Consider the following 72,089-nt stretch of genomic DNA (forward strand, 5'->3'; position numbering starts at 1 on the left):
CAGGAAACACACCGATAGTAGCAAAGGTATTTAATCCATCTGCACCCATTTTTCGGCCACAACCTGAAGTAGTGAGGAGTTCAATTATTCAGCCAGCAAAAAGCCCTATTTTGGGTGTGGATACACTGTCATTAGATTTTCTCCCGTTATTTGATTCAGACCTAAAGTTGAACAGATCTTGGCTGCTTAACTGCTTTAAAGAGATAGAAGGTTTAAAATTAATTTTATCCAATGATATTGATTTGGTTCTCCCAATAAGATCTATACATGGGCAACGAACAAGGGTAAAGTTTTACTCTAAAATAATTGCTAATCTTGTTCTTCAACAAGCGGAAGTTTTTCAATGTAGAGGAATTGACGTGTTACCTTATGTTAATAGTGATACGTGTATTTCCTCCAGTGTAAGAAATGCAAAGTTGGCTTCTGGGCAGGATGATTATCTTACCTGCAATAAAGATCTAAAAATTTGGGTCTCCAGAGGCAAACGGATGGTCTCTCAGGTACTCCCTTTACCTGATAGCACAGATATTCCTTTAACAGAAGACAATCAGATGTGGAACTGGTTACCAGGAGTGTTATCAAAGACCACATCGAATAACCCACGACTATTTTCACATCTTTAACACTCACTTAAAAATTGTCTCCTGGAACGCCGCCAGTTTGTACAATTGCCCAGAGAAATTTGATTTTCTATTCTCTTTAAATGCAGATGTGCTATGTATCCAGGAAACATGGTGTAAAAATCTCCCATATGGAGGGAAAGATTATTTTGTCCTGGAGGCCCCTGCGATTCCCTCAAAAAAAGGCCACGCAAAAGGTGGAATTGCCTGTTTGTTATCCAATACTTTACAATGGCAATTCTCCCACTATACGGACGTTAGTAACCTTTTCCAATCCATAACCATTACTAATCTAGCCTCAGCAGGCAAACGGTCTTCGATTATAATTTTAAATGCTTATATTCCCCCTGAAGATAATTTTATCACAGTTCTAAAGCGTATGTTTTCCTATGTTAAACAATTATTAGAGGTCGATCACCCCCCATATATATTACTGGTGGGGGACTTAAATAGCAAAGTGTCTAATTTCACTTTAGACATGTTTAGAAATAAATCTAAGGAAGAAGCATACAATATACCTCAAGCACTCCTGCCTACTAAAATAAAAACTAATAAAAGAGGTAAGATTCTCCTTGAGGAACTTAGTTACCTAGAGGGGCTTATCATAAATGGCAGGATGCCTTCTGATACTCCTGCTAACTATACACATGGATCCGTTAGGGGTGAATCTATTTTGGATTACGCAATTACGGACTATGATACGTTCTCTTTTATTAAAGATATGGTGATCTCTCACTCTTCCTTGAGTGACCATAAAATTATCAGTATAACTGTCTCATTAATTCCCCCTGAAACTAATTCCTGGTCCTTAAAGAATAGAGGTTTCTCTATAAAGTGTAAGTCAGGCAGATGTTATTGGGGATCCACCAATATGAAGGATGTACAAAATATTCTTGCCCAAACGTTATTAGAACTAGATCATTGGCAAGGTATGGAATTCCTTCATCTCGAATATCTCCTCAAAAAAGTAACAGCGATGGCTAAGATATCAGGAAATCCTAAAAAGACATATTTCTCTCCTAGTCCACTACTAATATTAAATAAGGAGATAAATAAACTTGTTAGGAAACAATATCTTAATAGATCTGGGGAAAATGAGCATCAGTTAGCTCTATTAAAAAGAAGGAGGGTAAGATTGAGATCTAAGATAAAAAGAGAAAAAGAAGATTCTCTATGGATCAAGTTAAGAGAGGCTTCGACCTACAATAAATCTAGAGATTTCTGGTCCATAATAAGGAAAGGATGTGGCTCAATAACAACTCCCACTCCCATCGCTATTTCAGAAGATGTCTGGACTCTATTTGTGTCTACCTTATATGCACCTAATGGTGCAGGGGGGGATACATGGGACCCAGGCTCAAATAGTGACCATAATATGGAACTTCCTACAGAGAAATCCATAGCTACCGTGATAAAGAGTATGCGCTCTTCCGGAGCTATGGGTCCTGACGAACTGCCCATGTCTATAATTAAGCAAGATGTTACCATCTGGAGTAGGATTCTTCTTCCAGTTTTTCTAGCATGCTTTAAATCACGAACAGTCCCCGACTCTTGGAGGGGAAGTATATTAATCCCTATATTTAAAAAGGGTGATCGGGATAAACCTTCTAATTATCGTCTAATAGCCCTATTAGACTCAATAGGAAAATTTTTCGCTAAACTACTTTTAATGTTAATAATGGAATGGGCAGACCGAAATTGTATTTTACCCATGGAACAGACAGGATTTCGAAAAGAGCATGGAACTTTAGATAATTTGACACTATTACAGGTGATTATGGATAAATATGCTCGTGTTCGAGGTGGTGGCGTATACGTAGCATTCATAGATTTCTCCACGGCGTTTGACAAGGTGGATCGTCCAACGCTGTGGAGAAAGTTGGCTGCATTGGGTATGCCAGGATATTTACTCGAACTAGTTAAGTCTCTACACTCGAATACATGGTGTAAGGTGCTACAAGGTGGAGAGCGGGGTCTTTCTCAATCTATCCCCTCGCTGAATGGATTAAAACAAGGGTGTATTTTGGCGCCCATATTGTTTTCCTTGTATACGGCCGACCTTCCATCTTCCATTGCAGTCTGTGAGGGATTAGCACCATCAATCGGAGGGTCAGCCATATCGATTCTAATGTATGCGGACGATATACTTGTTTTAGATTTGGCCCCGAAGGGTCTATCTAATCGTCTACATGCATTGAACCAATTTGCTGAAGCACACTATATGAAAATTAACAGTTCGAAAAGTAAAATTATGTGCATCTTTGGTAAGAAGAAATGCAGGTCTGGTAGTTATATTTGGACTATTAGCGGACAAAAACTCGAGGTGGTTAAAACCTATACCTTTTTAGGCAAAATAATATCTGCTAATCTTAGTGAGAAGCCCCATATTGAACATAACTCACGTAAAGCGCTGGCCCATGGTACGGGGTTATGTACTTTGTATAATGCTACCGGGAAGAGGCATTTCTCCCTCTTTCTGGATGTATTTAGAGCGAAAATTCCCGCAACTCTTCTATATGGAATTGAACTAGTGGAGTTGAAACAATGGGGTTTTATGCAAAAAATGGAAGGAAAGGTACTAAGAAAAATTTCCTCTCTTAACACAGCATGTTCCACATCTTCATGCAGGTTGGAATTCGGACTCCGAAGTTGTTGGGTACAGGGGTTGGTTGCCCTCGTAAGATGGGTAGCCTGTTTGGCCCGAGGTAAACCGGGTACCTTAAGAGAAATTATTAAAAAGGAACTCCTGGGCAACTTTAACGAGTACTCACAGTTGGTAAAAAACTTTAGAAAAGCGGTATCTCTGCTTGAATTGGATGAAAGTACGTTATTTTTACTTTCACCATCTGAGCTAAAGCTTAAACTAAAAAGTACATCCTGGGAACTCTGTTATAAGTTAGACATACTTGCCCAACCTAGACAAAAAGAAAGGGAAGCCCTGGTAAAAACATATATCCCAAAATTAGCCCAACAATATCTCATTTGGAATACTCCCCATAGTGTCCGTAGATTATGGTACCTTTTAAGACATAATTTGCTTCCACTCAATATACTTTTAGCAAAATGGTATGGGGTATCTCCTTTATGCAATTTCTGTAATAATGCTGTACAGGATCGTAATCACGTCTTGTTTATTTGTCCTGCATTGCGCCCATTGCGCCTCAAATGGTTAAAACCAATTTGTTTACAATTGGGAATTGTAAATGTAAAAATGTTCTTCCATGCACTTTATTGCCCCCCAAATGAAATGTTTTGTTCCAGAATTTTTAAATTTTTTAAAGGAATTTTAGATATTTATTAATGAAGTACAGGGAGACGTTGATGATTGCTTTACTCGCAGATAAGTAGTGGTTTTTTTTCTTGCTTTATGTCGTCATTTATTTGTTATTTGTATGTATAATTGTGTGTAAAATTTTATGTGGCCCTCAATGAGAGCCAAAACATAATAAATAACTTTGAACTTTGACTAACCGAGGAAGGAAGCAGACGAAACACAACTGGAATATAGGTTGCTAGCAGCTCCCCTAAGCCGGCAAGCTGTCTCCCAGATCTATAGGACGTTTGTAGTGAGCACCCAGACTCCACTACTGGTCTTGAAAGACTGGAGGGAAAAAGACCTGGGTATTCTAGAGGAGATGGGGTGGGCAAAAGCATGTCAATATACATGCAAAGTGGCCATTAGGACCGGATTCCACCCTGTCCAGATGAAAATATTACATTAACCACATTTGCAAATTCACATTTTGCTGTTCTACATGGAGAAAGCTGACACTGATAAATGCTTGCATGGCTGTGGTTAAGCTGGGGCTCTACTCCACACACTGGGAGACTGCTCCAGATCTGGACAAAAGTGGGGAGGTTGATTTCATAAATGACTGAAATGGTGGAGAATTTACATCTTGCATTGATATCTCTGGGGAGATCAAACTCTAGCTAAATGCACTACTGTCCTGCAGTGTAGCTCTGATTGCAGCCAAGCATAACATTATCTAACTTTGGGGCAGCCTCACGGCTTGAAGATGGCACGATTGAGCTACAAATATGGATTGGTGTATACGGGCTGAAGAGACTTCAGCCCGCATAAACCAATCGGGGGTGCCCACAATAAGCATGGAAGATCTGAGGGCCATGGAAAGATTTCAGAGAAGTAGATTGACACTACAGGTGACAGGTACATGTTTGCAGTCCCTTGTTACTGGCCTTAATGGGACACAGGGGTGGGAGGAAGTACAGGGGAGGGGGGTTTCCAGCCAAATCCCAGAAGAGGGGGGATTAGAAACCCCACTAGACTCTAGAGCAGGTGTCTCCAATCAGCCAATCGCGAGCTACTAGTAACTCCCAGACACCTTCAGAGTAGCTTGAGGCCTTGAGTCAATTTTTAAAGAAGCACAGGTCACATTTTCTTTTCAAAGTTAAGGGAAGGGAGTGTGTAGTTTGCATTATTATCATCAGGTTGCAGATAGCAGGGTCATATCATGAACAGTGCTCAAACAGATTTATGACCCAGGCTGCAGCTGGGGCACAGAGGTGAAAAACGGAGGTATTTAACTGATAAATAAAAGTCCTTCGTAAATCAATATAGGAAGGTGAGAACATAATGATGTCTCTGAATGCTGTTAAATGAGAGTAAATTAAAATATAAAGTTACCTAAAGGATTAAGTTAAGTCTTCATTTGAGTTTTCTGCCATTTCAAAGTGTCATATTTACAAACAGCATGCCTCTTGCTCCCAGTGGCCAGTAGACACTGTGCCATAGGTATAACTGAAAAATATTGTATTTTTATTAAATGGTAGAACTTTAAAGTACGGACAACTGTTACATATTTGTAACATTTTTCTGCACTTTTACTTTCTCCCATTTAAAATAAATGGTTGTATGTTTGTTTGATAGCGGCAACGGTCTCACAAAAGAAAGGTATGTCCTGTTTCACAAGTTCGCCCATACACATATATGCCATTCATACGCACACCTGTTCATACATCCCCTAAAGACCAAGCTCTCATGGCAGCCCTGTCATAGTGCAAGAAGACCGGGATTGTACATGCTACCTTTTACATGCTACATGTTTTCCGAAAACGCTGACGAGAGCAAGGAGACGGGAATCGGGTTTTCAACAAAGAGGAATAGAGCGCAAGAAAACGCCAGCAATACCCAGTTTTAACAACAAGGCGCATCCATAACAAAGAGCGATAGAGTGCAAGAATACGCTTGAGGTACCACGTTTGAAAACACGGCGTCTTCTCTATCTACCCGACCCAAGGACAAACTTACCGTAATTCTAGCAACATAACAAAGAGGAACATTGTCATCCATTGAAAACTCCATGTCTGAATGTTGAGGAGAAGATTAACATCCACGTCAATTCTGCAACCAATGACAAGGGGGGATATATCTCCTTAATTTTAATTGGACATCGGTGAGACAAGAGCCACCGGAGAGCGATAAAACAGATTTTAATGAAAGTTTAAGGTGGAATTATCCGAAACCTGAAAATAGAAACTAACCCTCTGTCCACAAAGTGAATATGGAATAAGGATTTCGCTGTATAGGCAACCACCCAGTGCCACTATAGGAGAGACAAAAAATCTTTAAGTCTTGAAAAAGATGGCATATTATTAAAAAAGGCCATCGAAACGCGTCAACGCTCACTGTTGCACAATCCAACTACCCAACTCACCCCAAGAACAAAGGGAAAAAAAGCCACGTCTTGGATAGAGTTCAAATGAGGGTCATGATGTGCATTCTCGAATGACAAATTGCTGATGTCTTTGTGTGTCTCTCCCCTCTCGTCTTTCTTTGGATATATAGAATATGTTTTTTTTTTTATTTGTTAGATTACAGTATAAGTCTTTGCTTACATCTATGAATTGTGAATGAGTTTTTCTTAATTGATGCAAAGTGTTTTTTATAAAATAAGAATGTTTTTTAATATGTTTTAAATTGTGCGGTTGAATAAAAATTTTAATATTTGATATATAAAATTGTTTTTGTTTGTGCTTTTGCTTAGTTAAGCTTTGTGTCCAAGACCAATATTTGGGCATACTTTCTCAGTTACTTACCCAAGGGAAACTGTTCACTTTACATGCTACCAAAGATCCATAAGGATTTACAAGATCCCCCTTTTCAACCTATCGTCACAGGATGTGGCACTATCTTTGAACCTATGGGTCAATATCCAGGCCTGGACATCTTACATTAAGGACACGACTCATTTTTTGCAGAAATTGAATACAGAAGAATTAAATGCGGACATCATTCTGTGCACCTTGGATGTCAAGGCATTATACGCCTCCATCCACCATCAAGGAGGCATGGAGGCTGTAGAATGGGCCCTATTGAGACAAAACGCCATAGGAGCAGACAGATTAGAGATCTCGGCAGAACGCCTGGTAAATGTTAGTAAGTTGATTAGGATTAATAAAAATAAAAAAAGGAATGCTCCTTTCCAATCATTTTCATAGTCTATTACTTTGTCCTCACTAAAGGAAGCACCCAAATATGTCATTTGACGCAATCACAAACCTAACAGAAAATCGAACAAGTACATTGGCATATACAAATGAGCAAACCTCAGAAATATACTCTCTCATTCAATATGTTAGAACTTTCAATGTTCAGGGAAGCATTCTACACCAACAACTAAAACAATTGGAATTTTTAACCAGGAGTCAGTTAAACCAACGCCTGCATGCCTCCACGCTAGTGCAGTACCATCGCGCCAAAAGGATCCCAAGAGGATTGAGAATGTCCATAAAACCAATGCTCTTTAGGTTTCATTTGAAAAAGGACTCTTGTTGGACCTGGCCTCGTGGCATGGATCTCCCCGTTCCTCAGCACCCCGTTAGCATAGCCCTGCACCCAGAAACCCCTGGTCATCCCATCCCCTGTCCGTCCCGCTCCCTACACGACCCTACCAGAGAACGACCATCCCAGCATTCCGCCATCCCACTTCCCGGCACCGGGCGCCCCGAACCTGCATCACCCCACAGGGCCACCGGCCGCCATTACCCTTCCCGAGGTCCCTGACTCCCTAGGCCTTGCCTGACCCTGGCCCCAGCGAAACTTAGGCTTCAGACGTGCCATGCCCTGCTGGTGGGTAGAGGGCTCCCTGAGTGAGATAAGACGAAGGAATTTTGATTGCACCTCTGGCCTCCCCTGGGAGACTGGTTTCTCTCACACCTCTTGCCTTCCTCTGTGGGCTGGTTTCGATCGCACCCCTGGCCTCCCCGAGAGCTGGCTCCAGACCATGCTGAGCCTCTGGGAATTCCCGGACGCATCTTCAAAACGATCAAAGGGCCAGCCGACGGAACACTCCGACGACCAGCCCCAAGGCATGAGATCTCCGCCTGCGAGGGTCTGGACATCAAAGGGCCACTGCGCTATATCAAGGCCCGCCCAAGAACTAGCGGGCAGTTGTATCCTGGACAAGAGAGCCCTGCTGATCTGTTCACGGCTCATCCTCGTGAAGAAGGAATTGGAACCTCGGAGCCCTGCTGACCTCATCGCGGCTCATCCTTGAACTCTAAGAACATTCGGTGAAACCCTGAGCCCTGCTGACGCTGTCGCGGCTCATCCTCGTGGAGGAGGAACTGGAACCTCGGAGCCCTGCTGACCTCGTCGCGGCTCATCCTTGAACTCTAAGGACATTCGTGAAACACCCTGAGCCCTGCTGACGTGGTCGCGGCTCCTCAAGAACTGACAGACACTCTGTTCACTCCGGATCGAGCCCTGCTGACCTCGTCGCGGCTCGAGGAGTACTCTGGTCCGGCTGGACCATCGACGCTACCAACACCACCTGGTTCGAGAAGAAGTGAGTGGAGCAGCCAGTACGACCTCCATCGTCCGTATCCCCCGGCTCGAGGATTGAGAGCTGTGCGCAGGGTACGCTATGTATTGGCCTAATACTGAGACTGTCCCAATACTGAGACTGTCCTGCTTCCCTATTCCTTACCACGGAGACTTTACGATCTCTCGATCGCTTGTAAATACGTGTCAGTTTGCCAAAAACTCTACTGTGTGATAAAGAACTTGCTTACTGAAATCCACGGTGTGGTGTCTGTTCATAAGTGTGGTGTGAGCTCAGTGTGTACGATCCTAGACCCGAAGTCCTCCCCGGCGAGGGCCTCATGTTAAGACTCGGCAGTATTCTTGGGAGTGGTGGGTCACGGAGTGGTCGGGAGATAATATCCTGACCCTCAGGGATCAGCCCTTCTAACAGGACTTTATGGATCGCTGGTATGCAGTACTAAATAAGTGTTCATTAGATCTTATTCTATTGTTAATTGAAGAACTGGCAGTTGTCATCAAAGAAATTACTGAAGAAAGTTCAATCATACAAACGGATTTGGAAACAGGCATGGATTCAGAGGAATGGAATGAAGTGTTGAAAGACATGAACGCCAAATTAGAAGTATACTCAAAGGAACTACAGAAGGAGAAATTAAGGAAATATAAAAGAGACACCTTGGATTACAAGTTAAATGAGGTCTATACTTGGGCTAAGGTATATGCCCAAAGAAGAGCCTATTTCAAAAAAGTACTAACACTTCTTGATAAGAAAGCGTAGCCACTGAAGTCAACACGACCATCAACAGGGCTCCACCTAGGGTAGAAAGGAAGTGACAAACCTAGTGAAACCACTAGTGAAACAAGAACAGATCACGCATCTACATCAAAGTCTTTTTTAGCCCAGGACAGAAAGACCAGCCAACCGCCAGGCAAAGGAGCAGGAAAACCAGGAGAAGCCAAAGAAAAACAAAGGCAAAATCTGAGTAGTCAGAAACAAGTGCAGTAGTAAACATTTCATCAGTTGAATTGACTTCACAACAAACCCATATACTGAATAAGGGATTAGGATTTGTTCCCACCTATCACACCAACTCATTGGAAAATGAGATCGCTTTGTTCAAATTTATGAGAGTGTTACGACTATGCTATTTTTTTCTCTACAATCGACACAGGAAACACTGAACGCCCAGAACCTGAATTTATAGAATTCAAACAAAATCTACATTTCAAGCCCCTACATCGCATAAAATCTTGGATGCCTTTGAGAACTTGAAGAAGAATGATTTGGACAAAATAAATACAAAAAAAATCAAGAACATCAAATTTATCCAATCACGATTAACAGATTTTAAAATCATTAGCTGCTGACACCCGCATCACCATTCAAAGAGCAGACAAGGGAGGAGCCATAGTCATCATGGACAAAGAATTCTATACAGCTAAAGTAAAGGAACATATCTCTGATACCAGCACTTATTTGAAACTTGATCAAGATCCCACGAAAGATTTAGTGCCCACCTTTGAAAGAATTTTCAAAAAGCTTCAGAAATTGAATGGATCACAGGAACACTAAACTATTCCTAACAGTCACTAATCCAAGAAGACTGGGATTGTACATGCTACCAAAGATCCATAAGGATTTACAAGATCCCCCTTTGCGACCTATCGTCACAGGATGCGGCACTATCTTTGAACCTATGGGTCAATATATAGACTACTTTTTACAACCTTTTGTCCAGGCCTAGACATCTTACATTAAGGACACAACTCATTTTTTGCAGAAATTGAATACAGTACAATTAAATGCGGACATCATTCTGTGCACCTTGGATGTCAAGGCATTATTCACCTCCATCCCCCATCAAGGAGGCATGGAGGCTGTAGAATGGGCCCTATTGAGACAAAATGCCATAGGAGCAGACAGATTAGACATCTCGGCAGAACGCCTTGTAAATTGATTAGGATTAATAAAAAAGAAAAAAGGAATGCTCCTTTCCAATCATTTTCATAGTCTATTACTTTGTCCTCAGTAAAGGAAGCACCCAAATATGTCATTTGACGCAATCACGAACTTAACAGAAAATCGAACAAGTACATTGGCATGTACAAATGAGCAAACCTCAGAAATATACTCTCTCATTCAAGATGTTAGAACTTTCAATGTTCAGGGAAGCAGTCTACACCAACAACTAAAACAATTGGAATTTTTAACCAGGAGACAGTTAAACCAACGCCTGCATGCCTCCACGCTAGTGCAGTACCATCGCGCCAAAAGGATCCCAAGAGGATTGAGAATGTCCATAAAACCAATGCTCTTTAGGTTTAATTTGAAAAAGGACTTTATGGATCGCTGGTATGCAGTACTAAATAAGTGTTCATTAGATCTTATTCTATTGTTAATTGAAAAACTGGCAGTTGTCATCAAAGAAATTACTGAAGAAATTTCAATCATACAAACGGATTTGGAAACACGCATGGATTCAGAGGAATGGAATGAAGTGTTGAAAGACATGAACGCCAAATTAGAAGTATACTCAAAGGAACTACAGGAGGAGAAATTAAGGAAATATAAAGGAGACACCTTGGATTACAAGTTAAATGAGGTCTATACTTGGGCTAAGTTATATGCCCAAACAAGAGACAATTTCAAAAAAGTACTAACACTTCTTCAGAAGAAAGCGTAGCCACTGAAGTCGACACGACCATCAACAGGGCTCCACCTAGGGTAGAGAAAGGAAGTGACAAACTTAGTGAAACCACTAGTGAAACAAGAACAGATCATGCATCTACATCAAAGTCTTTTTTAGCCCAGGACAGAAACACCAGCCAACTGCCAGACAAAGGAGCAGGAAAACCAGGAGAAGCCAAAGAAAAAACAAAGGCAAAATCTGAGTAGTCAGAAACAAGTGCAGTAGTAAACATTTCATCAGTTGAATTGACTTCACAACAAACCCATATACTGAATAAGGGATTAGGATTTGTTCCCACCTATCACACCAACTCATTGGAAAATGAGATCGCTTTGTTCAAATTTATGAGAGTGTTACGACTACGCTATTTTTTCTCTACAATCAACACAGGAAACACTGAACACCCAGAACCTGAATTTATAGAATTCAAACGAAAATATACATTTCAAGCCCCTACATCGCATAAAATCTTGGATGCCTTTGAGAACGTGAAGAAGAACGACTTGGACAAAATAAATACAAACAAATCAAGAACATCAAATGTATCCAATCATGAGAAACAGATTTTAAAATCATTAGCTGCTGACACCCGCATCACCATTCAAAGAGCAGACAAGGGAGAAGCCATAGTCATCATGGACAAAGAATTCTATACGGCTAAAGTAAAGGAACATATCTCTGATACCAGCACTTATTTGAAACTTGATCAAGATCCCACAAAAGATTTAGGGGCCGATTAGGATGGAGGATTTTCCGCCTCCTCCGGGCCGGCGGAAGCCACCTCCGCCCGGAGGAGGCGGAAAATCCTCTGCGGAGTCACCAAAGACCCACCGCCGCATTACGATGGCTGGTGGGTCTTGGTTTCTGTCCGCTGCTTTTCCGCCGCGGTCGGATTACAACCGCGGCGGAAAAGCTCTCATTTGGCTGGCAGTGTCTATCAGACACCGCCAGCCAAATTAGGATGCATTAGTAAACATGCTTTTCCGCGGCGGTTTTTCCGCCGTGGAAAAGCATGTGTACTTTTGAATTTGGAGGCCCGTTGCGGGCCCCCAGGGTGTAGGCGGGTGGGGGGTGCACATGGGGGGTACCTTTGGTACCCCCCAGTATTTACATGCACAAAGCGGCAGGCACCGCGCGGTGCCTGCCGCTTTGTGCATGTAAATGTTAAACATGCATTTTTAACATTGCGGCGGGTGCTGCTTGAAGCAGCACCCGCCGCAATGTTAAATATCCAGGATGTGACCGCCAGGGTGGCGGTCACATCCTAATTTGCACGGAGGGACCGCCGCAGCCCATACGGACGGTCCCTCCACCTCTGGGATGGCGGACGGACGCAAGTCCGTCCGCCATCCTAATCGGCCCCTTAGTGTCCACCTTTGAAAGAATTTTGAAAAAAGCTTCAGAAATGGAATGGATCACAAGGAACACTAAACTATTCCTAACAGTCACTAATCCAAGAAGACCGGGATTGTACATGCTACCAAAGATCCATAAGGATTTACAAGATCCCCCTTTGCGATCTATCGTCACAAGATGCGGCACTATCTTTGAACCTATGGGTCAATATATAGATTACTATTTGCAACCTTTTGTCCAGGCCTGGACATCTTACATTAAGGACACGACTCATTTTTTGCAGAAATTGAATACAGTACAATTAAATGCGGACATCATTACGTGCACCTTGGATGTCAAGGCATTATTCACCTCCATCCCCCATCAAGGAGGCATGGAGGCTGTAGAATGGGCCCAATTGAGGCAAAATGCCATAGGAGCAGATAAGGTGTTCATACTAGAGATCTTACATTTCTGCCTTCATCACGACTTATGCAAATATTTACATGGCCAGATTTGAAGATTCATATTTATTCAATGACAAAGAGTGGTCTGAGAATGTACTGCTTTATTGCAGATACATAGACAAAATTTTTCTAATGTGGAACAACAGCATTGGGTTACTGAACATTAAAATCAATCAAATGAATCACTTTGATGAAAATTATTATTATTATGCGTTCTTATATAGCGCTCGATTACCCGCAGGCATCTCGGCGCTTGCCTTGGGAACCCGTCCAGGCTTTTTCCCTGTGAGATACCCGTAATGGGCATCCCCAAGGTGAAAGCCAGGCATCCCGCCGCAGGGGGGCCGTAGTGGAGATTAAGCAGGCTAATGCCCAGAGCTGCAAATTCGAGTAGGCACCGAAACGAGAATTATCGAGTCCGTGGATATTTGGGCTCAAGACCCTGCCGCGTCGGGAATTTAACCCTGGTCCCGGGTCTGACCTCTGCTTCAGGGTCTGCCTCCTCTAACCAGTGAGCCACACTTCTCTTCTTCGTGAATGGAAAATATTCCATTCACGAAGACAATTGACAAAAAATCGATACCATTTCTAGATGTTCTAGTGAGCATATAGAACGGGCAGATTCACACGGAAGTGTATCATAAATCAACGGATAAGAATACTGCTTTACTACACACCAGCTTTCATCCGCAGAACCTGATTAATAATATTCCCTATTCCCAAATGCTCAGAACAAAAAGAATATGTTCAGATGATACTTCTCTACAAAAAATGTTTAGCATTATCAAACAACGATATACATCAAAAGGCTACCCGGAGATGCTTCTGGATCAAGCAATCACCAAAACAAAAAATAAAACTAGAAGCAGTTTACTGGAGACAAAAATTAAATCACAAACCAACAGACAAGTGTTCGTATCCAAATTCTCCATAAGTTCTGGAAAAATTAAGAAGATCATCAATCACCGATGGGAGATTTTAAGCAATGAAAGCTATTTCCAGGATCTGTTTAAAGACAAACCCATCCTTGCTTACAGAAGAACTCTGAACCTTAAGGAAATTGGAAAACCTAACCCAGATAAAACAATGGTGAATTACAAAGGCACATAAAGGTGCCATAACTGCATCCACTGCAACAATGTAATTTGTAGTGACAGTATACAGCATCCCCAAACAGGATTAATTAAGCATCCGGGTTAATGCTAGGTGCACCCTAGACACCTTGGTATAACGTAATGGAAGCGTTGAATCTTAACAGGTGTATCTCAGTTATAAGCGTAGTCTTTGCTATTTCTATTTGTTCAGTTTCCCACCACTTTTACTAACTATATACAGATCTCTTTTTAGTACTTCATCATTATGTTTTGGGTATAATCTGTAGAGTGCATCTGATGTAACTAATAATGTTCCATGTACACCATTATTGACTGCCTCACCCAGACATGCGTTCTATGAATATGAGAGCATGTTTTATTTATTTTTTCACAGATTAATCCCCTGAAGAAGGGCCGATGGGGCCTGAAATGCATTGGGCGGTTCTGCTAACAAATGCTTTCCTTTTGACATATATGTAATTTATGTCCAGAAAGAATTGTTTTGTGATATAAACAAACCAAAATGTTAATGTTTTGATGATATGAATATTCTGTTGTGAAAATACAGATAATTGAAATAGCAACACAGTGTAGCATCAGAATTTGTTTTTAGATTTCGATCATTTTTGGATTTTGGCAACAGTGCCAAACCCCTTTGATTTGGTCACAGGCACACAGGGACAGTCTGCATGCCTCTGTAGTACCTGGTAAATGTTAGTAAATTGATTAGGATTAAGAAAAAAGAAAAAAGGAGTGCTTCTTTCCAATCATTTTCATAGCCGTGTCATAGTGCCCCTAGTCGACGTATTTTATTTAATCCGTAGTATCTAGCTCTACGCACATTAGACCTAAAGCCAATGCAGCTGGGCGAGCGGGGGTCTGGTAACAATGCACAAGTTGTTTAGCCTTCAGTAGCTCACAATAATTTTCACAGCTCAGAAACAGCTTTCACTACAGAAAAGGTTGGGGTTCCCTGCCCTAGGGATTTAAAAATGGAATGAACACAAGCAAGGGTGGATAGGCCTGACTGGCATTGGGCAATGATCAAATACCCTGAACGTGCAATAAAATGGCATAGAGCAATACCAGAAGGAGCAGTAATATCTATATTTTTGCCCCACTCCCAGGGGCACATAGGTTTTGGCCCCAAATCTGCAGGGGGTGGTCTGGTAACAATGCACAAGTTGTTTAGCCTTCAGTAGCTCACAATAATTTTCACAGCTCAGAAACAGCTCTCACTACAGAAAAGGTTCCTGCCCCAGAGATTTAAAAATTGAGGCAACACAAGCAAGGATGGGAAGGCTGCCTGGCATGGAGCAATGCCCAAATACCCAGCATGTGCAATAAAATGGCATAGAGCAATACCAGAAGGAGCAGTAATATCTATATTTCTACCCCACCCCCAGGGGCACATAGGTTTTGGCCCCAAATCTGCAGGGGGGGGGGGCTGGGCCTATGGCAGATGCTGAAACAAAGCCCTGCCAGTGGCGCATGTACTGCACCGTCTGCGCATGCGCAGAGCCGGCGCCGCACCGACGTTTCCAGATCGCCTTTCTCTCCTATGCCTGGCGGTCCACCAACCTAGCTTGATTGGAAAGAATCAAAATGTCGGCTCATGTCCTTCCCCTATGACGTCACCAAGACCTTAGGTAGCCAATCACCAATTACCGGACAACCGGAAACACCACCTGCTTTGATCGACGAATCGCTCGTCAAATCATTATCCTAGTTCTCAGTTACAGGCAGCGGCAGCGCTCCAATCGGCAGCAAGCAGTGGGGCGTGACCCGTGGGTGATAAAGGCGGGGCTGGGGCACGCGAGGTTTGGTTGTGCGCGCGCTCTTTCTCTCGCTAGCCCCGTGCAGAGGCCGCTGAGGAAACTCGACGTCCGAGGCCCGGCTTCCCCCCGCTCCCCTCCCGAACCATCGACCCCCCCGCCCGGCACCGGCCCCCGCTCCCCCTCACTCCACCCCCGTCCGCTCCCGGAGCCCGACTGAGCCGCCGCGGGGAGAGCACCGCAGAGCCGCCAAGGTAAGCGCGGCCTCGAACGGAGCCGCCGAGCGAGCGCGGGCCCCGCGTGTGTGGGCCCCCAGGGTAGACGGGTGGAGAGCGGCTGCCCCGCCATTCCTCCACGCGGGCGAGTGTCGTGCGTGGGGTGCCCCAATCCCCAAATGGTGGCGCCGTGTTAGGGGCGCGGGGGCTTGGAGTTCTGGGGTTCAGCCGAGGTGGGGAGGGTCGGGTGTATCCCCCGGGCCGCTCCGTTGCTTGGAGACGCGGCGGAGAGCGGGGCTCCCCGGTCCAGAGTATTCTGGGCTCCACTGGATCATTTGAAGTGGGGGATACCCGGGCCCTGTGGGTACTTCCGGTCCCAGGACCGTTAGTGAGACTGTAAGGGGGGGGTCTGCCAGTCTGGGGGAGGGGGGGCTGGTTCTGGAGGGAGGCTAGGGTTGATGGAGCCTTAAACGGGTCCTGGCCCCCCTCTCATGGTGGGGGAGAGGGGGCCTGGTGCTGCGAGGAGCCCAGAATTGTTAAAGGCGCGGGGGTGATGGTTCTGGGGGGGGGAGGTTAGGGGCGACCAAGAGCCTCAACTGTCCTGCTCTCGCGGTGGGGTGAGGAGGCCTGGTGCTCCAGGGTGCTGTGAGGAGCTGAGATTTATTCCAGGCGTGGGGGTGATGTTAATGGAGGGAGGCGGGGGGTGAAAGAACCTTAACCGGGCCCTGGCCCGCTCTCTTGGTTGGGGAGTCTCAGGAAGAGGGTGCTTGCTGCTCCAGGGTGCTGTGAGGAGCCCAGATGTGTTCAATGTTCGGGGGTGATGGCCCTGCAGTGCCCTGGATCCTCTGATAGTATCGGAGTGTAGCTGTGACGGTCCAGGCGGCTCCACTCCTCTGCCATGGGAGTCCTCTGGGGAGTGTTGATATTTCAGAGCCCCCCAGAGACGCTTCATCCCCAGGGAGGGCTCCCATGTGTTGTCTGTGGAGGCGGAAGAGCAGTGTGTTTAGGCGGAAGTGATGTCCAGTGCTTCCTCTGGCGCTGAGTGCTAAGCATCTCTTCCACTCTTTCCTAGATGATGCAGAGCAGTCGTGGCTACGGCAGGATGGAGCAGCAGAACCACGCTCCCAGGAGGCACCCCCAGTACCAGATGAACCCCTACCCGCAGCACTACATCATGGAGGACGAGCCGCTGTCTCCCGCCAACGGAGAGGAAGAGGAGGAGCCCGTCCCCAGCGTCAGTAAGTCTTTGGAGTTTGGATTCTGCCGACTGCAACTTCACATCTGGTCTATTTATTATTTTATCTCGCCTTTTGATCATCCACAAGCCACCCGCTGACCTAATCTGTGGGTTCTTCTATGAGCCCAAGTGCTTTACAGTCTAGCTACGTTGTGCCTCTGAAAGTGAGCATTTTCTAACAGACCAGATGCCATTTTGATCCCCAGAGTTGTTGTCATAGAATTCGATAAGGTGCATGTTGATGGGTTTATCTTAAAATCGAAAGCCCCCGACACACCTGCTTTTCTTCTTCCCGTTAGATGATGGTCTCACTATAGACTTGACCAACTTCCGGAAGCCTGGAGAAAAGACGTACACTCAGCGCAGTCGACTCTTTGTGGGGAATCTGCCCCAGGACATCACCGAGGAAGAGCTGAGGAAGCTGTTCGAGAAGTATGGGAAGCCTGGCGAGGTCTTCATCCACAAGGACAAAGGCTTCGGATTCATCCGCCTGGTGAGTGACTAGCAGAGGGCACTGGTTGGTCCTACGAAGTGCACGCTGCTTTAAATGGCACTCGTACGGTTACTGTGCTGTGGGGAGCACTTCACACTGGTGGACACGTAAAGTGCATGCTGGTTCAAATGTAACTCCTCAAAGTCTGCACTTTTGTTGGCCATAAGTGTTTTCTATTTTCTATTTTCGTGCCCGATTACAAAATGCGTTAAGGTTACGTATTTGTCAGCTGGGAAGTTTTGGATGAGCGTGGTCTTGGATATGCCAAATTGCTGTTTTAAGTGCCCGTGGTTTCATGGAGATGTTTGGTGGTCACTAAGGAGTTCAGGTGGTACATGTATTTGTGGCATTCTTGGCAAAACCGCTTTACAGCGTTTCACCAATTTCGAGATGGATAAAAGTTTGGTAGGGGCGCCACGATTGCCATTCTACTTCTCGAAGTAGAACCTAGAGTAGGTTCATTACCTCGGCTTACGACCCGGCGGCCTCGGCACCTACGAACAAAAGCATTTCCAAAGCCAACCAGTGTATTTCAGCATTGCATGGTCATGATGGTGTTTCCCGGCAGATGCAGCACCCAAGTGCCCACAGCGTTACTCCTTTGTGTAACCATGGGCATACACGATCAAGGCATCCAAAATTAGATTGACTTATTTCCTAGAGTAACACTGTGTTAACTGTTAATTTCCTTTAGCAGCCTGTGCCAAACAATAATGCAAATCATGATACACCTTTTGCTCACCTCTCAAACAGAAGGAAGTCTAGTCTGCCTGATTGCAATTCATACTTGCAAGTTACCCACATGCCTGCTGTAGTCACTCAACTCTCCGAGCTATCCACTAGCTACAAGTAAACGTTTTTTTTTTTTACTGGTCCTGTGGGGCATAAGGATGATCAGATGCTCCAGATAGTGGACATACTATTGAATGGGTTCCCGTGGGTGTAGGTTCAGACGCAAGTTAGGATGGAACTCGGGCACCTTTACAAATAGGGTCTAGACAGGGATACTTGCTGCTTTCTGAGAACTGTCGGATGCATGGTAGGGATGAGGACGTCTCTTCTGGGATTTGCTCTGTCTGATTTAGAAGGCTGAGAGATTGTGATCTCTCTTAATTGGGACCTTTTGGGGGATATTTCTGCTCTGACCCAGCATTCTAGCTTTCTGCTGTAAACACACCGCATGTAGGAAGGCGGTCCGAAGAACAGCCAGTTGAAACATCCCAAGTCTCTATTGAAATCTTAGTGCATCCTGTGCTCCCCTGTCTGGATCATGTGTATGAAAGTGGGGTTCGAACCACAATTTAAGGGAAAGTGGCCACCACAGCAGACACGGGCACAAGTGGTCTGCACCAGGACGTCACCTCGATTTGCCACAGGCTTTTTTTGAATAACCCTTGTTTGCCATAATCCTATTATGATTAATCGAGCCTATTATGCTACTCACTCACTACCTATTATTATACTGTTCACGTTAGCTTGCTGAAACTCGATGTCCCTACCCCTTGTTCTCTAACTTTTAGATATTGTCATAAGCCATCCCTATAGCCTAAGCTCTCCTGATCTCTATTGTAGTTGGATCAAAGTCTCTGCATCGTCTTATATTATCGTTTACCTGATTGTTTATTGGTATTTTATCAGCACATGATTGCTATCCGCTCATGCTATTGATTATTATACTGTACCCAATATGTTGCGTCACCCTCCTGGTGTCCTCACCCCCTGTTTCTGTGAAGCGCTCGGATATCTGTAAAGATCTTGTTCGCGCTATATAAAACTCTGAATAAATAAATAAACCCGTCAAATGATTGGTTGGCTTAGTAGTAATGTCCCTTTGCACACACTACTAAACTCCTCAGAATAACTTGGCCGTTCTAATGGAATGGTTCTTGCTTTCAGGAAACCCGCACCCTGGCTGAGATAGCGAAGGTCGAGCTCGATAACCTGCCATTGCGTGGCAAACAGCTTCGTGTTCGCTTCGCCTGCCACAGCGCGGCTCTCCAGGTCCGCAACCTGCCCCCGTTTGTGTCCAACGAGCTCCTGGAGGAAGCCTTCTCCATGTTCGGTCTGGTGGAGCGAGCGGTGGTTATCGTGGACGATCGAGGGAGGCCCACCGGCAAAGGCATCATCGAGTTCTCTGGGAAGCCCGCTGCCAGGAAAGCCTTGGACAGATGCTGCGATGGCTCCCTCCTCCTCACCACGTGAGTCTTGTTTAATGTCCGGTGTCGTTCAGGGGCATAGAGTGGGAAATAAATGAATGTCTAAAATATGTCGTGTCATCTCTTGCTGCAGGTTTCCTCGTCCAGTCACAGTTGAGCCAATGGAGCAGTATGACAACGAGGAGGGGTTACCAGAGAAACTCATCCCCAAAAACCAGATGTTTCACAAGTGAGTAGCCGCTTTGATTTCTGTGGTGGCGCCTTCATTAAACGCCGGGTGGTTCTTGTTTTTGTTCTCGGACAGCGTCTAGCCCATTTGATTGAGCAGACCGGCATGTTGATTGTATTTTGAGCGCTCAATTCCAGGTTAATGATGTAATGCAGACTTCTCAAGCTTTGCCATATCGACCATAAAACGGTAACGAGATCGGACTGTGTGCACCAGTTGAGCTTCGGGCTCTTGGGGCACCTCATTTAGCAGAAGTACACATGACGTTTGCCCTGACCACAACGCCTCAGATCAGAGTGGACCTCTGACTAAACTGTTGGTTGATTTCATCTATACCAGATTTGCTGGTCATGGAGTGTAGCATAAAAGGATAGTTTGTTGACATAGTTTGAGAATGAGTGAAATGCAGGAGTATCAGAAAACAAGCTTAACTGTAGTCTTACGTTTTTCAGGAGCGACGAATTTCTTTAACGGGACGCACAGACATTGTTTTGGCCAAGTCAACAAACTTTCATGTGTTTTTTGTCTGAGACAAGTAGACCCCACCTCCTACCGCACAAACCCTTTGGCTGCAGGTTTACAGAAACACATTATGCAATAAAATTCACAAAAAATCCAAGTCTGAAAAAACGTTTCTCTAAGCGGCTGCAAACTTTTAGTTGCCATTTCTTTGCAGCATCATTTAGTTAACTTGTTGCATGCTAGATTTCCCCAAAAATATTCATAATGGTAAGTCGGAGTAACCAGCTGTAGGAAAGCGGATTTCTGTTGCAGTAAACCCTCCCCGTACACACTTTTTGCTGGATTTCTGATGCACTTTGACTTTGTGCCCTTGGTCCCTGTCAATCCGGTTCCTGTGATCTCTCTCAAAACTTTGTGCCCCCAATTAGCACCTCTCTGGCCATGTCAGTCCCTTGGTACCAAGGGCACTGACCAGGGCAGGCCTCTGAAGGGCTGCTGCACATATCTTGCCACCCTCAAAGGTCCTGTACCGTAACACACGCATATCCCCCGCGTGGGTTCCCTGACGTAAACACTAGTCTGCCACACCAAGACTGGTTTCTGGACCCTTGAGTGGGAGCCGGAGGAGCAGTCTTTGGCAGGGGAGTTTCAAAGGCCTTTGTAACGCACCCCCCCCCCCCCAACGTGGGTTAAGCACACCAAGGGTGTAGTCACCCTAAGGTCATTAACCCACACTAACCCAATCTCTAGACTTCTAAAACGCCCCTAAATATAGTATTTAGGGAACATCCCTGAACGCGGGAGGGTATTTCCTCGCAACCGTTGATGGATGAAAGACAGAACTGACTTGGCCCATCTACAGTTACCATAGATCATGCATCTAGTGACTGTCCTGCAGCCAGCGACCTCCAGAACCCTGGGAGGACGAACTGCCTTCAACATAGACCGCATCTCCTGTGAACAGTTCTGGTTAAAATCTCCAAAGAAAGACTGATCCTGCTGCAGACAAACAGGACTCCTGGAAATACCACTGCACCTGTTGCCTACAGCCGGAGTCAGAGTGCCCCACTAGTCCCAGCTAGGTCCCCGTGGGGGAGGGCTACATCCTGGGTGTGGGGGGAGAAACACCTTGGTTCTAACCCCAGAAACTACTCCCAAGACTGATTACTCCCCTTTAAACCAATAGCCTGATTTGATCCCATATGACTGCATTGGCGGGTTTCTGTGGGAACGCTTTAAGTGTGTAAGCTTTACCTCTGTAAGCCTTTGTGTATCGACTGGATTCTGTGCACACAATGCCTTAGTTTGGTATAGTATATACAGAGCCAGCTTCATACACCAGCTTCAAGTTGATTATGGGAAACTGAAATAAACTAGCTTTGGAAAAGCCAGTGGGTCTGAAAATGGTGGTCGGCTTTCTGATTTTCAGTGTGACTTGTTTTGGCAGTTTTTGTAAAACTATATTGGTGTTGAAGCTGACAGACCCGTACCATTGTAACAAAAGTGGCAACCTTGTTGTTGTTCTCAAAGCACACAATAGTTTCTGGCACTTAACACAACTGTGTGCTGATATGCTCCTTGTGAAAGAGCAGCATGCTGGCTGCGTGGTTGTCCGCCGTCTGTGGCGCCACTTCTCGAGTCTTAGGCAAGTCTACTTGGATTCCTGGAGGTCGTAGGTGGACCAGATGACCCTCCTGTTGGTGCGTCTTTTTGAGGGTTTACTGATCGGTGTGAGGGTGTTGGGGCAGTCATCGATCCATTGCCTGAAGTTGCAGGCGGCTGTCGGTTGGTGGGTCTCGGGTGAGGGTGGTGATTAGCTGGTCTCCGGTGGCCTTGTTCCAGCTGCAGTGGGGGATTCTTTGTGTAGATTTGCTCATGCGCAGAGTAGTGTGGAGTGTCTTGTAAGTTAACTTTCTCTCCAACCATCTGGAGATGTAGGTAAAATTGAGTATGTACCAGTGTACAGTTGGAGGTCCGAGAGACTAACTCTGACCAGACGTTCCCTAATTGAGATTCCAACGAGGTACCAGGCCCTAAAATCGCCCAACATGGCCCTCCTTCGTGCCACAGGAATGTTGGCTCTCCATGATAGCAATACTGCCCTGGTCACCAGAGGCATGGCATTGGGGAGCTGTAAAACATAGCCTGTAGATGAGGAAAACTAAGAGGAGAGCTCCAGGCAGTAGGTTGAGTCTGACCAGCTCCAGGACCAGTTGATTTATGAAGCAACCTGTCCAATGGACAAGTAGATTTTTTTTAAATTAAATTCCACACCCCTGGTTTTTACTGGAATGCCATGTGACCTCTTTAGAGAAGAGTAAAGACATGGGTGGATCGCATCGTAGTCAGCCAAGGGATAAATTCTTGCTTGCCAGTCAGTAGCAGCTGCTTGTGCAAGGTCTAACTGTACTACTCAGTCACCCGTGCAGTGAGAATCCATACCAAGTTCCTCAAACTAGTTACCAAGTATTTTGGCGTTCTCCCCTTATTATTAAGTTGTCTTGACCTCTCTTCAGTTACCCCTTTTACCACTACAAATGTTTCCTTGTTATATTTTGTTTGCTCCTAGCTTATACCTCCCTTATTTTATTTAATTGTACATAACCTTCGAACCCTAAAATGTTTGCCTTTCTGCTAATTCAATGGTGAGATTCGTATGTTCTTGACTGCATTTTGCATGTAACTTTTGTTTTCATTTATATTTGCCTTGCTCATGTAAATCTGATATCTCTGGGTCTAGCCAGCGCTATATAAACCTTATGCCTAACCCAGGCGGGGTTGTCTGCCAGCCAACATAGCTTTCGGGCAGTATTTTATTAATTTCCACACTTCTTGATCGTGGCTTTTTGTAGGTTGTTGCAAAAAAGCTAAAGCCAATTCCCAAGATCTTACTGCGGACGTGAAGTCTGTCAAATGATTAGCTCTACTGTCAATACATTGCTTGATTTTTATTCAATATATTTTATTGCCAGTCTTGTTTTGTCCCTTCCCTGGAGCGTAGCATCTCTACTTGTCTTTCCACTGTTCACTTTCAGGGAACAGTTTTTTCTTAAGCACTCCACAATTGTTTTCTCTGGCTGTCCCCGTTGTGCACTTCCTTTGTTCTCCCCTAGCCCATGCTACACGTTGCACATCAGTGGGCACCTCGTGTTCGCCTACCTCTGGTTGTCTCCCCCCCCCCCCCCACCCCCCCGTGCAGCTTTTCAACTTTATAGTCCACCTGCCCCATCATTAATCAACAACAATTTTAATTGTTTCTTTCGAGCTCAAGCTTACCAATCTGCCTGCCCTCTTGACTCAGTAAATAATAGGAAAGCATGTCACGCTTCATTCTGCTGGTTGGCATTAATGCCTTCTAGTGCATTTGAACATCAGGGGTATGACCTGACACTGCTCTGTGTCCTGACCAGGTAGCACGCCAAAAGCAGTTTGCAACGCCAGTTGCTCCCATAGGTTTTTTGCTTTGTCATTGCCTGTGAACACCAGTGATTATGTGAACGGTTAGCCCTCGGTTCACCCATAACTTGAGAACACTTGTCTCTATTGATGCTTTGCAGGGAGCGGGAGCAGCCTCCTCGCTTTGCCCAGCCTGGCTCATTTGAGTACGAGTATGCCATGCGGTGGAAGGCACTGATTGAAATGGAAAAGCAGCAGCAAGAGCAGGTGGACAGGAACATCAAGGAGGCACGAGAGAAGATGGAGATAGAAATGGAGGCTGCGCGTCACGAACATCAAGTCATGCTGATCCGTCAAGGTTGGTGTTTGCTGTAGATTTATCTCTTCTGAGGTGAGGTATGAGACGCTTTCACCCATTTAATGTTTTTTTTTTTTTTTTAGATCTGATGAGGCGTGAGGAGGAACTAAGGCGAATGGAAGAGCATCACAATGCAGAAATGCAGAAGCGCAAACAGTATGAGCTCAGGTAGGATATCTTGTTTATATCACAGCGTAGAAGAACCTGGGCGTGTTCATGTTGTAAATAAACCGAGTGGAACACATCTAAAATATATCCTTTTTAGCCTCTTAATGGCCTTTTAATCTCCCCAAGACGTTAAACCATTCCTTTAGTAATTGTTTGTTATGTGCATATTTATAGAATTGAGGAAGAGCGCAGACGACGCGAAGACGAAGCTAGGAGACAACAAGAGGAAATGATCAGGCGTCAGCAAGAAGGTTTCAAGGCTAGCTTCGCTAACTCGGTAAGGCTGTTAATCCTGTTATGCTTGGTTCTTGAATAATTCTGTAGTTTTGTGCACTTGGTTCCCAAAGAACAATCTACTTATTTTGTGAAACCCCCAACTCTCATAGTACCAGAGCACTTGTATAGACTTCTTTTGTCATACCCATGTTTGTTTCCTTGCAGGAGTCTGGCTATGCAAGCGCCCAAAGCGCCCTAGGAGGTGGCAGCATGCATTCAATGCAAGGCCATGCACTTGGCCCAGATATCCCTAGAAGCAGTTCCGGGTGGGAGGTGAGTTCTCAATTTTGCTCTATGTTGATACCCAGTATATAGCTTGGGATTTGTATTTTTTTTAAAATTAGATCGCCAAGTTGGTATGGAAGTACGGTCTGTGTATGGGCATCTAATAGTAAAGAATACTTGCGTTATATCCCAGTCATTGCAAGGCTGAAAAGCTTAGTATTCCACACAGTTGAAGGTTTGGGAACCTTTCTGAAAAACTTTGAGGCCTGCCCTGTTTAACTGAAGTAATACCAGATTGCCATATTCAGTTGTGCGTCTACTATGTCCCCAAAGCGAAGACACGGCACACCCCTGAGTACCATGTCTGAATCCACCGCATGCAATATATGCAAGTCACCCCAACTGCCCTAAGGCAGGGTGCATTATATCCAAGGCCATTGGAATTATGTGGCATGGTTGAGTAAATCATTCAAAAAGAAAAGGCAAGTCACAGAAAGGTGACAATTCATTTTTTCCAAAAGACCTTCCACTGCACTTGCAACATGTTGCTGCATTTTTACTAACTTAACCGTTAAAACTAGTTTTTGTTATGGTATGCAGATTATGCAACAGGTGGATTATGTGGCACAAAACAATTATTGCAACCACAGTCTCATTGCACTAGTGATCTGATTATATTACATGTGCAAACATATCTACATGAGCTGATGTCCCCCTGTGGTGTCCAAGTTGATTCTCGAGTACTTGTATTAGGCACTGGTCTTTTAAGAATTCCCCAGCTACATGCCTGCTATGAGCTTCGAATTGTACAATAGTCACACTGGCATATGTTAAAATATATTATGACAAGCATGGCATGAATGGGGCTTAAGGGTTGGGGGAAGGGAGAGGAGAGAGTATGGTTAGGGGTACTTAAAACATTTTCTAAAATACCCAACCTATTCGAAGATCTGTAAAACGGGGGAGAGTACACTTCTGTCTGTAAAAGTCCAGGATAAATCTGACACCACCTCAGCATATATGACTGAAATCACATGTGCCCAACAATTTATTGAAGAGTACACACCCTGTTGTCGCAATTGCAGGCCAATCCTTCCTGGATAGATCACTTTCCTGCTGAGGGTCCCTGCAACTCTTCGCAGCACTCCAGGGTTCAGCCAGCTTGGGTACCACTCTAAATCAAGTCTTGGTCCTTGGTCCTGTACGGCAGTGGTGGTAGCGGCTTGAAGACTTTGACTAACCGCCTTAACCCAGCAGGCTTCTTGAGGTTGTGTTCTGTGCTGCGAACAGGAGGCCAGTCGGCTGGCCCTTGGAGATTCTTGGCCAGACTGGGCTCTGGACACCACTCCTCCTTTGAGCAATACAAGACTGGCAGATTCTCTAGTCACCAAGTGCAGTCCTCAACAGTTCAGCCACTTTGCTGGTTCCTCACATGCATTGTGATCCGAAATATGGGTGACCTGTTTGGAAAATGCCCTTTGGATATGGTGTGGTTTTTAGACCATGGGCTACCAGGCTCCCTCCCAATGACCGCTTCCTGGGCAGTAGCATCTGGCTATCCCAGGATGCAACATTCTCCTCATTTCAAAGATGGCTGGACCCTGTGGTGTTGACAACTGACTTCTCTCCTGTCCCCAGTGCAATGGAAACGCTCCTTTACCAAGTGTTACCCATTTGCCCTTCAATGGCACTTATTATTTTGATATCGAGCAGTGTCCACCTTGGAGTCCCATTCAGAGTCTAGTTAATTACTAGCCTATACTGAATCTAGTGGTTCTGTTGATCTATGTGGAATTTGTATTGAATCTGAGTGAGGGCTCCATTTTAGACGTGGTGTATACTGCCTTCTAAAATCTAGTGTTTGAGACTAGTGCATATTGTAGGAACAGACCTGCAACTTGGAAAAACATCACAGCCTCTTCAAATTGCGGACACATTGCTGATAGCAAATATGGATGAAAGTCCCTTGTTTAATCCAAGCTCCAGGCGTTCACACTGTGCTCTTCCTTTCAGCTTAGTGGGTATTATACATTTCAGTCTTTCCATCAATACCATGACTGGGTTTCCTTACCAGGTTTGCTAGTCCTGGTTTGTGGATTCCCAGCTGCTTTTTTTTGTCCTATGTTGCCTGCGCTTTTAACCCAGGATATTATTGCACGTCTAGGTCCCTCTTGCGGTTGAAAAGCCTACTCTCTAGCTCTAGTACTGTGGAAAGAAATGTAGTAGTTTCGTAGCAGTGTCTTTTAGGTTAGATACTTGAACAGTAAAAGATTAAAAGCTCTGTCTATTTGTGTTGACTTGAATCTTTGTGTTTCAGAGGGAGCAAGAGATGAGAATGGGACAAATGGCAATGGGAGGTAAGAATGGCTTCTGTTAAAATATGCAGTGAAACTTCAGACTTGGGTGAGGGATAAAATTGTGCCTTTTCTCGTTCTTTTCTATTGCACCATCACACGGTCATGACTACATTCTGTTTTAGCCTACATTCTCTATAGTGCTTGCTGACGCTGAGCTCAAGACTAACCACCTTTTACAGCTTTGATCTTACTGAAGCCTTATTCAGTCCCATGTTTTCAGGAGTGGCTTTAAACCGATGCATGCCTGACTGGTCAGGCATTGAGGTTAGCCCGTTTAAACTCCATCTTGGACCATTCCAGTTCATGTTGGTGGACGTTTTGCAGTGCATGAAGAGGCTGTTTTGTAGTGGCTTTGATTTGCACTTTGCATCAAGGCACCACACCCACAATCCAAGGGCAATGCACTATGGATGAACTGTTCAGGGACATTTCCGTATGCTTTTCCACCTCTTCCACTCATAAGATGTGACTTAGACAAACATCGTTCATAATGAAACTCACAGCACCATCGTGGGCACAACAGCCCTGGTACACAATTATGCACGGATGCAACTACATCTAGCAGCAATCGCTGCTTGCCTACAAAATCTGAAGCATCAATCTAGTATTTGTACCTCAGTCTTCAAGGCTTTTATGAAGGGACTAAAGTTATTTCATGAAGTACAACCCATGTACCATCATGGATCTTAAACAATGTAGTGACATGGTTAATATCTGTGCCTGGGCCTCCAAACATCTACTCGCCCATGTGAGATTTTATCAGTTTGAGCAATTTTTAGCACCTACTAGTCCTATCTGGCGACTCAAATTAAGCTGGCAGGGAACAGGTGTTGCGTTCATTCAGAAAGTAAAGGAGTAATAAAGATGCCGTTAAATCTTTTATCTTGTCAAATATGCATCTGTTCAAGCAAAGAAGTCAAATGTCCGTCTTCACTAATTGCTGCTTGGAAAATTAGGTTTATTTTTCTCTTACTAGTTGTGGTTTTTGTCAATTGAGCTGTCTGAAGATGTTACTTATTTTATCTAACACATTTAAATATCCTGTAAATTAATATTGCAAATATTTCAAAATATATTGGGGATTACAAGTTGTGTGATGCAAACACTTTACTTGTTGATGTGCAAATGAAATTTGCAGAAACCCTATTGCCAAACATTCGTTGTACACTATATAGTTTTATCAGTAAAACTGCATGTCCATGGGAAAGTTTGTGGCCATTCAATGTAAAATCTGATTACAAATGAGTGTGCTACCACTTCTTGCTTTAGTTTTGTACTTGTTAAGTGCTAGTTTTTAAACCTGATTTGAGAAACATTGCTGCCCGTGCTCTGGTAAATGCTGTTGATTAACTAAGAGGCAAATTAGCTCATGTGTATCCTAAATGTGGCTATCTTTGTATTCTATATGGAAAAAAAGTTTTGTCTAAATCAAACTAGGTTTTTTGTACAGAAAATGGTGGCTCAATTCAATTATTTGCCCATGATCACACCGTTTGTGGGTCAAGAGTATTACAAATGGGTTGAGTACATTGTCACTAGACCTGCAGGTCTAGTAATATTTTTGATTTTCGAAGTCTTGCACCCTTTAATCCCATGCACAAATGCAATTTCTAACAAGGAAAGTAGCCTTGCTTCTTGGAATTCACTTACTACGCAGAGTGAAATACATGCACTCACAATGAAAGAACCTTACTTCCAAGTGTTCCAAGGCAAAGCCAGAATTTCTGCCAAAGGTCCTATCACCTTTCTACCTTACCAACCATGCTATTACACAAGAAAGATGCATCAATAGCATTTTTTTTTTTTAGCAAACTTGCCATTAACAGACATTTGCAAAGCTGCATCATGGTCGAACCCACCCATACATCTGCCTCGATGTCATCAGCGAGAGCAAACCTGTATGCTCTCTACATGTCATCACCACCCACCTGGGGACAACCTTATCTTCACCCAACAACTCATGGACACTATCTCAACCAATTCTGGTCAGCAAAACACTCAAATTTTCCTTGGTGACTTCAGTCTCCATTGGAACGATTACAATGACGCAGTGGTAAATAGTCTCAAAAACTACCTCAACGCTCTTGACCTCACCCAAATCTGCAACAGCCCGACCCACGATAAAGGCTCTATCCCCGACCTGATCTCCGAAGCGAACTCTACCCAACTTGAGTCAATCCAACCCTGTGACTGGTCAGATCACCACATTATCTCATTCTTCATCAATGAAAAAGTTAAATTTAACCCGGTCCAACCCACCAAATCCAAGGTCTAGAAAAGGGACCTGAAGAAACTCAACCCAAACTCTTTACCTTCCCACAGCTGCAATCTTCTCCTTCCCCCTACCGGCGCTTCTGATGTTCAAACTTTGACCGACTACCTCAACTCTATGACTTCAATAATCAATGAGGCCGCCCCCTTGCAACAAAAGAGTCTCCACTAAGAACTCCAACCCATGGTACGATGGTAGACTCAACGAAGATAGACGGGCCATGCGAATGGCAGAGCGCACCTGGAGATCAGCCCCTTGGGCACTGCACCTTAAAACTGAAGAAAAAGAGAAACGCCTACTTCAGGAAAATCAAACGCACAAAATCCGATTTCTTCAGCCTCCAGCTCGACCAAGCAAAAAACCGACCAAGAAAACGGTTTGAACTAATCAATACACAATCCAAGGAACAACCCCAACTATCACATAACACAATAGGCGTTATACCATCCTGTGAAGACTTCTCTTCTTTCTTTAATCTAAAGATTGATAACCTAAGCAACGATCTCCTCAATGACGTAAGCCTTTACTCCAACCCCCACAGCATAACACCCACTGAACCAAAAAACAATGCTGCATGGTCATCCTTCGACACCTACTCAGAAAAAACAATTGACAAATTGCTCAACACACTGAAACCACCTAATCACCTCACAGACCCCCTTCCTGCTAACGCTGTAAAGGACTTAATCACATTATTCCTCCGACTCTGGCCCAAAATTATCAACCGTTCACTTTTTTTTTGCAGTTTTATATATAGCGCGAACTAGAACCGAATCAGTTATCAAAGCGCTTTACATAGCACCAGTTACGTTACATGAGGACACACTTTCATTTTTTTAGGCATGGGGAGATTAGGTGATTTGCCCAGAATCACAGGGGGTTTTTGGCGTCGTTACAGAGACTCGAACCCAGATTCCGAGGTCGAGCGCCTTAGCCGTTAGGCCAACCCCTCTCCCCTTCAACAAGGACTCATCCCAGACTCCCTCAAAGTTAGACAAGTCACACCTATACTCAAGAAACCAACAGCTGACCCTACTGACCTAAACAAATACCATCCTATTACCAACATTCCCACCCTTGCCAAACTGTTGGAAAAATGCGTACAACTCCAATTGACGAAACACATTGATCAGTTTGACCTCAACCCTCATCAATCAGGCTTCCGAGCAGGGCACAGTACTGAAACCGCTATGACACACAATTGATGACGCCCTCCAAATCCTAGATCAAAACGATACCTGCCTCCTCATCCTTCTTGATCTCTCCTCGGCATTTGACAGTCAAACACGAGAACTTACTCGAGCTGTTAAACACCAGAATGGGTCTATCCGGGACTGTTCTCAAGTGGTTCACTTCCTTTCTGCATAACGGGTCTCAGAAATTCAAGAGCAACAACTTGATGTCCCCGCCAGTGTCTGTAACATTAGGCGTCCCACAAGGATCTTCCTTATCCCCAACATTGTTCAACCTGGTCATGGAACCTCACCACCTTGTTACAAGCATCTAATGTACACTTTCACATGTACGCCGACAACACTCGACTATATCTCAAATTACAATCCCCCAAAGACATTAGACTGCTGAACTCCACGCTCAGAAACACCCAATTGTGGCTTGCCGATAATCACCTCCAACTCAATGCTCTGAAAACTGAGTTCCTTCTGATCTCACCTCCCGCGAAAATCTCCACCACTCAAACCTGGCTTAAGCACCTAACTGCACTCAATGTCCAACCTGCCATCGTGGACTCAGCGAAATCTTTAGGCATAACACTTGACGCCAATCTCAACATGCAACACCATATCAGCAAGGCAACTAAGGGAGCTAATTTCCAAATCAATACCATGAGGAAACTTAAACCCTTCCTCCCAGCCAAAGACTCCCAAACTGCAGGACAAGCCCTAGTCATTCCTCGCTTAGACTACGGTAGCGTCGCCCTCTGCGGACTCCCCCTATCTACAACTGCACCCCTGAGAGCCTCTTTGAACGCTGCAGCGAGACTCATCACTGGATCAGAAAAACTCATATTTCCCCTGACCTAAAATCCTTGAACTGGCTGCCTTTTGAGGCCAGAATACATCTGAAAATTGCCTGCATGACACACAGGGCTATACACCACAACTCACCCGGCATCCTCACTCAGAAGCTGACAATTTCTGGTGGCTCAAGAACCACTAGAAGTACAAAGAATCTTCTTCTGAAAGCTCGTAGATTCCGGAAGGAAAAAACATAAGCGCTCCTTTTCAGGAATGGCACCCAGGATCTGGAATTCACTCCCTCCAGAAACCAGGCTAATCTCCTCCACTACATTTTTTGAGAAAGAAGTAAAAGCTATCCTCATGGCTAAATTCACCTGAACTTAACTTTGGAACTATTTGAGACTCTCCACCTATTTGTAATATTCGTTTATCTGTTTGTCTATTTGTATTATTGGTTTTGCTGATTGACTATGCTCCCTCATGTAACTACCCTATTTTGCTACTCATTTATTACCTACAACTATTCTTTGCTCAAAAGCCTGTTTAATCACTCTTGTTTTTCTTACCCCTTGTTTTTTTTTTGGGCTCTGATATCTGCAAAGATCTTGTTTGCGCTATATAAAACTTTCAAAATAAAACATTTACCAAACACAACCAGCTCTAGTGGGGATAAACTGTTCTAATGGAATACCTCAGAGGAGGGCATTGGATGCACTACGTTGGCCTATATAACCTTTTCCTCGAACAACTTGCAGAGTCGGAGCTCAGCACTAGATGGCAGTGTGCATGGACTGTAAATCTGCAGCACTGCATGCTACGAATCTATGCTTATGGGGGTTAGTTATCTATTCCATATTCGGCTCGGGCTTTTCTGGATGGACTTTTTTCAGCATGTAATTGATTTAAAGTCTAGATTCCTTTTTCCCATGATTGCTGGTGAGCTAGTTTGACCAGTGTTCAGCATTCCTGTTAAGAACATGTGCCGTAAATGAAACCACTGTCTGCCAGAGTTAGTCTTTTCCGACATGGTGCCCCATTCTCCAGATTGGCAAACGCCTCTGGACACCTGCACACTTAGTACTAGATTCCCGGTGTTCTTGCCATTGGCTTTTTTGCATCCACATTTTTGTCGGTCAAGTCAGGTGACATCCCTACTCTTGGAAATCTTACACCTATCTGGTATCTCGTACATGTTCAAGATGGGTGGATAGACGTGGCTGATGTTTAGAGCATCCCTATCTTCATAGGGTTTTAGACAGGTGTTTAACACCTGCAGGTTTAAACTTGTTGAGCCTAAATTATACAAACTTCAATACTCTGCCTGACCTAAAATTTGCATAGGTCTGAGTTGCTTTAACATTTTATTTATTTATTCTAAGTTTTATATAGCGCGAACAAGATCTTTGCAGATATCAGAGCGCTTCACAGGGGCAACAGGAGGGTGACTAAACAGACTAATGTGAACAATATAATAATCAGCAGCATATTAGGATAGCGGTCATGTACACGTAGTATACCAATCAACAATCTGGTAGCCAGTAATATAGGACGGCGCAAAGTCATTGATCCAGCTACAATAGGGTTCAGGTAAACTTTGGCTGTATGGATGGCATATACCATTTTCTTGGAATTAAAGAGAACAAGGGGTGGGGGAATCAAGAGGGTGAATAAACAAACTAGTGTGTACCATATAGTGGTCGGTAATAGAAGAGTGGCATAAAAGGGTCGCAATCAAGTAAGGATATAAGGTCAATATACAGTCAGGTAACCAATGATAAAAAGCGATGCAGAGTCTCTGATCCAACAACCTTAAAGTTCAGGTGAACTTGGCCATAAGGATGGTTTTCACCTCTTTCTTGAAGAGTGCAGTGGAGGAGATAAGCCTGTTTTCAGGAGGGAGCGCATTCCAGATCCTGGGTGTCATTCCTGAGAAGGAGCGTTTGTATGTTTTTTCCTTCCGGAATCTACGAGGTTTCAGGAGTAGACTTTTTGCACTTCTGTTGGATCTCGAGCCTCCTGATATATACAACTTTCGGGCGAGGTAGTTGGGTGCCTTGTGGTGTATGGCCGAGTGTCATAACGGCAATTTTTAGCTGTATCCTGGCTTCAAAAGGCAGCCATTTCAGGGATTTTAAGTCTGGGGAAATATGCGAGTATTTTCTTGAGCCAGTAATGAGTCTCGCGGCAGCGTTCAGGGAGGCTCTTAGGGGTGCGGTCGTTGATAGCGGGAGTCCGCTGAGGGCCACAATTCCATAGTCTATGCGGGGGATGACTAGTGCTTGTACAGCAGTTTGGAAGTCCTTGGCCGGGAGGAAGGGTTTAATTTTCCTCAATGTGTTGATTTGGAAGTTGGCTCCTTTCGTTGCTTTGCTAACGTGCTGCTGCATGTTGAGCCTGGCGTCAAGAGTGATGCCTAAGGATTTCGCAGAATCCACGATGGTGGGTTGGACATTGAGTGCTGTAAGGTGATTAAGCCAGATTTGGGTGGTAGTAATTTTCGCAGGAGGTGAAATCAGTAGGCACTCAGTTTTCAGAGCATTTAGTTTGAGGGGATTAACGGCCAGCCAAGATTGAGTGTTTCTAAGTGTGGAGTTCAGAAGTTTGATATCTTCCGGGGATTGTAGCTTTAGGTAAAGTTGTGTCATCAGCATACATATGGAATTGTACATTGGAAGCTTGGAGCAAGGTGGCGAGAGGTTCCATGACTAGGTTGAACAGTGTGGGGGAAAGGGAAGATCCTTGTGGGACGCCTAGATCGACTGGCACAGGTGAAGACAGCACATTATTGATCTTGAACCTCTGAGACCGGTTATGTAGGAAGGACGTAAACCATTTGAGGACAGTTCCAGATAGACCCATTCTAGTGTTTAGCAACTCCACTAGATTCTCGTGTTTGACCGTGTCAAATGCTGAGGAGAGATCAAGAAGGATGAGGAGGCAGGAATCATTGCGATCAAGTATTTGGAGGGCGTCATCAATTATGTGCGTTATAGCCGTTTCCGTGCTATGTTTCGCTCGGAAGCCTGATTGATGAGGGTTGAGGAGATCGAACTGGTCAATGTGTTTTGTTAGCTGGAGTTGTACACATTTTTCCAGCAGTTTGGCCAGGGTGGGGATATTGGTGATAGGGCGGTAATTGTTTAGGTCAGATGGGTCAGCTGTAGGTTTCTTGAGTATAGGCGTGACTTGCCCCACCTTGAGGGAGTCTGGGATGAGACCTTGTTGGAGGGAGCTGTTGATGATTTTGGTCCAAAGTGGGAGGAGCAAGGGGATGAAATCTTTTACAGCATTGGCAGGTAGGGGGTCTATGAGGTGATTAGAGGGCTTCAAAGTGCCGAGCACTTTGTGTAATGCTTCTTCAGAATAGGTGTCGAAGGACAACCATGATGCATTATTCTTAGGTTGAGTGTTAGACATTTTGGTGAGGCAGGGGTATCGGCTTAAGTCATTGATGAGGTCACTTCTTATGTTGTCGGTCTTTAACTTAAAGAAAGTAGAAAAGACTTCGCAGTGTGGGGTATCGCTTGTTGTGCTGTTTGATTGTAAGGGTTGTGTCTTGGTTTGAGTTTTGATAAGTTCGAACAGTTTTTTTTTGGCCTGTTTTTTTGCTTGGTCCAGCTGGAGGCTAAAGAAGTCAGACTTTGCGCGCTTTCTTTTCCGAAAGTAGGCATTTCTCTTGTTTTTAAGCTTTTTGAGATGCAGTGATGAGGGGTCAGATCTCCAGGTGCGCTCTGCCAGACGCATAGCACGCCTGTCATCATTGAGCCTGCTGTCATACCAGGGGTTTGAGTTCTTGGTGGAGACTCTTCAGTTGCAATGGGGCGGCTACGTTGACTATTGAGTTCATAGAGCCAAAGGTAATGATCGGTCAGTGATTGAACATCCGAGGCGTCCGAAAGGGGAAGGAGGAGATTGCAGATGTGGGGAGGCAGGGAGTTGGGGTTAAGATTTTTCAAGTCCCTTTTCCAGATCTTGGATTTGGTAGGTTGAGACGGGTTAAGTTCAACTTTTTCGTTGATAAAGGTGATAATGTGGTGGTCTGACCAGTCACAGGGTTGGATCGCCTCCAGTTGGGTAGAATCCTCTTTGGCGATGATGAGATCAAGTATCGAGCCTTTGTCGTGTGTTGGTCTGTTGCATATTTTTGTAAAGGATAGCGAAGTTTCGAACTTGTGATGCTAGAGGCTGTTTCTTGAGGTATGAATCATCACAGTTTAAGTGCTTTATAGCTTTGGATGTTTCTGTAGGTTGCCATGTTTGATTTCTGTCAAGCTGTGAACCATGAGCCAGTATGAAGAACGGGCTTCTCAAACGAGTAGCTCATGAGCTACTAGTAGCACTCCACCTACCTCTTAGGCCTCCTGTTTGCAGCCCAGTCTACTAAATTAGACTTTGCTTGGCTGAATTAATGTTTGTATACCAAAAATAGTGTTCATTTGAGATCAAGTCAATATTCGCTTTAATCAGTTAAACATTAAAACCATCAAAGCTCAATACAAATATCATGGAGTTAAAAGATGCATTACATACTACTCAGAAATATAAAAACACTTTCCAGCTTAACATATGTTGTGGATAAAAAGACCATATAAATCACAACACCATTAATAAAATGATTTGAAAGAGGTTTTCACCCATTTAGTCTTCCTTATAAAGTCCCATAATTCCTTAACTAAAGCGTCACACCAAAGAATTTCCTCTTCCAAAAAATCACTAAAAGTACAAAGGTGGAGAATGGGTACCGCAATTTCTACACCATGTTTCTTCGTCTAATGGCCCCCGTGATGTAGCTGGCTACCCCGAAACACAACAACGGGGACCCCAGGGATTGCAAGTACACCAAGGCCGGCCTAACTTGCTCAAAGCTACAGCCCTTTAATAATGGCAATATCAATTTATTCCGTAGTAGAACGTAAGTCGCAGAAAGACAATATGTAAAATATTCAGCTCTGAAAAATTATCACAGGGGCAGGGCCCCCTCCTTGGCAAAGCCTTTTGGGAAGGATAGTAGCCATGGGAGCATATTATACTTGAACCTTATTAAAACATACATATGATATGGCTTGTTTATATAGGTCAAGTATGGCTGTATTTCTCGAACTATACTCCGCATTACAAAGCTCCTGACTGAGGGTTTGGCCAGTTCCCCATCCTCCCTGATTAACATTGCCCTATTCAGAAACTGGGTTTTTATTGCTTTGCTTTAATAGCCACCTTACTTAAAGCCTTAGGATTTGTAAACTGGTCATGTCGATTGTGCCAATTCATTATCTTTTGGCATCTCTATCTTTCCAGATGCCTACAGATAATTCAACCAGGCTGCCCATCTGATTGTTCACCATCCTAGGCATCAGCATATTACTACGCTTGAAGCAATTACACTGGCTTCCGGTTGTTCAGCGGTGTGCTTTCATGATTGACTGCCATTTTTAAATCCCTTAACGGAAGGAGGTCGAAATTTGTCAATGATTGTGTAGGAGCAGATTTGTCAATCTTCGTTCAGCTCATAAAAATGTATTACGCCTCATTTTAGATTAAAGCGCACCTGGGGTGCCAGGTTTTCTACCCTGGCCCCCACATTCTGGAACTCTCTTCCCTCCAAAATCTGCTTCTGCACCAATCTTCTTGGTTTCAGAGGTCTTTTAAAAACCTGACTCTTCCGACAGGCCTTCTGAATCTTTCTTTAGGACTCTGATCTCAACCGAATTAGCGCCATGAAACCTCCCCGGTGTACGTGCACTCTATAAATTCCGTTTTAACATACTATCTGCCAGGCAAATAGTGGATGATGCTCCTTCTCGCAGCGAGTATCCGAAACCACCTCCTGCACCTCAGAGCAGCAGTCACTAACTGTTCAGGAAGGACCTCAAGACCTGGATGTTCAACCAATAGGAACAGGCAGCGTGATCCCTCAACTGGACCGGACCCCACAGCACCTCCAGACTGTCATGGGTGAAGCAGCTACGCTATACCAACCCAGATTGCTGCAGTAGACTTCACACTCCTGGGCTCCAGTGCCACTCCACCTGCCTAACTAATGAAGCAGCCAGACTTCTGCCCATTGTTCACTCCTATCTACCCTAAACCTCAGGCGGCAGAAAGGAAAGTCTCTTGGTTTTCCTCTTAGTCCACTTCAGTGCTCAAAGTGCACCCGGGCCTTGATACAAACGGAATGATGGTAAAGCAGCCATAATAGTGTAGTTGGCACTTAAAAAAAGCTGCATTTCTCAACACTTTAATGTCATCTCCTTGAAGTTGCCAGGTTCTGTCCATTTGTAAGTCAAGATCATTGCTCCCACTTCTCAGCCATCTTTGACGCGATCCATGGATTTTTCTTTGTTCTACTTTATTCTGGGCCGTTACTGATTTCCCAGGGATCACGGCCCTGAATGTGGCTCTTTGGTTTGAGATGTCCTCTCAGGTGGTCAAGAGTTAAAGCTAGATGAAGCCAAGGTTTTTTTTTTAGATTTTACTAAAATGGCTCCCATAAATTTTGTTTAAAACCACCAGCCCTGAATCGTTGAAGAGCTGGAGGCTGCTGATATGAGGGGTCTATAAAGTGATTTAATCGAAGGGGTCATGAGAAGTATCTGGATCTCCTTACACGCCACACCTGGAAGATGTACCTGGACACATGTCCGGTCACGAGACCGGACACGGGTGGCGTCCTCCGAGACCACAGCGTGGCTATACCGTTCATCCGTTAGGCGCTTCACACACTCTGTCGACAGCCCGAGGGGCCCCACTGCTCTCAATGGCTGTCGCACACTATGACAAAGGCAGACTGTGCACCTGAACTGCTAACCCCTACTCCATTGCCGCGCCCCCAAGGACTGACGCTCCGTTCTGTGGGTTTCAGTGTCATGGATGCCGGAAAAATACGCGATGGCGCAGCTAAAATTTGGGACATACCGATGAGAACTGATCTGTTTTGTTTGCAGAGTTAAACTGTTTACTTATAGGGAAAAAAAATGAAAAAATAAGACGTCACTTACAGACATAACTGTATAATGAGCGCATGTGATACGTAAAATGTAATTAGTCTCATTCACTGAGGGTACAATAGATGGTATGGTGCACCTTTCTCTACACTCCCCTACCCTCACGTTACATCAAAATGTTGCAGCCGGCCCACAGGGTTGTAGGCTTCGCTATATGTACTGCTCTATTGAATAATAATAAACGTGTTTAATTGTTTAATAAAAAAATAAAGAAATGGGAAGTATCTGGATTAAAAACCTTTTTGTGCGAGACTCTGTAAGGATGCGGAGTTCTGGAATGTCGGTTTAATGGATTTATGAAGAAAATTACTGCACTATGTACAGTCAAGTTCTCCAGTATATGATCTTTCTCAGATTAATGTGCTTGAATAATTCCAAGTCGAAGTGGGAGTCCCATAGTAAGGCAGTATGTAACACGTTCATAGGCTACACTGACCATGAGCAGTCAGTTTAAAAAAAAAAGGACTAAACTTAACCAGTTGAGCAACTGCACTCTAGAACACTCGAGGCTTAGTCCCTCAAATTTTCTACTGCACGTTTTGTAAAGGGAGTCGCTAAACTGTGCTCAGTCTTCTGGTGTTTGCAACTTTCTCATATCCCCCATATTTTCCTGTCTAAAAAGGCCTCTTTCGAGCCTGCAGAAAGAAGGCTGCATGTGGGTGGCCCACATACAAACTCTATTGCCTCTACCCCAGCACAAGGTAAAGGAGTTTAAAATATTCTGCACTTTTCCCTCAAACTTTGAAGGACAGTCTAGGCACACAATCTACTGGGGCTGGGCAACGTCTGCATTCTTCCTCTGTACCATTGATTAGAGCCCTGCTGGCGGCAATATTGAGTCAACAATGAGTACAGCTAAGACCTCAGTTTACAATATTACGCTGACTGACAACTGCGTCGACAACCCAGCAGACGGAGTTCATCTACACCAAGGCCAAACCATGCCTTTTGCCATTGCGCCGTCATCGCAACCATCTAAAATGATGAATGTGAAGCAACTTTGAGACCTGAACGGACTACCCCACCACTGCCAATCAAGGTTTCTCTTAAGTCACCTATCGGACCTCGAGGAGTCGGGTGATGGGCCTTTTGGAGCAGCTCGCATCAAGATCCAGGATGACTATTGGAAAGTTAGTTCAAGATCTGCTGACCTTATTTGGGAAGTACATTGATAATGCTCTGTTGGCCTACGAAACTGACACGGCCAGATCCCTATGCATCTGTCAGTTCAAAAAGTTGTTGCTGTTTCGGGGGCCTTGTAGAAGGGGATTTGCAACCTACAGGGGAGGATACCAGTGCTCCCACCAGTACCAATCCTTCCATTCCCTATACAGACGCGCTTTTCATCAACTGTACTGTCTCCTGCCCAGAGAGGCATATACAAAACAAGGCCCCAGAAGAAAGCTTCCCCCACCTATGGCCATACCCTGGAGTTCACCGAAGGACCACCAAACTCTCTTCCAATGGAGTGCAAAGCTACAAACTCTTCCTCGTCGTTTCAAACTTGGTCTCGCATTGAATCATCCAAAATCCTCAACTATTCAAAGACCATATTTCTAGGAACCAACCTGGATACAAACCGAGGTTAACACATTTGGCTCTAAAAATGTGCAGAAGTCTGTTTCAGGCTGCACAAGTTGCTACTCGGCATGAACTCTTCCACAGTCAGCCTGATCCCGCTGGTGCGTCTAAATGAGGCCATTACAAGAGGAGCTGCAAACGCGGATCAATCGGAAGGGTTGTGTAAAGACTTGATAAGTATCACCCTAGAGATGGTGGAAACTTTCGCATGGTGATATCATCTTTTGATAGGTCTCAGTTTTTGGTCTTTAGTACCCAACTGCGTCATCACTGCAGATTCCTCTCTAGAGTGCTGGAGCCAGAAAATCCAAGGGAAGTGGTCCGCACTCCAGAAAAGTTTTCATAACCACTTAAAGCTGAGAGCTATCACTCTTGCCTTACCTGCTTTTCTTCCGCAAATAGCAGGGTCTTGGGTGCTGGTATGTATAAAACATAACGGTATGTAATATTGCAACGAGCAAGAGGTACAAGGTCAAACGCTTTCTCAGGAAGCCCAGGAGCTCTAGGGCTGGCTCCAAACCCTCAAGATATCAGTGCTGAGCATGTGACAGAAATAAACACCTTAGCGAACAGGCTGAGCAGAGCCGAAGGCAGTTCTACGAGTGGGAACTGGATCAACCAGAGCTGGTAACGTTCTCACTGTGGGGAAAACCAGCATTGGATCTCTTGCCAACAGATAACACCAAATGCCAGTTGGTACCTATTCCCAGGGTCGTGGGCTAATGCCCTCTTGAAGTGATCTGGGTTTTATGCTTACGCATTCTCCCCATCCCATTTCATACAGAGTTCTCAGGAAGATGAATATAGAACACGACTCCTCATCCTGATCGCTCAGTTACCCAGGCACCATTGGTTTACAGAGCTTCCACTGCTGTCTGAGTCCAATCCATTAGCCTGCCATCAACGCATACATGGATCATGGGGAACAAAGGCCAGTCCTACACCTGAAACCAGCCTCTCCACTTGTATGCTTGGCTCCTGAATTTTACGAGTTGTCTTATCCCTCAGGATTGTAGGAACATTCTATTCAAAGCCCGAGTGGAAGCCAAGAAGACCTGAAAGCTAAAATGGAAGAGATTCTGTTCATGGTGTCAACAATCCAACCTGCATCAATTTGAGGAATCACCTGAGCACATTCAGCTTTTCCTTCTGTTGCTTGCTAGATTAAGATTGGTGCATGCATCTGTCAAGGTTCACCACGCCGCAGTCTCAAGGTGCATGCGCTCTGCACACTACTCTCTCTCCTCCACGAGAATAATCAAACCATTCATGAAGGAGTTATTCAGAGCCTCCCTTGGTACAAACTTTTCCCTCCCCAGAATGGCATCTCCATCCTGTTCTCAACTTGTGAAACTTCAATTTGATCCCATTCCCAAGGCAGACCTGATATTTCTCACGTCTAAGCTTTCTTTACTTTAAACTCTCGCTTACACTAGAAGAGTTGGTGAGCTACAGGCTCTCGCAACACAGGAACATTTCTTTCGTTTCACTGAATATGTGCTTCTCGGAACCCTGGGATGAAATTTTGGTTTGTTCTATCACAATTTCACCTCCATGAACCTATCGTAGTATGTCATTTTTGCCCAAATCCGTGATCACCAGCTGAAAGGTTTCTCCATACACTGCACATTAAAAGAGGTCTTAAATTTGATCTACATGGTACTTAACCGCTTGGAAAACTGATCACCTGTTGGTGTTTTGTGGACCATCTCAACTGGATACCATAGTCTCGAAAGAAACCATCGCAAGAGATTTCTGCCACCATTCAGATTTGCCACTACAAAGCTGGCAAACCACTCCAGTGAAGGAGCGCTGTGTCCACTTCAGCTGCTCTTTTTGCAGGCATCCCACTAGAGATGTTCTGCTGCAACATGGAAGTGCGCTCACCTGTCTGAAGCACTACTGCCAGGAATTAGCACAGTCATGCAGCCATAAGCAGGCGATGTCAACTTCATGCGTTCCAACTCAGATGAGCCTTTGCAACTATAGGTTTATACTGATGTAGATTGTATGCTGAATGACTGTTTTATCACAGTACTTACTCAGTTATGTCTATATAGACTTATAAACATGTATTACTGATATCCACCATCCGCATATGGTACTTACATTAGTAAAATAGTAACCTACAATAACTGCTTGCTATTCTGATTCAAGCATGTGAATCCATTAAAGAAATACAGGAGAAGGAAATAAGTAACCTTTAACTGCAGTTCTCTCCAGTATTGCTTTCTTCCATAGCCACATGCGACCCACCTACTCCTGATTTATTTCCACTTGTAAATGAAAGTCTGAGACTGCCTCTTAAGTGTTCTAGAGGGTGCTGTCAGTGATTGGTTGTAGTTCAAGTGTTCTTTTTTCGAATGTATTTTTCAAAGTTTTATATAGCGCGAACAAGATCTTTGCAGATATCAGAGCGCTTTACAGTAAGAGGTTAGGGGCAACAAGGGGGGGGTGATTATACACACTCTTAAAAGCAATATAATCGGTAGTAAGTGAGTTGCAAGGTAAGAAAGCAATCAAGTAATGGTTATGATGCTTTTTGGCAAAATCGACCAGGAAGCACACGGGGAGGAGGGGTAGCGGTGATTTTTAAAAAAACGCTGTCAGTAGAAATTTTACTATTTGAGACTGTTGACCTGGCTGATTTGCTTGGGGTGAAAATTACAGTAAATAGCCTATGTTGGGTGGTGTTAGCGGTTTACCGCCCTCCCAATGCAACCCCAACCTTCCAGGACCTATTTGCCCCCATTATATCAGACCTTTGCTCTCGCTATACGAAAATTGTAGTCACTGGAAATTTTAATTTGCACTGGGATAATCCCCACTGGGATGCCCCTATGCGTCATTTGGACACTTTGATGTCAGCATTAAATTTTAAACAAATTGTGCAGGTCCCCACGCACATCAAAGGTCACACTCTTGACCTGGTGTGGACTACAGATCCCTCCTTAACACTGGAGGAAGTAGCCCCATGTATTTGGTCCGACCACCATCTAATCTCTTGTGAGATACGTATTAAGGGCCAAACAATTAGACCAACATTGGCGGCTAGACAAACCCGTAAATGGGCAGAGGTCGATCTGAGGACCCTGTCCAAGGTATTCCCGCCAAGAGACTGTCTCCTGAGCCTAGATCACTCTCTGGATCAGCAATACGCGGATTTAACGCATTGTCTGATATCAGCTATTGACCAGATAGCACCAATGGAAATGAAGGTGTTAAAAGGCCCGGGTAAGGATGCCCCTTGGTTCACGCCAGCTCTGAGGGACCACAAAAAGAAACTAAGAGCCTTAGAAAGAGGATGGAGGAAAACTAAACATGACTTAGCTAGAAACCTCTATCGAACTTCCTTGACTGCATACAAAAAACATATTACGCTGGCCAAAGCTGAGTACTACGAATCCCGCTTAAGTATGGCAGCCAACGTGCAGAAAGAGACTTTTAAGATCCTGTCGGAGCTGACTAAAAAGTCGGACAGTGTTCAGTCCTCCATAAACTGCAATTCCTTCCAGGAATATTTTCTGGAGAAAGTAAAAACCATCATCCAAGACATAAAAAGTGGGATGCCAAACGGGATGCCCACATCCATTGGCCCCCGAACTCAAACTGACTGTTCCATCACACTGTTTCCAGAGATTGACAGCTTGAGTCTGCAGCAGTTGATGGGCAGAATTAAGTCTGGATCCCTAGCGGACCCGTGTCCACCTAGAGTCTTTCAGGCAGCCCGCCCTCTATTGGAGGAGCATGTCATCTCTCTCCTAAATAGATCCTTGGAAACAGGACAATTACCGACAGACTTCAAGGAAGCGCGTGTTAGACCGCTGCTGAAGAAACCTGGTGCAGACCCCGCAATACTAAAAAATTACAGGCCGATCTCCCAGTTACCATTCCTCTCAAAAGTACTGGAACAACATGTACTAAAAACCCTGTCTATGTACTTGGAGTCCAACTCCCTGCTTCATGAACGACAAGCAGGGTTCCGAGCACATCACAGCACCGAGTTGGTGATGCTCTCGGTGCTGGACGAACTGAGAGGCCTGGCTGACGGAAAAAAACCGAGCGCCCTGATTTTATTAGACCTTTCAGCGGCGTTCGATACCGTCAGCCATGCGCTACTATTGGAAAGGCTGGGTGACTTTGGTATCAAGGGCCTGGTTTTTAGTTGGTTGCAGTCCTTTCTGTCAGGAAGGACACAAAGAATACAACTGGGAGAACAAATCTCCGTAGTGGGAGTTAGAATGTGGGGTGCCCCAGGGCTCGGCCTTATCCCCACTGCTGTTTAATTTATATCTACAGCCGCTGATTGCCTCCTTGGCGAGTATGGGCTGCACAGTATACAACTACGCAGACGACACGCAGTTGCTGCTGAGTGTTGATAATACAAACACCGCCCAACTCCACACTCAGAACATTTTGAGACACACGGTCCAGTGGATGACAGGAAACCTCTTAAAAGTCAACCCAGACAAGACTGAGGTCCTGGTGATTTCATCTACCACCTCACCATGGGGTGACCTCTACTGGCCCGCAGAGCTGGGTCCAGCTCCAAAACCCAGCCTGGTTGTGAAGAGTTTGGGAATCAAACTGGACTGTGACCTCACTATGGTCAACCAAATCTCCGCTGTAGTGGGTAGCTGCACTAATATTATTCGACAGCTGCGGAAACTAGTGCCTATCATTTCCCAATCTATGCTACGTTCCATCGTCACAGCTACTGTAATCTCACGCATAGATTATGGAAATGCCCTCTACCTTGGCCTACCACAAACCCTGACAAACAGGCTACAGGTGGTGATGAACGATGCTGCTCGTCTTATTTTCAGGCTGCCAAGACGTACTAGAGCATCCCCCCTGCTGCAGAGTCTCCACTGGCTCCCTATTAAGGAGCGAGTGGAATTTAAAAATATGTGCATTGCCCATAAAGCCATCTACGGCATGGCGCCAGCATACATTAAAGATCGTCTAGCAGTGTACAGCCCAAAGAGAGCTCTCAGATCCTCAAATTCTCAGCTACTGGTGTGCCCCCGTTACAAACTTACCACCAAGGGAGGAAGAGCGTTCTCGGTGCTGGTTCCTCATCTATGGAACACACTACCTGAGCTATTACGTAAGGAAGGAAACCTCCTACGCTTCAGAAAGGGGTTGAAAACGCTACTATTCAGGAGAGCCCTCTGAGCCACTTCAGGTTAAGTGGAGACTTCTGTACTGTCTAAGTTGTTGTTTACCATCTAGTCCCATGCGCTTAGAGGCCTGTAGGTGATTGAGCGCGGTATAAATTAAAAATAACAATAACAATAGGCAATCAAAAATACAGAGCCGTGCAATGTATTTGATCCAGTAACAAAAGTGTTCAGGTGAACTTAGCCATAAGGATGGCTTTTACCTCTTTCTTAAAGAATGCAGTGGAGAGGATAAGCCTGGTTTCAGGCGGGAGTGAATTCCAGATCCTGGGTGCCAATCCTGAGAAGGAGCGTTTGTATGTTTTTTCCTTCCGGAATCTTCTAGGTTTCAGGAGGAGTTTTTTGTGCTTCTATTGGATCTCGAGCCTCCTGATATAGTCTGCTTTTGAGTGAGGTAGTAGGGTGACTTGTGGTGTATGGCCGAGTGTCATACAGGCAATTTTCAGCTGTACTCTGGCTTCAAAAGGCAGCCAGTTCAGGGATTTTAAGTCTGGATATATGCGAGTGTTTTCTTGAGCCAGTGAGGAGTCTCGCGGCAGCGTTCAGGGAGGCTCTTAGTGGTGCCGTTGTTGATAGGGGGAGCCTGCTGAGAGCCACAATTCCGTAATCTATGCGGGGGATGACTAGGGCTTGTACAGCAGTTTGGAAGTCCTTGGGTGGGAGGAAGGGTTTGAGTTTCCTCAGTGTGTTGATTTGGAAATTAGTTGCTTTGCTAATGTGCTGCTGCATGTTGAGATCGGAGTCAAGTGTGATGCCTAGGGATTTTGCGGAGTCCACGATGGTGGGCTGGACATTGAGTGCAGTTAGATGATTGAGCCAGGTTTGGGTGATGGCGTTTTTCGCAGGAGGTGAGATCAGAAGGAACTCAGTTTTCAGAGCATTTAGTTTGAGGTGATAATCGGCCAGCCATGATTGGGTCTCTTTTTTAAAAAAAATTTTATTTTATTTATTTTAGTTCCACACTTCCAAAACATGGTAGACATTTAGCAATAAATACTTTCCTTATATGGTTTTTACACAGTAATCATATATTTAATCCGCCTATCACACTGGGTCATATCATGAAACTTCCCCATCAAAAAAAAGAAAAAAATTAGCCCTAAAAGACATAGCTGTAGGTCATTTTAACATTAATTAAACAAGTGTTGCTGGTATAGTGCATTACTGCATTACTACTACAGTTATTATTCCATATACATCAATCTTTGTATTACAAAAAATAAATCATCAATTATTCAAATGAGTCAAAAATTGTTCCCAGATCATAAGACCCAATTTGCGTTTTTTTGCCCCCTTCAATGAATATAGACTAAATTCCAAACTTGCAATTCTGTATAACTTGGCCCTCCACACCTCCAATCTTGGAGGTTCCTGGCAAAGCCAGTCGCCAGCTATACATACACGAGCTACAGCCATTGCTACAAACAAATATCTGAACTTGTATAAGCTGCCCCCTTGGAAACCTCTTGACCCATCCCTAGCAACATCAATGCAATGGTTATCCGAACATGATTGGGTGTCTCTTAATGTGGAGTTCAGAAGTTTGATGTCTTCCGTGGATTGTAGCTTGAGGTAAAGAGTGTCATCGGCGTACATATGGAAGTGTACATTCGATGCTTAAAGCAAGGTGGTGAGGGGTTCCATGACGAGGTTGAACAATGTGGGGGATAGGGAAGATCCTTGAGGGACGCCTAGTGTTACGGGCACAGATGAGGACAACACGTTGTTGATCTTGAACTTTTGAGACCGGTTATGTAGGAAGGAGGTGAACCATTTGAGGACAGTCCCGGATAAACCCATTCTTGCATTAACTCCAGTAGGTTCTCATGTTTGACCGTATCAAATGCTGAGGAGAGATCAAGAAAGATGAGGCAGGAATCATTGCGATCAATGATTTGGAGGGCGTCATCAATTATGTGTGTCATAGCCGTTTCCGTGCTGGGTTTTGCTCGGAATCCTAAATGAGGAGTGTTGAGGAGGTCAAACTGATCAATGTGTTTTGTCAGTTGGAGTTGTACGCATTTTTCTAGCAGTTTGGCCAAGGTTGGGATATTGGTGATAGGGCGGTAATTGTTTAGGTCGGCCGGGTCAGTTGTTGGTTTCTTGAGTATAGGCATGACTTGCCCTACCTTGAGGGAGTCTGGGATGAGTCCTTGTTGAAGGGAGCCGTTAATGATTTTAGTCCAGAGTGGGAGGAGCAGAAGGGGTGAAGTCTTTTACAGCATTGGCAGGTAGGGGGTCTGTGAGGTGATTAGAGGGCTTCAAGGAGCCGAGCAGTTTGTGAATTGATTCTTCAGAGTAGGTGTCGAAGGACGACCATGCCGCGTTGTTTTTAGGTTGAGTGTTATGCTGATGGGGCTGGAGTATCGGCTTACATCATTGAGGAGATCACTTCTTATATTGTCGGTCTTTAGCTTGAAGAAGGCAGAAAAGTCTTCAGAGCTTACTGTTCATTGTCAGTATAGCCTATGATAGTGATACATATTGCTTTACCGTGGGACTGCCACTTCGACAAAGAATTTTTCAAGCATGTAAATCTATGAAAGATATCTATACTGGGGAACTGCGGTTGAGGAACCAGTTTTCTTAGCCTTACTAATATGTATTCTTGGAATGCACTTTGTTTTACTATCAAACTAAATAATTGTGGCAGCCTAGCTTCTACTTCATGCCACTTCAATTTATCGATTGTGCGGCTGGGGCACTTTATTGCATAATTATGTATTTGCCACAAAGCTGCTATAATTTGTAGATTTGAATATTTCTTACTCACAGTTCAAAAGTTAATGACTGCAGCGACACATGCTGCAGAACAGTGGAAGGCCCTTTGCAAAAATTGTTTTGTCACCTTTCTGTTGCTTAATGCTATATTTGTGCCAAACTAATACTTATTAGGAGCAATCTATCCCAAGACAGTGTTAAAAATTACAAGATACTATCACAAAGTGCTGCATTGTGTTACATAATTTAATCAACCCTGCCACAATATTTGACTTTCTGCTGCATAATTCCAGTGGTACTTTATTTGTTGGGACCTCATTGCACTAAATACACAGGTCCCTATTCTGCATGGTGCCAAGCAGCGTTCAGTTCTGTGACTGCTCTGGTCACCGACTGCTGCAGCGATTGCATTAACCAATTAAGTTTTCATAATGTGAAAGTTAATTTCCCATCCAATAGTTTAAGTTTACTTTATTTCTTATTCTGTGTTTTATTTCATATGCAGTTACTGTAGATGAAAAAACAAAATACTTATTTTTAGCTAGGTCTACTCACTATTTTTTACTGCTAACAGTACAAGCTTTAAACAGATTTTTGGAATAAAATGTATTCCACAGCTGCCCTGATGACCGTGTACTGATTTAACACCAATAAGCCAGGATTAGAATAATTGGAGGAGTTCATATAAAATTATACTTAACCATATCTGAGCCATTGCAGAATCATGAAATCTGAACAGATGGCCTAATTTTTGTGTCAAAGGTGGCAACTCTAACTTCGCTCTAAGTAAATGGAGATTGCCTGGAAACACGTCAAATGTGTGTTCGCCAAAGTTTTTTTTTATCCCCTGCTGTTGGGCTCAGAAATGAGCTATTTTGGCAATCGACAACACTAGCAATTGAACACTGGGCTTCTGAGCAGAGAACTGAGATGTGATAATGGCTAAGCACAAGTGCCAGCACAGACACCAGTAGGGGGGATCTGCTGAGTATTCAAAGGCGTTGTTCCTCCTGGGCCTCAAATCCGTCCCAGAAAAGATTTCATAAAGCATTTCACCATGAATACAAATCTAGTGTTTTAGAGGAAATACTGTTAAACTGAGACTGAAATGGCTGTTGACATCAACACTTTGCTGTCGACCTCTTTGAAACGTAACTCCTAGGTTTAAATCAAGACGGCAGCTTGAGGGGTGTCCGTGGCATTTCAAATCGGGTGATGTGGTGGGTTCTATAATAAGCTTTGCAACAGAATCGAGGGAGGCCGTTAATGGAGCGGTCTTGGGTCTGGGTTTGCCACAGAGTAGCACTTCCAAAGTCCAACCTGCGAATCACTAGGGCTTGGGCGTCAGACTGTCGTTGCATGGGAGGAAGTCTTAATTTTCTTAAGATGTTCATTTGGTAGTTTGCTCCTTTAGTGGCTGGACTAATGTGCTTCTGCATGTTGAGGATCTTTTCGAGAGCTTCCCCCCCCCTCCAATGATCTTAAAGTCCATAACTTGTGGTTGGCAGTTGAAGGCTGTTGGGTGCTTCATCCATTCATTAATGATGGGTGACTGCGTGGTTGGAGTGATTAGGAGGAATCGTACCTATTTTGTGGTCCCTCTGGGTGGCATAATACATACTATAGAAACCTTTAGTACCCCTGCCCTGAATACCATAGGTACTATTTACCAGGGTGCTAAACTCTTTGCCAATTGAGTTGCAATTAAAGTATGGCTGTGGCAGGAGACTGGTTAGTTTTCGAGTCCCGGTGCACTTACAAATCAACAGCATCAGTACCCGTGAGCAAGAAGTAGGAATGACATGTCAAAAAGGGCTCTTTTCTACAGGTACCTGCCCAGAACAGTTTACAAGCAGCATACTTCAGCCCAGTCATGAAGCCAAGTTTAAATTTCAAGTTCCTAGTGCTATGGCTAAAAAATTCCCCACTGTCCTATGTAACAGTGAAGATTGGTGTTTGTCTGCCCATCTCAAAGATCCTATGTACAAGGTGTTCAAATCACTGTCAAGGATTTTTTATCCATGTCTTGATGTGTGGTTTACAGAAGAGACCAACTAAACCTTACTGACTGTAGAACTATTTTGCTGTAAGGTGGTGGGCTAATGGTCAGCATTTGGTGTCTGGGCATATTCTGTAACTGTTCTCCTATATCTGTCCTTCCACAGTATCCCAATAGCGAGTAGGAAGAATGATTGAGGACACAGTGGCATTTTTACAGACTTTTACTTAGTTTGTTCTTTCAGCTGTAGGCACTGTAAAGAGAATCTTTGCAGAGGACGGTCTTGTAAGTGTGGGTGTAATTTTCTTTTTCTTGTCCTAGGTGCAATGGGGATGAACAACCGTGGCTCGATGGGAAGTGCTCCAAGTGTTCCACCGAGTGCAACAGCGGGGACAGTGACCCCCACTGCAGCCGCAACTCAAGCACTAATGCCCGAGGGATCTGCCATGGGAATGGTAATGTAGACCGCATTACAGTGGCTTGCTGCTAGTTCTTTACTTTTTGGGTGCTAGTGAGTTTATTGTTGGAATTATGTGAGCCTTTATTGGCTGCCTGTTCGGGAGAGTAGGATGAGTGGTTGGGTGGGGGTGGCTTCACACTTGGAGCTAGAACAATTAAATGGTACACATTAATTTTCACCGTAGTATCATAAAATTTGGGGCAGACAGGTGGGCAGCTGCTCCCTATTTGGAGAGACTGTTTTAATTTGCCCTTTTTGTTTTTTTATACTTTATAGATTTTGTTAAAAGCAATACAAGCTGTTAGAACACAACAACAATAAGACGTGTTGGTCAGGAACACAACCATTACTATAGGGTAAGAAACAGCTTTAGGGGATTATAACAAAGGTGTAGGGTCTGTGGAACATAGTTGTTTAATTTTCTTCTGTAAAATAACCCAACATGAGGGCAACAAATGTTTCACTTTCTGAGCCCTCATGTTGGTGGGAGGGAGGCTTAGCTTTCCAACCGAATGTGGGAGATCCTGAATATTACCTTCTCTGTGCAGCATGTGCTGTGACCAATCATGTCTTAATCGTGTAGTAGTCATACACATGGGTCTCCCAGCAGCATTTGCAGTAATTGCACTTGTAGAAATTTCTGATATTGATCAAATAAGAACCTGTCTCCTCGTCAAAATTTTTGTTGTGTGCAGATTATTCTGAGGTAAGATGTGGCATGCTTGGGGATTTAAGTGAACTGGTATAAGTTAACTAGTATGACGCAGCATACTGAAGGAGTTGCCTGACCAACGTTTCTTTCTTTCTCCAGACGCCACCCCCTGCAGAACGCTTTAGCCAGAACAGTGCCATGGAAGGACTTGCAGGTGCTCTGGCAGCAGGCCAGCAGCCGCCTGGTTTCAGCAGAGGAGCTCCTGGTGGAGATTTTGGGCCCAATAAGCGTCGTAGATATTAGACTCCTCTCCTTCTCCCCAGTTTTTCGGAGGGCCCTTACTATTAGAGTGATATTTCACGTCTATTTTGTGGACAAAGCTGGTGCTGTCCTGAACAGCTCTCATATTTCACTCGATGTGTTTTTTTAATTTAAATAGAATGGCTTATTGCGTTGTGTTCATCTGTGCAAAGCTGATATTCTGGTATTGCCTGGAACAAGTCCTCTCCCAATGCCTTTATCATTCCAAGCAGTGGCTTCCTTTCTCTTCTGAAGCAGTGCTGTTTTTTGTTTGATGCCGTGCCCCTCAAATAACTGCCCCTGAAAAGGGGCTTTTGGTTTAGTTTGCCTTTTGTCTTATTCACATCTTGTGGCTCATTTAAAGCCCACTTTACCCCATCATGCAGTTAACATAAAGGGGTTTTAGTATTTTTTTTAAATTTACATACATGTTGGCCTCTGGAGTTTTTTTTTGGGGCTAGTGTAGTGTCTTCTCGGACATCTGTTAAATATGGTTCCTTTTGATAATGTGTTGTATCTGTTCATTGTCTGGCAATTAGTAAGGTCGTTCTTGGAAATATACTGTATCCCAAGCTGATTGAACTCAATGCAACAGTAACCATGACTGTCTAAGCCTTGTTCCATGTAAATCTTTTGCATTGGGATAAAAGATGTAAAGTAACCAACCGGCGGTGAGATGTGATGGTAATGTATTTAGTAAAGTGAATTTTAATCCCTTTTCATCTGGTTTCTTTGTGCTTCTTGGAGAAGTGACTGGTGTGAGTGGCTCTCGTAACTTGCTTCCATAGATTTTTACTTTCACTGAGGACTCCTCACTTGTGAGAAACGTGTTGGTATTGAAAGTTGCTGTGGTGTGCCCTGCATTTGTTACAACTCAACTGGTGTTGAGCAATGGGGAGGGGAGACTGTCTCCTAACAGTCATGAGTAGGGCTAACTGGTCTCCATACCCCCAACTCCCCCAGATATTGCGGCATACATTAGGAAATTTTGCAGCGCAAAATTGCATTTTTTACTGCACCCTATTTCAGTTTATGCCCTAATAAAAAAGAATCTGCAGTATAAAGCCACAGGGTACATTCTTATCACAATACTATTCAGTCTCTTCCAAGACTGCAGTATCCATAGCCTTAAATGGCAGGTACTGCTTTGTCCTTATCCAGTTGCCAAACTGCAGTGTAAACCCAAAATCTGGGATCAATCCCAGCTTGCTGCTTAACCAAATTGTGATCCTAGCCAAGTACTTTTTCACTGAGCGTCCTTTTTTATTACCACATATGAGGGGGATTGAAATGTGATCGCTGAATGTGCGCTATACAAAAGGATCGTTTTTTTTCAGTACCCATACCAAGCTAATGTGTTGCCTGGAATTCCCATGAGTTAAGGACTCATTAGCTCATATGAGCCCTTATAAATACGTGAGCACTTGATGTGTGCTGTATTACAACATAGGGATGTGATATGGCAGGGAAATTGCACTCCGTTTTATTCAAATGTTATTTCTTTAGCGAAGGAATACCAGACCAGTATGGGCTTTTTTTTTTTTTTGTGGCCTTCTCCCAATATTTGCATAAGAGGCATTATGCTGAAGGGTCAGTGACCAATGAAAAAACAAATAATTGGACAAAATGTTGAACAATGTCACACATTCACCCCAATACAATCTCTGGGCCTATATCAATTTTTTTTTGCTCTCCCATGCAAATCCACTTTAAACCCAGCCATATGCAAGTTAGTCTTGACCCTTCTTCCGATGGATTAAACCCATGTTCTTGTGAATGTTTGCATTGTTCAGCATTCCGTCCATTTGTTCCTTATGCTTTTTTTTTTGCAGAGTTTTATATAGCTTGAACTAGACCCGAATCAGGTATCAGAGTGCTTTACATAGCACCAGTTACGTTACATGAGGACGGACATTTTAGGCACGGGGAGATTAAGTGATTTGCCCAGAATCACAGGAGGTTTTGGCGTTGTTACCGAGACCCAGATCCCCAGGTCCGAGGTCGAGCGCCCTAGCTGTTAGGCCAACTCCTCTACCCTTTGAAGGGTCCTAGTAAAGCATGCGAGATGCAGTACTCCTTTTGTTTGGAGAAGTCTTGAATCGTTGGTTGTGAGTCATGGTGGTGTCCCTGCAGTTGGTCAGATCCCCTAGATGCTCAAGCACTTGGCTGCAACAGTGTGGTGGAAGGAACTGCAAGCATAACCTGCAGCACCACTGAGGGACACTAATGCAGAGAAAAAACAAACCGGAGAAAGTGGCAAGAGATGCCGAAAAGACCGCTAAAAGCACAAATGCTTGGAGCATAAAATCTGAGGATACTTTTTTGCAGTGTCTGTTAAAACGTTAACTGAAGGTCAGCCTAGAACCAAAGGCCCCCAAAAATCGATGGTCTAATCGCTGCAGAGTACAAAAGGGAAAAGCAAGCCTTCGGAGACGGCAGAACCATCACTGCCAAAAAAGATGCCTAACAGAGGGTGCAAAAGGTTGAGAAGAAAGATTTCCTGAAAAAAAAAATGGGGGTGCTAATTCAGTGGAAGTGGTTCGATGACTCAAAGAATATCCTATCCAAAACCTTCAAGGCTGTAGTTAGAATCTCCGCTGGGGGCCGAGCGGGGGGGACTTCAACCCCCAGGAGCCTTTGCGGGGGCGCTCCCAGTGACGCCGCAACAGGCGCCCGGAGGCGCATAAAACAGCAGCGCTCCTGGAGCGCTGTGGGAGCCCAAACGCAACATTTTAAACTTGCCACACATTTCTTGCCACTGTGTCCGTGCTGCCAGGACCGGGGAACGATACTAAAACGAGACCAGGAGCCGAGTCCCCGCCGCCTTTCTCCACCAGAGCGGCTGCCGAGCGGGGGGGGACTTCAACCCCCAGGAGCCTTTGCGGGGGCGCTCCCAGTGACGCCGCAACAGGCGCCCGGAGGCGCATAACACACCATCACCCCCTCCGCGCAGCGGGACGCGAGCGGGACACAGCGCGGGGCAAAGGGCGGGCCCTCTGTGGCCCTGAGGAACCTGGCCTGGGCCATACACCCTGCTCGATTTCCTATAACCCACTGACTATTGGACTATTGGACATCTGAACCGTAAGCTGTTTGCCCCCTATATACATTTATCCTAACTGGGGTGTATTCTGATTTTCCCTGTCACTGTTGCTTATTTTTTATTGACTAAGGGTTGGCTAACATAACATAGTGTTGACCCATTTAACTGCTATATCAGTGTGTAGCATTAAGGTCCGGTATGAATTGTCGAGAGACCAGAAGTATGGCCGCTGGGGGAGCAAAAAAGCTGACTGGCACCCTGGACGATTTTATTGTTCGCACTAATGCCCTAATCGATGAAGGGATTGTTTTAATGGACAGAAGGGTGTCCCAAGAGTTCGAGGCATGTGGGCTGCTAAATTCATATCTAGTGCATAGATCGCCGCCTAGTGTTGGGTCCGGATGATTGCACATTGTTGTCCTGGAAGAGTCTTCGAAGTATCACGAGATAGGTGGCTCCTCCCCTGGACTACAGTGCGCATGGGCATCGGCTCCATCCGCCATTGGGTTCGGATGTGGTTCTCGACGTCTCTGTGTCGGAACCGATAAACTTTGTTCTTAAGGCCAAAAGGCCTTCGTTACCAGCGTCGGTATTGTTTGCGCACGGTCTCGAGCGTCGTCCGACTCTCTGAGCCGGAAATCTACGGAGTATAGTTACTCTTCGCACTTCGAGGCCCTCTCGTCGCAGCAAGACACGACGACCTTAACATGGAGCGGAGCCCGTTTAAGTTCTGCCCCGTCTGTGGATCCAAATATCCACACATCGATGTGCATCCGGTCTGTAATAAATGCCTGTCACCGGACCACAACGAAGACGACTGCATGGCCTGCTCAAAATTCAGGTCGAAGAAGACGCTCAAGCATCGGCGCGTGGCGCGCCTCGAGGCCCAGCGAGCGACACCGGCACCCGACAACATATTCGACGGCCCTGCGGAGGAAGGCGGTAGCCATCACCTCCAAATTTCGCCACCGTCGACGGAGGTCCAGTCCGATCCCGAGGAACAGGTCGAAAGACAGGACCAGGACATTAAATACGTCGAGGAGGTAGGGGACGACGAAGAAGTTTTTGGGGCCGTGAAAGATAGCTCAGGGGAAGAGCTATGCCCCGATGTCTATATTACACAGGCTCAGGTCACGGGATCGCCACTCGGCCTTACCCACGACCCTGCACCGCTATCCCCGGCCCCGCATTATAGCCCGGCCACGGACACTCAAGCGGAGCCGCCATCCACCGTATCGAAACCGAAACCTTCGGTTTCTACAACACCCAAGATGGCCGACGTCCAGGCAAACCCGAAACCAGCGGATTCGACAGCACCTAAAATGGCCGACGTCCAGCAGAAAACGAAACTGAAACTAACGGACTCGACAACATCTAAGATGGCCGACGTCCCACAAAAAATATCAAAGCCTGCTCCTTCATCGACTCCGTCCACCTCCGGTCCACAGAAGTCGAATAAGGTTATCGAGCCAACAGCGCCGCAGAAGGTGCACAAGGACTCCTCCTCCAAGAAGGCCGTCCTCCAAGAAGGCTGTCCATCAAGAGTCGGCCTCTGTTGCTCCGGCACGGACGTCGAAGTCTGTTCACACGCCTTCAGACGCTCCTACGGCGCCGTCAACTAAACGCCCCGTCAAACATAAATCGACTACAGGCCACGACCCGAAGGCCGCAGCCACTACGCATCGGCACAAAGATGTCGGAAATGCAGCATCGGTGCCAAAGCCTACAACGGAGCCGCGCCACGTTGCAGCTGAAGAATCGTCGACGCAAATACCGTCGACACCGAGGGACTCAGACGCCACCGAACGTCGGCTTCGACACCCTCCGCCTCCTTCACTAAACAAGTCACCGACTCCCTGAAAAGGATTCGAGACCAGACTTTGTCGGCGGCTCCCACGCCATCGGCTCCGAAAGAGGTTGACACTCCTCAAGTCATCAACCAAGCTTATTTACACTCTTCCACCAAAGGTGCCACCAAAGGCATTTGCACCTAAATCGGTGCCAAAGACTTCGGCTCCTTCTACGCTTCAAGCCTCGGAACAAGACTCTGAGCATTAATCAATGCCCAAACAGGGAAACTGACCCTTTACAAAAGGAAGATCACTTCCCAACCACTGGAATCCTATGTTTTTCCACTGAAGAAAAAGAAGCCAGCACAGGACATTCCTGCCCTTATTGAGCCTATCCTACCACCACCCAGAAGAAGTCCATCACCTTCCCCAAACCAATCAGGGGGAGAGGATGATGAGGAAGAAGACCAATACAATTTCCCAGTGGACAATGACCCTGATGTTCAGCAGGACACATGACGACACTGGGGACCAAGGTAGCCAGCAGGTGGTGCAAGATCCACAAGGTTTTGGGCCACGTACATCTCCAACGGAGGATTCTGCAGCATTTAATGCTTTAATCGAACGGGCAGCGGGAAATCATAATGTGGACATGCATGCTGACCCGGTGGAGGAAGATTTCCTGTTTGACACTTTCTCTGTCTCAGAAAGAACAGTAAAAATTATTCCTATGCTCAAAGGTGTCCTTAAACATGCCCCAGAGATCTTTAAGGAACCAACCAGGGCAAGAGTGGTGAACCCACGTATTGAGAAAAAATACAGGCCAGCACCTGGAGATCCTGCATATATTAGAGGACAGTTGCCTCTAGACTCGTTGGTGGTCGCCAATGCCCGCAAAAGGGGCAAACTCCCAAACTATGGGTGAAGCTCCTCCCCCTGACTAGGAGTCGAAAGTGCTTGAGGCATCTGGCAAAAGGGTGGCTGCGCAGGCTGCCAATGTATGGCGTATAGCGAACACACAGGCACTGTTGGCGCGTTACGATAGGGCGCATTACGACACCCTAGAACAGCTCCTTCAACATCTACCTGATGAGTGTAAAGAAGCAGCAGAAATGCTCATACAAGAGGGAAAGCTTATATCAAACGCTGCAATAAAATGTGCACTTGATGTGGCTGACACAGCGGCTAGGGGAATTAACACTAGCGTCATGCTGAGGCGACAAGCTTGGCTTCGTATATCTGGATTTAAGCCTGACATCCAAACTACTATCCTCAACCAGCCCGTCAATCCTGACAGACTGTTTGGCCCAGATGTAGACACCACACTTGAAAAGATTAAGAGACAACGAGACTGCTAAGTCCATGGGGGCACTTCAGTCACAACAGTTCAGGGGCGGCACTTTTCGTCGCTCAGGAGCACGTGGTGTTACCAGAGGACACTTGGGTCAACAATCACAATTTTCAAAGGGAACTGCACAATCCTCCTACCCCAAGCAGGGTAGAGGAGGATACAGAGGTAACAGTGCCAAGGGCAGGGGCAGAGGAAACAACAACTCACGTTCCTCTTCCTCCAATAAACAGTGACTCTCTGTCACTGCCCCCCGACCATCCAACACCTGTCGGGGGGAGACTCCAGCAGTTCCTGCCAGTCTGGACATCCATCACTACAGACAGGTGGGTGCGAAAACTTATCCAATACGGTTACTGTTTGGAGTTGACGTCCACTCCTCCAAACATTCCCCCAAGGCACCGTCCTATGTCGGCAGAGCACTTGCATTTATTGCAGCAGGAAGTCTTGGTGATGCTGCAAAAAGGTGCAATCGAGCTCGTACCAGTGGAAGAGGAAGGCACGGGAGTCTATTCCCTGTACTTCCTCATCCCAAAAAAGGACAGAACCCTCAGACCTATTCTGGATCTACGCCCCCTCAACATGTACATACTGTCAGAACATTTTCACATGCTGACACTGCAACAAATTCTACCCCTGCTAAATCAAGGGGACTTAGACCTCAAGGATGCTTATTTCCACATCCCACTCCACCCATCCCACAGACGGTACCTCCGGTTCACCATTCAAAACAGGCACTATCAGTTCAAAGTCCTACCCTTCGGGGTAACTACTGCCCCCTGAGTGTTTACAAAGTGTCTGGCGACAGTGGCGGCGCACCTCAGAAGGCAGAACATACACGTCTGCCCGTACCTAAACGACTGGCTTGTTCATGCAAAGTCGGAACAGTGCGCCGCGGACATGCCCCACACTATTCAACTCCTGCACAGTCTGGGGTTCTCGCTCAACTACTCAAAGTCGCACCTTCAACCAGCCCATGTGCGGCAGTATCTGGGCGCGACTATAAACGCCCTGACTGCTATGGCTCAGCCAAACCCAGCCAGGATCAACAGCATTCAGTCACTGATCCAGAGGTTCAGACTGCAACACTCCCTGCCAGCGAGAGTGTTCATGCAGTTGATAGGCATGATGGCCGCCTGCATTTTCATAGTCCCGCACGTGAGGTTGCACATGCGTCCTCTCCAAGAATGCTTGGCGAATCAGTGGACACGGGCTCGGGGACAACTGACGGACCTAGTGTTGGTGACCGGTCGGACATGCAACTCTCTGCATTGGTGGAATCCACACAACCTTTGCAAGGGACGACCGTTCCAAGAGCCTGTGCCACAGATTATCCTGACAACGGACGCATCTCTCCAAGGGTGGGGAGCTCATGTGCTCCATGTGCTCCACTACACGGTGCAGGGACTGTGGTCCACACAACAACAGAAGTTGCACATCAACTACCTGGAATTGATGGCAATCTTCATGGCGATGAAGTCCTTCAAGGTACATTTGTGCAACAAAGTCGTGTTGATCCGGACGGACAACATGACAGCCATGTACTACATCCAAAAACAGGGAGGTACTCACTCACCACAGCTGTCTCATCTGGCTCAGAGCATGTGGAAGTGGGCCATTCAGAGGAACATTTTCCTCATGGCGGAACACCTCCCCGGCAAGGACAATCAGATGGCGGATCTGCTCAGCAGATACAGCCATCAAATGCACGAGTGGGAGATACATCCATCAGTACTCCACCCGTACTTCCAGCAGTGGGGTCATCCAGAGATAGACCTGTTTGCCACAAGGGAAAACGCAAAGTGCCAAAGCTTTGCCGCCAGGTTCCCTCACCCGCAGGGGAATGCGATATGGATGAACTGGTCAGGCAAATTTGCGTACGCTTTTCCCCCAGCGCCTCTCATTCCGCTGGTGGCAAAAAAGCTAAAGCAACACTCGGTAACTCATCCTGGTTGCTCCAACATGGGCACGCCAACCATGGTACACCACGTTTCTGGAACTTTCCGTGGTACCGCATCAAAGGCTGCATTTCACACCCAGCCTCTTGACGCAGAACCATGGCGACATTCAGCATCCAGATCCGCAACAGCTCAATCTGGCGATCTGGCTCCTGAGGTCTTAGAATTTGGCTACCTCAACCTGCCTCCTGAATGCATGGCCATCATCCGGGAGGCACGGAAGCCCACGACCAGAGCTTGCTATGCTGCAAAATGGAAGCGATTTGTCATTTACTGTACAGACAACAATATCAACCCGCTAGATGCATCCATTCCTAACATCATCTGCTATTTGTTACATCTTTACAAATGCAATCTAGCGTACGCTTCCATTCGGATCCATCTATCCGCCATAGCGGCTTATCTCCAGAATAGGCAGCACCTCTCTGTTTTCAGGGTGCCTGCCATTCAAGCCTTCCTAGAGGGGCTGAAACGAGTCATTCCTCCTAGAACTCCACCAGCTCCTGTGTGGAGCCTCAATGTGGTCCTCACTAGGCTGATGGGCCCACCTTTCGAGCCACTGCACTCATGCGACCTTCAGTTTCTAACGTGGAAGGTGGCTTTTCTCGTTGCTATCACGTCGCTCAGAAGTGTTAGTGAGCTGCAAGCGCTCACTGTCCAAGAGCCATTCATCCAAATACATTCTAACAGGGTGGTGCTCCGCACTAACCCCAAATTCCTTCCAAAGGTGGTGTCACAGTTTCATATCAACCAAACTATTGACCTGCCTGCATTTTTCCAAAACCCACAAACGGTAGCAGAAAGAATGCTTCATACATTAGACGTTAGGAGGGTGCTAATGTACTACATTGACAGAACACAACCCTTTAGGAAGACACAACAACTTTTTGTTGCCTTCTCCGCACAACACAAAGGCAACCCCATTTCCAAAGCAGGAATAGCCAGATGGATTGTTAAATGCATTCAAATCTGTTATCAAAAGGCTAAACGCACTTTAACAATACCCCCAAGAGCGCACTCCACACGCAAATTGGGGGCCTCCATGGCTTTCCTGGGGAACATTCCTTTAGAAGACATTTGTAGAGCAGCCACATGGTCTACACCACACACATTTACCAAGCATTACTGCGTAGATGTGCATTCCAAACAGCAAGCAGCTGTGGGACAGGCTGTTCTCAAGACACTTTTTCAAGCTTCTGAAGCTGGCACGGGCAACCGCCCTTAATGGAGGGACTGCTGTGTATTCTATGCACTAGATATGAATTTAGCAGCCCACATGCCTCGAACTGAATATGCTATTTACCAGTATGCATCTGTTCTTGGCATGTAGGGCTGCTAACATTCATATCGCCCGCCCTCCTCCCTGGTGCCCGTAGCGGCTGCAGACACTCTCTTGCATTCATCATTAGCATGGACATCCTTTACACTATTTCACTCCATCTCTGCCACAATGGCTAAAAACAATCTGGGGATGGAGCCGATGCGCACGCGCACTGTAGTCCAGGGGAGGAGCCACCTATCTCAGGATACTTCGAAGACTCTTCCAGGACAACAATGTGCAATCATCCGGACCCAACATTAGGCGGTGATCTATGCACTAGATATGAATGTTAGCAGCCCTACATGCCAAGAACAGATGCATACTGGTAAGTAGCATATTCATTTAGCTACTGCTAAGAGATCCTCCTTAGGTCTTATTGCCCAGGCACGTACGCCTAACACCGTGTCTAGCCCGAATACCCTTGCCAGAGTAGATTATGCTGGGGATTATGATGTTTCAAGTTCCCAACAGGGTCTGGAGGTCACCCCAACCCCATTTTGTTAACAAAGGGTGGTATAGTTAGTGATGTGATGGATAACCCACCTATGGCCACTGACATAAATCAAAGAGGGTTGAAAGAGGGGGCAATTCCTAAACAAAAGACCAATAAATCGACCACCCATAAAGGCAGGAAAGTAAAAACCACCTACAACCAGGATACAACCATCTTAGATCCTGTGGCTGTGAGCAGGGACCTGCCAGTATGTGTCAATGACAAAGAGGGGGCATATCCGGTAAATGCTGGCCTACCATTAAGCCTCCCGGAAGATACAATTGTAGACAGTAGTTTGGAGGAAATTTTGGCACAAAGTGGTGCAGAAATCAATCTGGCCAAAATTAACCAGGATGGTAGTGGGATAAGCTTGACGAATAATATTTTTGAAATGTTAAAGGCCCTCCTTGAACCCATAGAGGTTAGACTACGCTGTCTAGAAACAGTGTTGAAAAATATCCATAAGGATATAAGTGCCCCTAGTTTCAGCCTGAATAATAAGGTCTCCCATGTGGCGACCACAGTAAATAAGCTACCCTTGGCTGATAAAAGTGTCGCCCCGGCCAAAAATATTGTGCCAAAGAACCCTAGTAATATCTCAAACCCAGGAGGTGCAAAAGCCAAGACTCCTGACCCTAAACAAACACAGAACCCAGCTACGCCCAAGATAACCCCCCCCCCCAGTCAAATTTAAAGACCCTATACCTTTGATTCCAAATCTGGATTCTGCTCCAAGAGACAAGGTAGAGGCCCGAAGAAATATCCATCTCCCTCCTGATGCCTGCCCCTATGTAGTGATCTTGACTGGGGTTACGGAAATTTCACCTACTGATGCAGAATCTTACCAGACATTAAAAAACAAAGTGTGCCACTGGTTATCAAATCACCCTCTACCGCCAAATATCCCAAGCAACATCTTAATGGTGGAGAGAACACCATGGGTGGGAGGGAATAGAAAAAATTTAGAAGGTGACTGCATCGTGGTAACCTTTGAGAATCCACAGGTGGTAGAACATATCTGCAGAGGAACCTCTCGCTATCAAGCGAGTACTGTTACTGCTAGGCCTCTCTCTTATTTCTACCTGCCTGTGAACCAAGTGGACAAAAGATGGAGCTGGCTAAGGGGCTCACATGAACAAAAAACTAGACGGAGGTTTAATTCCCCATGGGAGATGCAACCTTATGGGTGGGATGAGGGTGGAGAGGACGGCTGGAACTTGGCCAAGAGAAGAAGAGGTAGACCCATTCAAGGTGGGTTTGCCACAGGGTTACAAAATGGCTATCCACACTATTACCCCCAGACTGCGAATATGTATGAAAACCACTTTAACATCCCAATGGTTAACCGATATGAGTGTTTGTCAAATTTGGACTGGGTTGATTGACAAAAACAGGGCACACTGCTCAGTCTGATGCGAAATACTCCCCCTATCCCCTCACAAAATGAAAACAGTATCCAGGTTGTGCAGGAGTTAAATACTGATCAAATTATATTTAATGATCAGGGTGCTGGAGGAGGGTCCTCACCGCACGAAAAAATGTATAAGTATTGGGAATGGGGGAGATAATTGTGACAACATGGACCATTGCTGGTCTCAAGAGTAAAGTGGATGACCCCTTCTGGAGGGATTTTATAGGCACTATGGATATAATAGCCATACAGGAAACCTGGGACACACAACACACTTACTGTTGATGGTTTTACCACTTTTTTTTTCTACCAGCCGTTAGTTCTACGCGGGGCCGAGCAAGAGGGGACCTGGTCACTTTGATATCCGCTAAAATCCCGGGTACATATACGGAAATAGTTACTGCCTGTCCCTATTGCCTCGCGGTCCAAATTACCCACAGGGGTTTTCATAATGTGCTGGTCGTGAATTTTTATAATTCCTTTGATAGGGATCATTCAGTTAGTAACCTGATTATGTTAAATTCTCTTTAAAGAGTTATCAGAGTCTGAGTGTACCATCATATTAATGGGGGATTTTAACGTTCATGGCTGTCAGGACAAATGTCCTTCTAATGTTCTATTTGGTCCTCCGGATGAGGAAAATACTCATTTTGAGCACTCAGATCAGGGTATTTTCTTGGAAACCATGTTGGCCGAAAATGGGCTGATACTACCCAATGGGTGTGATGAGGACATTCCTACCTTTACAGGACATGGCAGCGGGTCTGTGATTGATTATATTTTTGTAAGTAGTAGTTGTGGAAGCCATATTACCAGTTATTCAGTTGTGCGGTCCCATTTTAGCGACCATAACCCAGTTGTATTAAGAGTTAAAAATGTAATTGTTGCCATGGAAAGCGGATTAAATTTGGTGGACAAACACGACATGCGGCTGACTGACCAAGCCCGTAGAATCAAGTGCTGCAAGATAATTCCAGAGGAGTTCTTTTGTAATCTTTGTAATAGTAGCCGGGAGGAACTAAAGCTTTGTATGGACGACCAGGCGGGGGACAGTGAAGTAGTGGAGGCGTACAGAAAGGTTTGCCTCGACATTGTCTCCAACCTGACTCGTCAGGGTAAAGGCAAAGCACAAGGGAAGGAAGGCTGGTTTGATAAGAATTGTTCTGAGGCCAATCATAAACTTAAAGTGGCCCTTAAATCCAAACCAGTAGATAGATCGCTTGTGGCTACCCTTAGGAAAGAATACAAGACAGTCGTTGAAAGAAGGCGGCGTGAGATGAGAGAGGACGCTTGGGCTGAGTTGACATCAATTGATGTGCTGAAAAGTAGTGCCAAGTTTTGGGCCGTGGTCAACCAACCCTATTTTTCAGACTCTAGTAATAATGAACTGGATTGTGGAATTCAAGAAGACAAATGGCACTTGCACTTTAAGTCTGTCTATGAACAGGAGTTTTTGGGGGCAGAGGGGTTGACCACCTTCTCCAGATTGCCTTACATTTTAACTGTAGAAGAGGGTGAGGTGGCCGTGGCCATTGGTAAAATGACTAGTAATAAGGCCCCCGGGCCAGATGGCGTTTCCTCCGACCTTTTTAAAGTTGATATTTCTTTTTGGCCCAAAGTTTTTTTCTTCTTCAGAACAAATTTTATTGGGTTTCAGTAGTTGACAGAATATAAACAAGACACCGCTTCCGTAGTATCAGGAAGGCAGCGAAAATAAAAGAGCAATAAGGTCAAAATATTCAATCAACGTTTACCCAAGCCCCCCTTCCTGTATTCCAACCCAACACCCACCCCGCACCCTGCACGGTGTTTACATTGTCCAGAACATAACCTGTGGGATCATAATAGCAGCATGTGGTACAGGTCACTCAGGGGCAGAACCAACAAGGTCCAGATTTGTATCTCTTGTCGCCGGGGGGTCCAGCAGTAGGCCCCGATAATCTGCCCACCTCTTCCAGATTCGATAGTGTTTTCTGGGGCAGCCTCTGGCCTCAAAGATTGGACGTTCCAAGCCCATGTTGAAGTCCATGCCTCGCTTCCACCCCCCACCAGCGGAGCTCTAGGTGCCTTCCAAGCTTGTGCTATGTCCCTCTTGGCCACTGTGAGACCCAACAGGAGCAAGTGACGTTTATATCTATTACCCCCTACTTGCTCCATAACATGGAGGAGGCCCAACTTCGGCTTGCGAGGGAGGTCCCATGCCAGTACGTCCTCCAGACAGTCCCACACACCAGTCCAAAATCTCTACAGCCGTACACAGTCCCATACCGTATGCAAGAATGAGCCTATTGCATTCCCACACCTCAGACACTCCGGGGAGGCTATCAGCCCAGCTTTCCACAGCCGTTCCCTTGTATAGTATGCTCTATGTAGGTACTTAAATTGGATAAATCGCAGGCGCACTGCTATTGCTGCTCCCCTAGTGGCCTCCAGGGTTTCCCTCCAGTCCTCCTCCTCCAGCTCCCCCAGCTCATTCTCCCAAATTGCCCGCAGAGTATCAAGGGAGGGGGAACAGTGGGTAACCAGCGTGTGGTATATGGTTGAAATTTTCTTTGTCTCCAATTCCCCCATAAATACTTTAGCTTCCAAGGGACTGAATTCCGGCAAAGACGATAAGTTTGTTATGACGGGGGTCAGTGCGTGTCTGAGCTGCAGGTATCGAAAGAATTGAGACTGGGGCATGTCATATTCTACCTGCAATGCCTGGAACGACTTGAGGACTGTGCCCTTTAATACGTGGCCCAGTGCCGAGATTCCAACAGCATCCCAACCTTCAAAGCCCCGCAGGGAAGCCAAGCTGGGCAGTCTGCCATTATGCCACAGGGGGGTCTCACCTGTTAGCCTATTCCACCACCCCATGCGGCGGAGAGCATCGCGCCACACTCTGAAGACCACCTGAGTGACCATCGGGAGTCGTTTCCGGATGGCAGCCGAGTACAGGATAGTATGGAGCGTGTCCGGGTCCATCATATACCTTTCCAGGGCATAGGTCGGGTCTCCCCGATCCCCATACCACCATTCGTTAAGGACTAGCAGGTGTGACGCCTGATAGTAGGATTGGATGTCCGAGGTGGCCAGCCCCCCACAGTAGGTCGACAGGAAGCAGGTACGGAGCGCCACTCTTACTGCTCCCCCAGTCCACAGGAATCGACCCAAGGCAGAGTTCACCTGCCGAAACCAGTGCGGCGAAACTGGGTACGGGTGGTTTTGCAGTTGGTATAAAATACGGGGTAGGGCTACCAACTTGAAGATGGCTGAGCGGCCATAGACGTTCAGAGGCATCCTGGACCACGTCTGCATAACAGAACGGATCCTGTCCCAGACTGGCACTATGTTACGGGACCATGACACTCCCGGTACATCCGTCAAGAAGACACCTAAGTATTTGAGGCCACCCGCCGCTTCCTGCAAGGCCGAGGCCCAAGGTCCCCCGGTCACCCAGGACCCACAATTTCGACTTTCGTACATTGATCCTAAGACCGGACACCTCCCCGAAAATGCTCATTATGTCCAGGACCCTCGGTCCCGATTTATTGAGGTCTGTGAGGAAAAAGAGCACATCATCAGCATAGAGTGCAATCCTATCGGATGGGCCTCCCACCCATTCCACTCCGTGCAATTGAGCGTCCATCCTCACCCAAGCCGCAAGCGGCTCCATAGCCAAGGCGAACAGGTAAGGGGAGAGGGGGCATCCCTGTCGGGTGCCCCGACCAATGGGGAATGAATTGGAGACCGCCCCCGCAACCCTGACCGCTGCCATCAGGTCCGTATACAGCAAGTGAATGTACGACAAAAAGCGCGGGCCCAAATTGAGCCGGAGGAGGAGCGCTTGAAGATAAGGCCAGCTCAGGGAGTCAAAGGCGCGGTCAATGTCTGCCAGCAAAAGGGCTGCAGGGATGCCCGCCGCCCGTGCCGCTTCCACCACCAAATGCGCGCGGCGTATATTATGTCTTGTCGCTCTGTGGGGCATGAAGCCCGCCTGGTCCGCATGTATCAAATCCGTAATATATGGGAGAAGGCGATTCACCAGAACCTTTGCCAGTATTTTCGCCTCGAAGTTCAGCAGTGATATCGGACGATAGGATTCGGGACTATCTTGGGGCCTCCCTGGCTTGCAAAAAACCACGATCTCGGCATGTCGCCAGTCCGCTGGCAGTCTGCCATGATCCCTAGCCTCTTCCAGGGCTTTCCTATAGCGCAGCCCCAATTGGAGGTGGAACAACTTCATGAATTCACAGGGGAACCCATTGGGCCCATGGCCCAAAGTTTTAGCAAATGTTTTTAATAGAATTTCAAAAACAGGAATTCCAGAGACATGGTCCCAGTCGGTGATCGTCCCCATCTATAAGAAAGGGGACAGGGGCGACCCTGGCAATTATCGCCCCCTATCTCTTATCGATTCCGCAGTAAAGGTCTTAGGGAAAGTGGTCCTATGCAAACTTACTGATTGGTTAGAGGAGACCAATACCCTCTCTCCTCTACAGTACGGTTTTAGAGTAGGGAAGTACACAATAGCGAATCAAGGATCCCTGTATATTGCCTTCATGGAGCTGTCCTCTGCATTTGATAGAGTAAACAGATCCAAGTTGTGGGGCCAGCTTCTTAGTATTGGAATAGAACCTAACATTGTGTATTTTTTAGCAGACCTACATAGGGACCTTACAGCCACGGTACGATATGACAGAAAAGGTAACTGCACTGGTAAAATTAGTATCACCAATGGTGTAAGGCAGGGATGCATTCTTGCTCCCCTGCTTTTTACACTATATATATATATATATATATATATATAAAGATCTGGGTGGAGTTTTGGGCGCAGCGTGCAAGGACATCCCGAGGGCAGGGAAGTACCTATTGCCCGCATTATTATATGTGGACGACGCTGCTCTCCTAGCCAGAACTGCAGTGGGTCTCCAAAGCCTGTTGAACTCATTTTTTGACTTTATGATAAATCTTGACCTAAGTGTTAACTATGGTAAATCCCATGTTATGGTGGTGGCCCAGAAAGGGAAGGCCAAGAAAAATGTAATGACACTGCATTGTAATGGACACAAATTGACAAGAGTTTCCAGATTTCCCTACTTGGGGGTTGTTTTCGATGATTGCTCTACGTGGCACCCCCAAATGCTGGAGAGAAAAAAAAGGTCCTGGCGCGCTCTATTTCTGCGGTGATGGGCTTTTCACGTAAATTAGGGGTGAAACCTCTGGAGGCAGTTTTAAAGGTATATGCTGCTAAATGTATTGCCATCGCTATGTATGGCGCTGACCTGTGGGGTTTTAGGCCAGTTAAAACGCTTCAGGTAACAGAAGATAACTTCCTTAAAATTATTCTTTCCCTGCCAAGATCCACGGCCAGCTTCATAGTCCATCAGGAATGCGGTGTGGATTATCTGGAGGATCGAATCGCCATGGCCCCCCTATTAAAATGGATATCAGTCTGGCTTAACTTGGAACTTGAAGTGAATCACGAAATCTTTAAAGATTGCCTAATGCTAGATCATTGGGACAAGATCCCCTGGTTGAAATATGTACAGCAAATGTGTGTAAAGTTGGGTCGGCCCGAATTGTTCAATAAACCATCTAACTTAGTGAAAGGAGATTTGAAGTGGGTTAAAAACACTTGAACCGAGGGATGGACAGAGAAGGCTTGGAGCTGTTAAAGCCTTCTGTTAGGACTCACCAACTGATCGTTTCCTCTGGTCATGAGTTGGAACTCTACCTAAAGGTTGTCAACAACTCAAACAATAGGTATCTTTTAACCAAGTTCCGATTGGATAAAATCCACCTGTTAATTTCAGGCCGCCCTGGTTGGACTAAGCCACTTGATTTAGACTTGTGCAAATGTGACGGCTGTTCGATTATGGATACTGTTCACTTTCTGTTTTTTTGTGACTATTTTAAGGACATCAGGAAAAAGTTTATTATACCCTTGCTAAAGGGGAAAGGGTTTAGGCAAGTCAAGCCAGCTTTATTGCATCTCCAACTATTAGTAGATATATGGGAAATTTACAATGTAGCCAAATTTTTAACCATAGCGGTGAGACTCAGTAAAAAGATTAACTGGTCCTAGATGATCTACTGTAAGTATTGACCATTGTAACTTGAATCAAGTTTTAATTTAAATTCTCTCATGTTGCTCTTTTTAACTATAGAATGATGTATATATTGTTGATTTTAAATTTTGGCATCATGCGCTGCATATTTTAATGGGTACTCCCTTCCTCTTCATACTGTATTTTTATGTCTTTATGTCGCCTGGTGACCATGGACCGTTTCTGTGTGTTCTTGTACTTTTATGGTTTTTGCAATTGAACCGAATAAAGTATTTCTTGAACTTGAGTAAGAACCCCAAGATGAAGACCATGAGCTTGAGGGACAAAAGTTAAGGAATTGCGGGTTGACCTCCAAGCAGACCCTCCCTCATCCGAAGAGGTGAATTACTGCTCAATGCCATCACCTGATGACATCAGGAGGGCTGCTGTAACGTACGTATGTGGTAAAACTAGAAGATGAAAATGTTCTTGTGCTGCCTGTTAAACCTTCACTACCAACAAAGGGAACATTTTTCTAACCATGCTTCCCAGCATCTTGTATCCAGGCAAGAAGGCATTCAAAGTACTAGAAACTACTAAACCAATAACCAAGGGTTGAAAAGAAAAGTCCTTGACACCAGACCCAAAATACATCCGCAGTAACGTGCCCACAGACTGTTAAAAGGTGCAATAATGCCCTTACTGCCACCAGACCACCACCCAAGAGCAATAGGCTTCATCTGGTGAGTAGAAAAATGGAGAGCAAAGCAGAGACAGTGACGGAATGATTAATTGATATGGACATCAACAATGGAATGAGATGGAATCCCTTATGCAACATCTTACTGAGGCACACATGAACGGCAGAAGTTGTGCAGGAAGGACAAAATGCCTGTCAGTCTTGAATGAGGTGAACACTGTCAGTAGGCAGATGTGCAAAGGAACTCTCCAGAGGCATGCCAGGCTAAGAATATCCGTATTTAAACCAGAGGTTCAAGCATCCGTCATTAAAAAGCGCTTCACAGGAGAGGGCCGTATTTGGCTAGGCGGTCGAGGCCTTGCAGCAAATTAAAAAGGCAGCGCAACATGCAAGGCCATATGGGCTTTGCAATACGGTGGTAATTTCCATGGGGTGGAAACTTATCCCACTGACCAGTGGGCAGAACACATTTCCCATCGGGCCAACAGCAGCCAGCACTGGGCAGCTCGCAGCAAGCCACGCAAGTCCACCTACCAACAATGATCACACCCCCAAAGCAGTCCTTTGTCTTCTCCCTGTCCTCTGTACAAATGCACCCACCCCCCAAACACCAGTGGAAGGATGGGGAACTATCCACAGGAGTGGGAAAAGATCACCACCCACAACTGGATTTTAAACATGATAAAACATGGACATTGCACAGGGCTCTCCCTATTGCTAATCTTGGGCTTCAGATTCATGAACCAGTTTGTGCACACAACACTTCAGAAAGATTGCTGCAGGGAGTGATACTACTCTTGAAAAGGGGAGGCCATATAGCCACATTGGACCTTAAAGGATGCCTCCCTACACATTCCTATAAATCGAGGCCCAAAAAAATAGCTACGATTTGTACAGGATAAGTACACTACCAATTTATAGAGAGCTGACTTTCATGATAAAATCAACACCAAGGGTGTTTACACTCTCAGCATACCCATGAAGTAAAGGAATACACAAACCCATGCCGGCTGGTGAAGGTAAAGTCCAAGACCAAGTGCAAAAGCGACGTTCAAACTAATCGTATTATAGTGCCTGTTTCTCCACACACCAGAGTTAACACAGCTGCAACAAGTATGGGTGTTCCTGGGTGCAGCACTTAATTTGAAGACTGCACAAGCATGCCCTGTTAGGAAAAGTGTAAAGGCAATGGCAGAGTAAACTCGCCTTTACTGGAAGGGACTGGATCTGCAACAATTGGTCACAATTCACCGGGAGTTAGGTTCTTGTGATTGTCACAGCAAAGGTCCTAAAGGAGATAAAATGGTGGCAATAAAGTGATCTTCGGGAGACCTTCAAAACACCAACTGATAGTGACATCACAAAATGGTTGCATCCCACAAGGGGTGGGGGCACACATGAACACATTAAAAGTACGGGGACAATACAGATGTGCTGAAGCATGTTGACTTCCAGGCGATAAAGCCTGTGTTTGAGGCATGTGGGCTGCTGAATTTATATCTATTCAGAGATCGCCGCCTAGTGTTGGGTCTGGATGATTGCACATTGTTGTCCTGGAAGAGTCTTCGAAGTATCACAAGATAGGTGGCTCCTCACTTGGACTACAGTGCGCATGGGCATCCTCTCCATCTTCAGATTGTTTTTTTCCGCCATTGGGTTCGGATGTACCTTCTCGACTCCAGTTCGGAATATACTTAAAATACTTTTCGCGAGGCCAAAAGGCCTTCGGGGCGTCGGTATTGTCTCTCGTTCGGTGCCCGGTACTTCATCCAGTTCTTCGAACAGGACGTCGAGGGCCGTATTGCCTTTTCGACAGCTAGGACCCGACGAGCGTAGACGATGGAACGGAGCCCGTTCAAGAGATGCCCCGCACCCGACCCGAAAGAGCACGTCGCTTCCAAGCAAAAAGGTGTACCTGTTGCGCACCGACAGCTCGAATCGATGCAGGGCCGCAAGCAGCAGTGTGATCCTACAAAGTTGGTCGGATCGAAGACTGCAACACTCTCAAAAAAGGTTGGTTCGTCTCCACTGCTTACACAACCTATTAAAAATGGACTGCCCTCGAGCAAAAACCTTCGAGCCACATAAGGGCACCGACACTACCAAGAAAGTGTCGGTAGTTTCAAGGACTCAGTCTGAGGAGGATGTAATGTTCCAAGCACCCTCCTATGACAATCAGTCAAAACTGTTCACCGACTCGGATACTGGTAGACTCACCATTTACAAACGGAAAATAGCTCCAGAAACTCCTTTGGAGTCATACAAGATCCCTCTGAAAAGGAAAAGAGACTCGTCAACCTCACCTGTTCTTTCTGAGCCTGTGGTGTCCTATGAACAAGACTATTCCTATTCGCCCACACGCACCTATGAGGATATAGGGGAGGGATACAATGAAGATGAGTTCAATTTTCCTGCTGACACAGATCAGGACGAACAGCAAACCTGGATTGATCCTGGTGAGCCACAGACCACGCCTGACACTCAGTCCTATACCATCAAAACC

General features: G+C 45.5%; 1 protein-coding gene across 2 annotated transcripts; it reads left to right on the forward strand.

Moving 5' to 3' along the window:
* The first annotated feature begins 15,787 nt into the window (after positions 1–15,787).
* Positions 15,788–52,210, forward strand: NONO (non-POU domain containing octamer binding). Of its 2 annotated transcripts, XM_078640232.1 has the most exons (13): positions 15,788–16,024; positions 17,058–17,223; positions 17,522–17,715; positions 19,612–19,913; positions 20,005–20,100; positions 24,120–24,316; positions 24,400–24,484; positions 24,659–24,761; positions 24,926–25,033; positions 27,303–27,342; positions 50,400–50,533; positions 50,815–50,894; positions 51,350–52,210. In XM_078640232.1, exons 2-12 carry the CDS (start codon positions 17,058–17,060, stop codon positions 50,857–50,859), a joined length of 1,470 nt encoding a protein of 489 aa, XP_078496358.1. In that variant the 5' UTR covers positions 15,788–16,024; the 3' UTR covers positions 50,860–50,894; positions 51,350–52,210. The 2 variants fall into 2 exon arrangements, with proteins under 2 accessions (XP_078496358.1, XP_078496357.1); XM_078640231.1 differs by lacking the exon at positions 50,815–50,894.
* Positions 52,211–72,089: the final 19,879 nt, after the last annotated feature.

Source organism: Lissotriton helveticus, chromosome 4_2, assembly GCF_964261635.1.
Source record: "Lissotriton helveticus chromosome 4_2, aLisHel1.1, whole genome shotgun sequence".
NCBI lineage: Eukaryota > Metazoa > Chordata > Amphibia > Caudata > Salamandridae > Lissotriton > Lissotriton helveticus.

Bases quoted from the DNA above. Each gene is read 5' to 3' on its own strand.
- NONO (XM_078640231.1), top strand. From the start codon at position 17,058: ATGATGCAGAGCAGTCGTGGCTACGGCAGGATGGAGCAGCAGAACCAC. The intron at 20,101-24,119 runs GTGAGTAGCCGC...GATGCTTTGCAG, and splicing joins AAAAACCAGATGTTTCACAA to GGAGCGGGAGCAGCCTCCTC. The intron at 24,317-24,399 runs GTTGGTGTTTGC...TTTTTTTTTTAG, and splicing joins AGTCATGCTGATCCGTCAAG to ATCTGATGAGGCGTGAGGAG.